Consider the following 72,089-nt stretch of genomic DNA (forward strand, 5'->3'; position numbering starts at 1 on the left):
TGTTTTACATTCACTGTAAAAAAAATATTATCTAAGTAACATACTTATGGTAGCACTACAGCCAAACTATTTTGGTTTGTATACTGTGTGTGGAGAGGGGAGAGAGAGAGAGAGAGAGAGAGAGAGAGAGAGAGAGAGAGAGAGAGAGAGAGAGAGAGAGAGAGAGAGAGAGAGAGAGAGAGACAGACAGACAGAGAGACAGAGAGACAGAGAGAGACAGACAGACAGACAGACAGACAAAGAGAGAGAGAGACAGAGACAGACAGACAGACAGACAGACAAAGAGAGAGAATGCAATTTGTTATCCCCGAAATGGGTACGACATGAGGGCTTCTGAATGTTTTCTTTCCATCTTCTAAGGTTTTCGTTCATAACTTGAGAATGCCTCATCCGATGGGCTTTAAACTTTCAACACTGGTGTGCTCTAACTGGGGAAGGGTTATTTCAACTCTTGCCCTGTGCCGGTTCTCTCTGATCACAATTTCTGTTTGTGTGCCATAACTTGAGCCAGATACCTAAAGTTAGTACCCGATTGGCCGGGCTATGGTTCGTAAGTTGGGCTACGTGCAGCCAGCAGTAACAGCCTGGGAGGCCTGGTCAAGGACTGGGCCGAGGGTATTCCGGGAGCGTTGACCCCCGGAATACCCTCCAGGTAGACTCCAGGTACTCTCGTCCGTCTCCTGTTTATAAGAAGAATGGGATTATTATACAACACCAGGTGCCAATTTGTCAATACTATTTTTAAAGTGTTATATTTTTCGTAAAATATATTGACTATGCCTCATGTGAAGAGCGCGAATCCTTAAGGGTTGATACATCTTACGAGGAGTTAAATGGCAAGGGATTCGTACAGGTTCAAGCCCCACCCGTTCGGTGGTTTGTTTACAATCGTATTATTACGATTTCGTAAGGTTACGAGAAGAATTGTACACTTAGTCTTTAAGCTGTGTAGATGCAGATTTGCCGCTATATTAATACTTAAAAATGTTAACAATAACTGAATACATTTCATATTCTTGAATCACGATCATCATGATCAAGGAATTAACGCACCTCCCTTGATCATCCCACAAGGTGCTGATTTCCAGCTCTTGTGGAAGGTTGAGCTATAGCTCCTAGGTCTCTTCAGGGAGTTGAGCTCAAGCTCTTCTACCTCTTGATGGGTCCGGAGGTTCAAGCTATTACGACTCTTGCCTGGGTTGTGCTAGAAGGGGCTGAGTCCATGGGATTCAGGGATACCATACCTTGATTGCGCAGCGAAAAGGAATATATATGTAGATAAATAGTTCGGAGAACCGACATAAGTGTTTTCTTTTTTTTCATCAGGAATACATGTGTCTAATTCATCAAAAATACATATATGCCTAATTCATCATAAATATATATATGTCTAATTCATCAGGAATACATGCGTCTAATTCATCAAAAATACATATATGCCTAATTTATCATGAATACATGTATGTCTAATTTATCAGGAATAAATGTGTCTAATTCATCAAAAATACATATATGCCTAATTCATCATGAATACACATATGTCTAATTCACCAGGGATACACGTGTCTAATTCATCAGGAATATATGTGTCTGATTCATCAGGAATGCACGTGTCTATTTCACCAGGGATACACGTGCCTAATTCATCAGGAATACATGTGTCTAATTCACCAGGAAAACATGTGTATCTCATTCATCAGGAATACATAAGGTTCAACCTTACAAGTTAAAGAAATAAGGTTTATTATTGCACTGTCCTCTCTTCTGCTATCAATTTATTGCGTAGCTGCGTAAATTTCTCACTACTTTTGTAACTCTTCACTGTTTCTTTGATTTAATTCAAACCATCAACCATTTTTATCTGATAGCAAATCCCTTCCAATATATTTTTTCCAGTGCTCCTTACCTAGTTTAAAATTAAGGAGCCTTTTTCTGCCTTTTACTGACACAGAAATCTCCCTTGTTTATTTTTTACTTGGCATTTCAAGGTTATATATAGTTATTATAGATCCTCTGTTGGTCCCAAGTTATATAGTTATAGTTCCTCTGTTGATCCCAAGTTATATATTAATCTCCTCTGTTGGTCCCAGGTTGGATATAGTTATCATAACTCCTTTGTTGGTCCTAAGTTATATGGTTATCTTATCTACTCTCTTAGTCCCAAGTTAAATATAGTTTTCTTATCTTCTCTTTTGCTTCCTTCTGTCATCCAGGACATTTTTATTGCCTTTTGTCTTCGTTAGAGCTCTTGTTGCTTAAGATCGCAAATCCGTTTTGTCTTGCGTCTCATCGTCTCGCACAGTAGTAACTTCAAAAAACTTTCAGTGAATTAAAAACGTTTTGAGTATGACTTTTCACTTACAGAGTGGCTTTATTGTGCAACGTTTCACCCAGTGTGACTTCGTTATGCGATGTTTCATTCACACACACACACACACCACACACACACACACACCACACACACACACACACCACACACACACACACAAATATATATATATATATATATATATATATATATATATATATATATATATATATATATATATATATATTATTGTAACCACGAACGAGTGGTATTAATCAATAACAACACTGCTACTGGCCAAGGATTCTAACCCATTTCGTTTTGGCTTGCATCATGGTGAGCGAAAATAACACATGAGGCTGTAACCCATGGGACCACGCAGTCCTACAAGAATCAAGCACCCAGCAGAGCTAGGTGTTTTACCTTGATCAACGTCCAGCGTGAGCCAGACGCCAAGGTATTGACCAGTTTAGCTAGATTGGTAAAGCACTGCGTACCTTGTTCCAAGGTTCGTAGGTTCGAGTCTCCTTCAGCCAGAGATTAGTGTTTGTGAATATTTCTCCTGTTCTTGCGAATTCCTAGCGTATATATATATATATATATATATATATATATATATATATATACACACACACGTATATATATTGGTGGTGGAACTCTGAGGAGTCTCTACTGATGCAACCTTTCACCACAAATTCGCATTATCAGTCACATATGCTTTATCATGTGCTTGATTAAACCAATAAAGTCTCAGAAATGTTCTGAAACAACTGTGAAATATTCAATAAAACTTGCTTTCTGCAATCATTATCTTACTCCCCATATTGTGAGTGGTTCACCATTCATCAAATTATATAAATTGTTTCAAACGATGGAGACTCGATCCTTATGAGGATTGAACCCATTGCCCGGATGTGAGTCGCGAACGTTACCACCAGGCCACGGCAGTTGGCTAACACTATATAAATCGAACGAGAGAGGTTCAAGGCTCTGTTACGTCGTTATTCCGACGGTCTAATGAATTTAATTACCAAACAGCCTCACCGGCTAGAGAGTGAGCCGCAGTTGGTGGAAGAATGATAGAGACTTGAACACTCCTTGTTCTCAATAGCCCACACAGGTTTAACGCTGAAGAGCGGATGAAATAAATTTAGAAGGTGTGACAAAGTGTCTCTGGAGGGTGACGACAGTGAGACGTGTAAGCTGCTTCTGCTCAGAATTATTCTCTTATTTACACCCATTTCAGTGTAAAGAGAATGCAAGCACACGAAGAAAAGATAAAAACAGCATCCATATTGCTCTTGTTGTACTGTGGTTGGTAATCTATGGTGTAAAACACGCAGAAGACCTTCAGGGTATTCAATACTAAGCACAACCAAACAAAACCTTCATAAGATGATCCGCTCGGGGAACTGAAACACACACAAAAAATGACAAAATGCGAGCGTTGTGGAGAATTCAATCCTCCGGGGGCTCATATTACCCATAATGCACCAGGAAGCAGCAACCTGTTTGGGTAAGCCTTCATACAATATTTCTGGGTTGGCCTGAATCGTGGAATGGAAGCCGCGCAATGTTTCAACAAATTTGTAATAAGTTATTCTGGTAAAACTACGCCGTTATTATGCAAATCTAAACATTTTGCCACACACAGATCTAATTTCGTGTTTGTCTGCTTCTATATAAGTGAGGTTATAATGTGGATTAAACAGTACTTCCAGGCCCGTCGTTGAGTCTAGTTGTGTGTTGTATGTATGTTACCCTGTGTTGTTGTTCTTATGTTCAACTCCTTTCTGAGGGAATGTCTTGATGCTCGTTAACATATTTTCGTCCAGGGAATTGGAGCTACTCCTCTTCTTTCTTGAATGAAATCTTATTGCTTTGTACACACACACACACACACACACACACACGCACACACACACACATATGCTTAACAATTCACAAACAGGTGAAATTTTGACAAACATTATCTCTCGGTCCACAGAAAGATTCGAACCTGCACACTCTGCATTAAAGTATGCAGTACTTTCGCCACTCGGCCAGCTCTGACTGTGTATATATATGTATAATATAACATACAGTTTAACAATTTTTGAACAGCGAAAGTAATGCTCATTAAGAGACCGTAAAATAATTTGCTTAAAACAATTAAAATCTTTACATGTGGCAGTTTTGGCGTCACTGAAACAAGTGTTGGTTTGTCTACAATCTACTTCCTCTGTGTATATAAATTTTACGTAGTCAAATGAACTCTAATACAAGCTAAAACGTCACATTTTAACGTAATTAACTGGCTGAGTCTCGCTGATTGTATTTTTGCACTCGAGGTGAAGAAATGATCGAGTTTGGCTTTTATGCGAGATAAGATATCAAAATAGACAGTGCCTTGTTGAGTAGTGGCGTTCACCCCTCATTAATGCTCTCTTCAGTACCAGGACAATAAACATTAGGGGATTCTTTGTGAGGGAGGGTGAGTGTTCATGTGTGTGTGTGTGTGTGTGTGTGTGTGTGTGACGGGGAGTACGTACATGTATGTGTGTAAATGTGTGACGGTGAGTGTATGTGTATGTGATGACGGTACTGTTCATATGTCTGAGGTGAGTATACATGTGTATGATGATGGGATTATACATATGTGTGTGATGGTGAGAGTGTATATATGTGTGTGTGACGTTGAGAGTGTATAAGTGTGTACGTACATGTGTGTGACGGTGAGAGTGTACAAGTGTGTGTGACGGTGAGACAAAAATTTATTCCTCTTTGTTAACCTCACTATTAGAAGACCAGTAGGTTTAAGGAAGGTGTTGCAACCTCTCGGTGCACCTCTAACTGTAACAACAGATATGTTGCAAGTACCTTCCATAACTTTAAGAGGAGCTGGTGAACACAGTAATTTCATATAAAGGATTCATGCTTGTCTGGCCAAATCACCTCAGAATTTATAAAATAAACACATGTGCAATATTTGGGTGTCTTAAAGAACTAAAAGGCACAATGACGTTCGGTCTGACTTGGACAATTCACAAGTCACCGAACCGAAACATCACCTTAAGCTTTCCTCTCTCCTATGTGCTGGTTATTTGTGAGTTGGACATACTGTGAAAACGTTTCGCCACACAGTGGCACATATGTCCAAGTGTAGGAAAATAGTTCAAAGAACTATTTTCCTATACTTAGACTTTATTCAGGCTCCCAAAGAATATAACATATATCCCAAATGATTCTGAAATTATTGCTGAGCCACAGAAAAAAGATTTTATAGAGCTTACTTAATAAATACCTGATCCTACACTCAATGAAAATGGTCCAGAATTAACCTGATTAATCTGTAATAATTATCTTTTGGCATGCTTAGTTTTCTGTTTACAATGAATGTTACGTCTGGTTTTAGAGGGTGACTAATACAGATGGGAAAAACATGATCGCCTGGTTATATTGTCATATTTTAACATTATTTCAACTTTTCATAACGTTTTATTGTATTTCTAGAGAGTAATCCTGATTGGTATATATATATATATATATATATATATATATATATATATATATATATATATATATATATATATATATATATATATATATATATATATATATATATATATATATATATATATATACATTGAGCCATACACTGACCGTATAGGTAATACACTCGGGTAGCTCACATTTAACAGAAAATAAATACCATGAATATTTTCGGTCTATGAGACCCTCGTCAGACACTAAGGAGGGGTTACTAGCCCCTGGCTTACTCTTGCTAGAATGGCAAAGAACTGTTAAGAAATTTAGAAAAAGATGATCGTGTACACACACACACACACACACACACACACACACACACACACACACACACACACACACAACACAGCTAACACACACATACACGCACACATAATCGTATATGTGTAGTGAATAGTGGATGTAAGTAGTAGTTGCAAGATTTACCTGTCAACTTACGTGTTAATGAGACAGAAAGAAAGGATCAGTAGTCCTTCCAGAGTGTAAAACATTTAACAGGTTGCTATTACACACTCATATGACTGGAGATTGTACTGGATATTTGTTGTGTAACAGCTACTATATATGTGCGATCTTAACAATACAGAAAAAGCCAGATGGGTATGGAAATCTTTAGTTCTAGATCTTTCGCACTCTCGTGCGTCGTCAGGAGCTATGTAATGTTGCAAAACAGCAACAGACAGGAGGGGAAATTCTTCTGTCTTGCCTCAGAGAATTTCCCCTCCCATCTGTTGCTGTTTTGCAACATTACATAGTTCCTGACAACGCTTGGACATTTTCCCGTTTATTCAAATCACTTGATAAATCACCTGGTAATACTTTAATATCGAACTATATGATATTAACAGATTTGTAAGAATCATAAAATTAATTTTCTTCATGATTACATATTTACTAACATAACTATGCAAAGACAATATCACAAGGGGCAATTTAAAATCAGAAAACTACAAAAAAGTCACTGACATTAATATCGTCAAGAATCCAATCAACAAACTGCTTAAACAGAAAATCAAGAGACGTTGTTAAACACACATAAAATATTAAGTACACTTCTGTCTCGCTGTCAGATGACCTGAAATGTGTAATGGTACAAAAAAACTTTGAATTATACTCAGGTAAAAATCTCAGATAAGAATATTTATAATAGTGGGAGTGAGGGAGGATTCCAGCTGGTGGTGGTGAGGGTACAGTGATGCTGGGTACTGAGGTGAGAGGTACAGTGATGCTGGGTACTGAGGTGAGGGGTACAGTGATGCTGGGTACTGAGGTGAGAGGTACAGTGATGCTGGGTACTGAGGTGAGGGTACCGTGATGCTGGGTACTGAGGTGAGGGTACAGTGATGCTGGGTACTGAGGTGAGGGGTACAGTGATGCTGGGTACTGAGGTGAGGGTACAGTGATGCTGGGTACTGAGGTGAGGGTACAGTGATGCTGGGTACTGAGGTGAGGGTACAGTGATGCTGGGTACTGAGGTGAGGGTACAGTGATGCTGGGTACTGAGGTGAGGGGTACAGTGATGCTGGGTACTGAGGTGAGGGTACAGTGATGCTGGGTACTGAGGTGAGGGTACCGTGATGTTGGGTACTGAGGTGAGGGTACAGTGATGCTGAGTACTGAGGTGAGGGTACAGTGATGCTGAGTACTGAGGTGAGGGTACAGTGATGCTGAGTACTGAGGTGAGGGTACAGTGATGCTGGGTACTGAGGTGAGGGGTACAGTGATGCTGGGTACTGAGGTGAGGGTACAGTGATGCTGGGTACTGAGGTGAGGGTACAGTGATGCTGGGTACTGAGGTGATGGGTACAGTGATGCTGGGTACTGAGGTGATGGGTACAGTGATGTTGGGTACTGAGGTGAGGGTACAGTGATGCTGGGTACTGAGGTGACGGTACAGTGATGCTGGGTACTGAGGTGAGGGGTACAGTGATGCTGGGTACTGAGGTGAGGGTACAGTGATGCTGGGTACTGAGGTGAGGGTACAGTGATGCTGGGTACTGAGGTGAGGGTACAGTGATGCTGGGTACTGAGGTGAGGGGTACAGTGATGCTGGGTACTGAGGTGACGGTACAGTGATGATGGGTACTGAGGTGAGGGTACAGTGATGCTGGGTACTGAGGTGAGGGTACAGTGATGCTGAGTACTGAGGTGAGGGGTACAGTGATGCTAGGTACTGAGGTGAGGGTACAGTGATGCTGGGTACTGAGGTGATGGGTACAGTGATGCTGGGTACTGAGGTGACGGTACAGTGATGCTGAGTACTGAAGTGAAGACAGTGATGCCGGGTACTGAGGTGAGGGTACAGTGATGCTGGATACCGATACCCATTTGTGGTGAAGCGTTGTCCAGGGATTAGTGTCCACCAGTGTTTCTGACAATACCACACGCCCCTGCTGGCCTCTGCTCCTGACGGTGCTGCTGACGCTGTTTGTGCTGCTACTACTGATGCTACTGTTGTTGTTGTTGTTGTTGTTGTTGTTGTTGTTGCTGCTGCTACTGATGCTGATGTTGTTGCTGCTGCTACTGATGCTGTTTTTGTTGCTGCTGCTACTGATGCTGTTGTTGCTGCTGCTGCTACTGATATTGTTGCTGTTGTTGCTGCTTCTACTGACGCTGTTGTTGTTGCTGCTACTGCCACTGATGTTGTTGCTGTTTTTACTGCTGCTACTAGTGCTGTTGCTGCTGCCGTTGCTACTGATGATGCTGCTGATACTGATGCTGTTGTTGCTGCTGTTACTGATGCTGTTGTTACTGCTGCTGCTGCTACTACTAATGCTGTTGTTGCTGCTACTGATGCTGATGTTGCTGCTGCTACTTACTATGCTGTTAGTGCTGCTGCTGAGGGTACTGCTGCCACTCGCAACACTCTCCCCGGTGCTGTGTCCTGTTCTGCTCTTGTCAGGTGTGTTGCTAATATTTATTGACTCGCTGCGTTGCTAATGAGCATCGTTTAAATTAAAAGTATTGATTTTGATCAGTCAATAAACTACTGCGTATTTACACGTGTTTCACTCGTTGTTTTATTGTTTTTTTGGACGTTTCCTTGTTTTGTTTTTGTTCAGTTTTATTTTTTCTTGTTTTCTAGATATTGATGTTGATAATGTTGCGAGCTTATGGTATATGGTTATAAATGTCTTTTTTCTGTTATTTTTTCCTCTATTGTTGCAGCTGACATGCTGTTGTAGCTACTGTTGTTAAGTTTTTTACTAATTTTGGTAATGTAGTTGCTGCTACTATTGTTGCTGCTGCTGCTTCTGTTGTTGCTACTACTGTTGTTGTTGCTGCTTCTAATCCAGCAGCCGTCACTGCTGGTGCTGTTGCTCCCGCTACTTGTTTGTGCTGCAGCAGCAGCTGCGGTTGCATCTGCTTCTGCTGCTGTTGCTGGTTGTAGTGATGGTACTGCTGTGTTGTTGCTACTTCTTTTCTTCCTGCTGCTGCTTCTGCTGTTGCAGGTACCTCCGCCGTTTCTGTTGTTTCTATTACCGACTGAATGACGGTGACAGAGAGAGGGAGACAGAGAAAGAGAGAGAAAGAGAGGGGGGGGGGAGAAGGAGAGGGGAGTGATAGAGGGAGAGGGGGAATGTTAGGAGTGAGACGGTGGAATACTGTAGTTAGCGCTGGTGTGAGTCTGATGGTCGGTAAGGGTTCTCTGTATTTGCTGGCCGTGAAGTGATCTGAGTGTCAACACTGCTGGTCTGGCCGACGTTACACAAGGCAGACTGCACTCTAAACAAACTCACCTGAAACACTGTTGAATATTTGAGCATGCACACAAAGAAGCGTAAATATGCCCACTTGCATATTGAGGGCATATAGATCCCCCCCTCCAAACACCCCCAGATTTAAGAGGGGTACTGGGCAGATAACTGGTCTCACCTCCCTAAGCACATAACCACACAAATGCCTCCATTCAGTGGGATTTTATTTTTTGCGTTCTTTTTTTTCGTGTCATCTTGATGCTGTTTTCAGAGAACAGTTTGTAGTGTTGTGATGATGTTGATACTGTGTGTGTGATGGGTTGTTTGAGGGTATAACAACTTGTGTTTCACACGACTGTGTTCCTCCTCAAGCTCTGTACCTCTGTTCTGACACTGTCATGGCTGCTACCACTATTCTCACCACAATCATTACCACCACCACCACTACCACTACCACCACCACTACCACCACCACTGCTACCACCACCACTATCCCCACCACTACCAGCACCACTACCACCATCAAAACAACCACCATCAAAACAACCAACACCACCACCATCGTCATCAACACCGTCACCACTACCACCACAGCCACCACCGCCACCACCACCACCACCACCACCACCATCACCAACACCGTCACCACCACCACTACCACCATCACCACCATCACCACCGCCACCAACAACGACACTGTCACCACCACCATCACTACCACCAGTACCACCACCAACACCGTCGCCACCACCACCACTACCACCACCACCAACACCGTCGCCACCACCACCACTACCACCAGTACCACCACCACCACCACCACCACCAACACCGTCGCCACCACCACCACTACCACCAGTACCACCACCACCACCACCAACACCGTCGCCACCACCACCACTACCACCAGTACCACCACCACCACCACCACCACCAACACCGTCGCCACCACCACCACTACCACCAGTACCACCACCACCACCACCACCACCAACACCGTCGCCACCACCACCACCACCAACACCGTCGCCACCACCACCACTACCACCAGTACCACCACCACCACCACCAACACCGTCGCCACCACCACCACTACCACCAGTACCACCACCACCAACACCGTCGCCACCACCACCACTACCACCAGTACCACCACCACCAACACCGTCGCCACCACCACCACTACCACCAGTACCACCACCACCAACACCGTCGCCACCACCACCACTACCACCAGTACCACCACCACCACCACCAACACCGTCGCCACCACCACCACTACCACCAGTACCACCACCACCACCACCACCAACACCGTCGCCACCACCACTACCACCAGTACCACCACCACCACCACCACCACCACCAACACCGTCGCCACCACCACCACTACCACCAGTACCACCACCACCACCACCAACACCGTCGCCACCACCACTACCACCAGTACCACCACCACCACCACCACCACCACCACCACCACCACCACCACCACCACCACCACCACCACCAACAACACCGTCGCCACCACCACCACTACCACCAGTACCACCACCACCAACACCGTCGCCACCACCACCACTACCACCAGTACCACCACCACCACCACCACCACCACCACCACCACCACCAACACCGTCGCCACCACCACCACTGCCACCAGTACCACCACCACCACCACCAACACCGTCGCCACCACCACCACTACCACCAGTACCACCACCACCACCACCACTACCACCAGTACCACCACTACCACCACCACCACCACCACCACCACTACCACCAGTACCACCACCACCACCACCACCACCAGTACCACCACCACCACCAACACCGTCACCACCACCACCACTACCACCACCACCACCACCACCACCACCGCCAGTGAGTATTCATCAAACACACCGTACACCACTACTCTGGCATCTATCTCACCTGGGTACACTATTTTAACTTCATGTTGCATGTAGTGTGTTTTATGCTTCCTTCGCCACTTATGTTGCATGATTCGCTATATTTTGCTCCATAATGGCAGTCGCTAATGCAAGGCAGATGTGCACTATATTTCCACCATTGAGGACGCATTTGGCACACGGTTAATGGGAGTCTGTTTTGTTTGTTCTTGCTGTGGGCGACCCTGTCGAGCTGTGTTTCAGGGCTCTGATGGGCCCTGATGTGAGTCTGTTGGGCCCTGTTGTGGGTCTATGTTGATCCCTGTTGTGGGTCTCTGTTGGTCCCTGTTGTGGGTCTCTGTTGAGCCCTGTTGTGGGTCCCTGTTGAACCCTGTTGTGGGTCCCTGTTGAGCCCTGTTGTGGGTCTCTGTTGAGCCCTGTTGTGGGTCTCTGTTGATCCCTGTTGTGGGTCTCTGTTGATCCCTGTCGTGGGTCTCTGTTGAGCCCTGTTGTGGGTCTCTGTTGATCCCTGTTGTGGGTCTCTGTTGATCCCTGTTGTGGGTCTCTGTTGAGCCCTGTCGTGGGTCTCTGTTGAGCTCTGTTGTGGGTCCCTGTTGAGCCCTGTTGTGGGTCTCTGTTGAGCCCTGTTGTGGGTCTCTGTTAGACCCTGATATAGGTCTCTGTTGATACCTGTGGGGTAACTGTTGATACTTATGGGGTAACTATTTGTACCTGCGGGGCGACTATTGGTACTTGGGTGACTGCTGTTACTTGTGGGATGACTATTGGTACTTGTTGGGTGACTGTTCGTGCTTGTAGGGTGACTGTTGGCACCTGTGGGGCGACTGTTGGTACTTTTGGGCAACTACTCGTACTTGTTGGGCGACTGTTGGTACTTGTGAGGTGACAGTTGGTACTTGTGGGGCGACTACTGGCACTTGTTGGGTGACTTTTGGCACTTGTGGGGTGACTGTTGGTACTTGCGGGGCGACTACTGGTACTTGTTGGATGGCTGTTGGTACTTGTTTTGTGGCTGTTGGTACTTGTTATGTGACTTGGTGCACTGTTGTGGGGTGACTGTTAATGCTCATTTGTAGGGTGACTGTTAGTGCACTGTTGTTGGGTGACTGTTATTGGACTGTTGTGGAGTAACTGTTAGTATACGCGGTGAGTCGTAAAACTCCAGACCGACGCTTTAGCCACTGGGCCAACTGGTTTGTTTGCAATCGTGCCATTACGATTTCTTGAGTCATGATAACGGCTTTGAAGGGACTTGAGCTAGAGTTCGTCACGGCCAGCCAGGCGGGAGATTCATCTGTAAAAACTTGCATTTGTGGTCACAATGGTGCCTATGCTAATCTCCCTATGGTGTATAAATATACTTAGTTGGATGAATCTTATTGTAGCCAACTGGCCCAGTTGCTAACGCATCGGTGTGGAGTTTAACGACTCAACCACCGCGAGTTCAATCCCCTCCCGTACCGTTGTTTGGAGGGTAACTGTTAATTCCTGTGAAGAGACTGTAAGTGCTCTTCCTGAGGGCACTGGTGTTCCTCCATTGACTGTACAATCTTTACTACTCTTTGTCTAGTGTAAATTTTTGTGGAGTTTATCAGTCTATACAAAGACGAAAGACAATAAAGAAAATGTTCAGTCATGTTGGTGCATATGCATTAGGAAGTGAGGAAAATGAAAACCGTATGTAAAGAAAACGATATAATGTACAGTGAGAGTAGCCTTTGTACCAGAGACAAAAGTGTTCAAGGTTTTGTAAATCAGTTGACACGCTTACACTTTATATATCTTTTGGCCAGTTTGTTGAAAGAAGATTATATATATATATATATATATATATATATATATATATATATATATATATATATATATATATATATATATATATATATATATATATATATATTGAAAACTTCAAAGGTTGGGTCACCATATTTCTACAGATTACAGAAAGATTTGGTTGTACCTACAAAGTTGAGCCCATTGTTACTAGGCGTTGAACATCTGATCAAATCTTTCGAGATTAATGTGTATGTACATTATGTATTATTGGATGAAGTGGTACGTGAAGTTAGACTGAGGTTGTATATTTTTGAGTCCTTCGAGGCGGGCTGGTCTCTGATTGAGAGAGAGAGAGAGAGAGAGAGAGAGAGAGAGAGAGATTTTATGGTAGGAATGAAGGTAGCCACTTGGGAGAGAAACTGAACAGACATAGCAGTGGGTACACAAACTTAGTAACCGAACGATAGCGGACGATTAAATATTACAAGAACACAAAACAATAACGAGAATAAAGTCACTGGTAATCAACAAGACAACAGAAACACTTGAAATACAAGACTGTAGTTTTACAGTGAATGGTGTTGCTGGCAACACCCACGAAGTAAACTTAAGTTGCCTCTGGATATGAAAATAAGTTACCAGATAAGTGAACTGTAGATATAAATCTAGATGTAAAGAATAAAAATGTACAATACCGTGACTGGAACAATACACACATAACCCGCACTCAGGAGAGAGAAACTTAGGAAGACGTTTCAGTACGACCTGGACCATTTACAAGTCACAATCTGACTTGGTCCAAGTCGGACCGAAACGCCATTGTAAGCTTCTCTCTCTCCATTACAGTTGTGACCGGGTGTGGAAGTGTGAATTGCTCATTACTCTATAATTTGTTCATGATTGTAGCCATGTATAAACGTAAGTAACCATTCTACAGAATTCATTACCTTTGTAACTTGTGAGCTCATTACCTTTGTACCTAGTTCAGCTATCAAAACTTTGGGGGCCCAGTCCCTGGACCCATTACGTACCTCTGTAATCTGTAAATACCTTTGTAACTTGTCATGATTGTAACCAGACTTACCTGGAGTTCATTACCTTTGTAAATTGTGAGTTCATTACCTTTGTAAATTGTGAGTTCATTACCTTTGTAAATTGTGAGTTCATTACCTCTGTAACTTGCTCAGCTATCAAAACTTTGGAGTCCAGTCCCTGGACCAATTATGTACCTCTGTAATCTTTTGACTACCGCCCACAGGATGGGTATGGGGTGCATAATAAACATATTAAACTAACTGTGTGCGGGTTGTGCATAAATCCAGTGTACTCCCCTAAACCCTTCTGGGGCCTAGTTCCTAGGCCTTTTGTGTATCCATATGCCCTGGCACTACCATCCACAGGATGGATATGGTGTGCACAATAAACTAGCCGCTCCAGCTCCAAAATAAAAAAAAAATAATCAAATCACGACAAAATTAAAAAAAAAATAGATTTTAATAATTCTCTGGGTACATTTGACATTATAAATAAACGTAAGGTGTGACGGTGGGAAAAATCACTGGAGAAACTGATATCCAATTGAGATCTGAAGTTGGCAAATGACAAGCACACAGGGAGATGTTGCCTTCCTGTCAGGAGACTTGGAAGCTACAACACTCTAAATATTTATTGCACGTTTGCAGGATTGCTATCGTTTTTTCTATTTGTCTAATAAACATGAGATGACGGGTGCATCTCATGAACTTTTACTTAAATTTCGTAAGTACTTTCCTGTTTCTTTCTTAATATTTTGTTCAGGTTTAAGAGGTCTGGTTTTAGCCTGAGACGCAGGCACGACCATCCCAGGAGCCATTAATATATCACAATGACAGATAAACATCGAATTCTGGCGAGTAAATATGTGAAAGCAAAACACTTACGTGATAAACATAGGACGGGAGAAGAAGATTGGATGAATAATCAGATAATCCACACAAGTGATGAATAAGTGAAAGATAAAAGAAAAACTGACTGGTGGAGATTGAGAACCATGTGTGGGAGATGATGGAGGAGGAGGAGGAGGAGGAGGGAGATGAAGACTTCCTTGATAAATGATCTTAATGATCTCGGTGAATGGTAATGAAGCTGCCATGTGTTGTTAAAGCTGTTTATCCCCAGCACACTGTATGTATCTCTAGTTCATATACACACCAGTCACTGTATCTCTAGTTCATATACACACCAGTCACTGTATGTATCTCTGGTTCATATACACACCAGTCACTGTATGTATCTCTAGTTCATATACACACCAGTCACTGTATGTATCTCTGGTTCATATACACACCAGTCACTGTATGTATCTCTGGTTCATATACACACCAGTCACTGTATGTATCTCTGGTTCATATACACACCAGTCACTGTATGTATCTCTGGTTCACATACACACCAGTCACTGTATGTATCTCTAGTTCATATACACACACCAGTCACTGTATGTATCTCTGGTTCATATACACACTAGTCACTGTATGTATCTCTAGTTCATATACACACCAGTCACTGTATGTATCTCTGGTTCACGTACACACCAGTCACTGCATGTATCTCTAGCTCACACACTTACACACACACACACACACACACACACACACACACACACACACACACACACACACACACACACACACACACAAACAAACACACACACACCAGTGAACTGTATGCATGTGTCTCATACACCAGTCGACTGAGAATGATACCTTGTGGAGTCCTGCATGGCGGGGGTGGGGAGGTGGGGTACCTTAATGCTGGATGAAGGGATCTTGATGTAAGGAATTGAAATTATCCTCCCCTTCCTTGGATCAAACCTCATTATCTCCCCTTCACAGGCGCTGTATATCCCTAACGGGTTTAGAGCTTCCCCATCAGTATGATAATGTCCTCGAGGATAATCCTTCTGATCATCTGTTATAATCCTACTTATACCCTGGGATAATCATTTTTAAATTTTTGGATAATCCTTCTAATACCCTGGGATAATTCTACTGATACTCTGGGATAATTCCACTGATACCCTGGGATAATCCTTTGGATACCCTGGGATAATCCCTCTGGTTCTTATACCCTGGGATAATCTTTCTTATACCCTGGCATAAACCCTTTGACACCCTGGGATAACCTTTCTAGCTCTCTGGGATAATCCTTCTGATACTCTGGGATAATCCATCTAACTCAATGGGATAATCCTTCTGATACTCTAGGATTATCCAACTAGCTCTCTGGGATAATCTGGTATGAATTCTAATTTGTATTTAAACATATTTTTACTCTTATTTCTTCTATTGTCTTTAAATAATTTGCATATGAATAAGACATGTGTAAAACACCTGTGTCTCCTGTCAAGGCTGAGGGACTGATCACCTCATAAATACGTCTACTGTCTCCATTATCATATTCGTCTTTATTCGACTGAAGAAGCCATATATGCAGGCGAAACGTTTCGGAAATAAAGATACCAAGGTGCTGAACCTGTGTCTTATCCATCTACTAGTTTAATAAAGTCTGTGCTTGTTAAAGCTGTTATTAGCTGTTTGTTGCTGTTGTTTGTACCACCGGCATTATCGTTGGTATTTGCTGTAAGTGCTGTCATTACTGTGCTTTTTAAATTGCTGCTGTTGTTTACTGTATGTTTCCCACGGTGATCCTCAGCCAAGTACATGCAGCTGTGTTGAGTCTGCTAGTAGGGTGTTAACGTCTATCTGCTCTCTTATGTTCTTGCTAGCTAAGGGTCATAACAACTTTGATATAATTTTCATCAATTCAGTTTATGCCTTTGTTATATTCCTCGTGAGGAATATAAGGTAACAATATCATGAAGATAAATGGTTCACAGAACCGACTGATGGACTGATTATATCGACTCCAGGTTGAGGGACTGATTACCTCAAACTCCTTATAATTCTTACCATTCTCCTTTGAATTGGACTGATGAAGCCACTGTGGGGCGAGAACTTTCCTAACTAAAGATATCCAAGTGTTGCACATGTATCTAATTTATCAACAATACCATGGTTGGAATAATCCACCAAAAAACCTAACATAGAAGAGGACGTTTCTGTTCATCCTGAGCCTTTGTCAAGTCACAACTGGGGAGAGAAAAGTAGAGAAGGGCAGAGTTTTGGTGAAGAGATGCCTCATAATTATATATTTTGTCACGTCACAGCTGTAAGCTGTCAGACCTGGTTATTGTTTTTGCTTCAGAGTCTTCCCGCACCACGAGTGACGGACGTGAAGATTTTGTGGATTTTTTTTCCAACCCCAAAGTGGGAAAGTAGTGAGAGGGATCTTAGCTCCCTCGACGGGTCGCTGCCCCCGGGGGCGTCGATCCCCCGGCGTCGATTTTGACTTCAATATATTTCCATTATCATTTTGACTTCAACATAATTTAATTAAGAGTTTGACTTCAATATAATTCAATTATCCTGTTGACGTCTATATAATTCAATTATCATTTTGACTTCAGTACGTTTCAATTATCGTTTTGACTTCAGTTCTTTTTTTTATTAGTTTTCATTATCATGACTTTTTATTAAAGGATGATTTTATTACCTCGGATTGCTTATATACTGATTTTAACATGCAATTTCCTTGCAAAATTAAATTCAGGTGGGTTGCAAATTGGGCTCTGGAGAAAATAACAAAATAATTGCAACATACGTTGTTATTTTCTTCCATGCCTGGTCATTAAACCCAAGTATAGGCTATTAAAGGGGAATTAAATTCTTTATTGTAATTAAATTCTCTGATAGGAATTATGAGAGAATTGGGGAATAATTAGAAAGGAAATTGAGGTGTGTGTGTGTGTGTGTAGTTGGTAACTTCTACATGTCTATTCCCTTGCTTTTGATCCAAGTGAAATGGATTTTTCCTTGCCTCCAATTCCCCTTAGATGTTGCATGAGCCCTTGGGGTTTATCGCCTCCTGCTGACTGAAGATAAAAACAAGATGTGTCGACTCTGATGACAGAGTGGTTGACCGGTGACAAGCGTTGCAAAGACACAGTTTACAGATAAAATCTTTAGTCTGATAACAATACGTAATCTTAATATCTAATGGTTATAATTTTGACTATAATTTTTAATGGGGTAGAGGGGTAAGCCAGCAGAAGACCTCGGTCAGATGACCAAGAGCTCCAGCTGTGGGTCATCATGACTGAAACCCGCGTCAGTAAACACCTGTCCATTTTCCTGACAAAACCTCACCTAACCCAACCTGATCAAATTTAGCTCTTCGTAGAGCTTCACTCATCACAACTAGATAAATCTATACACAGAGCGATGTGTTGTACCAATAAAACCTCAATTTAGATCGTGTTTCTTTCTTGTCGTCAATACGTTATTTAATCATCCATGTGTCCCTTCTATGACACATTCTCGAGAGTAAATATATGAAGCTCACACACGAAGGTAAACAATAATTTTGTTCACCCTTGACAAACACAACTAAACACTAACCCAGAAAACGAAAAAGATCATTTTGTTTTCGAAGAAATCTAGAGAAAAAAACATATGCATTATATACATCATTATATGTATAATTTTATATACATCAGTATATGCATATATTGTATACATAAAATATATTCAGTATATAAATCATTATATACTCTATATATTTTAGCTGCACATATAGGTATATTTATTTTGTAATTATGTACACAAATCTTTAAGGATAAATTAATGGTACGAAGATGGGGTATACGAAGACTGAGATTTGAGGACACATACACATATGTGTTTGTCAAGAATTACACATACACATATGTGTTTGTCAAGAATTTCACCGCAAACATCATTTCCAGCTCCTCAGAGTTAGGTCGTGTTCCCAGGATGCAACAAGTAATGTTACTTAAGCAGTATCGAAGTTATCTCTACTCCCTCATCAAACACTATAAAATCAGAGCAAATCAAGTATAAAACTAGATCTTAGCATCTTCTAAGACACCAGGTTCATACTACTAAAAATGAATTTTAATAGCTAAAAGCCGAATAACTCTACTGATCGTTCATTATCAAACAAGGAAGATACGTCTAACGGTGTACAGAGACTTCAGTGAGGCCGGCTTCATGGTTTTGGATCAACTCGACAGCACAGTTAATGAGCTCATATTTATGGTGTGGTTTGTGACTTCAGAACGTTGGAGCATAGCACTAAGATTTTATAAGAGTGTCTGATGATGAAGTCGAGTCGACTTCCAAACTAGTGGTTCGTACTTGATGTTTCAAGTATCATTGCTTGTTTTTAGGTATTTATCTTCTATACACTACTCTGCTTCCCTAGGAATTCCTATCCCTCTGTCTGCTGAAGAGGATACCAGATGGGGGTTGAAATATACAGATCAATTAATCTCCTGAGTTTCTTTCTCCATGTGGATTGTTATTGAGCACTGAGAAGTGTTCATTATATTACACTTTAGTCATTCATTTATATATATATATATATATATATATATATATATATATATATATATATATATATATATATATATATATATAATATACATACATAATTACATAATAACATATGTAAATATCAAATAGTTGAAATTAAATATGAGAGAATTGTGATTCCTTGCAGGTAATATTTTGTTAGTAGTCAAGCATGGTTGACTTTTTACATTATTTAATAAAGTTTGGGGTAAAATTATATGTATGGAGCAGAAACTTTGTTCCTTATTGTCGTAACAAATTCTAAACCTTATCTATTTATTACCGGAATATAACAAAAAAAATAATCATTGCTTAAAACTTCTCCCAGTGGAAACGAAGAAGTCTGCGTTAATAGAATAGGAGAATAATTGACCAATTTGTCACAGGGTGTAACCTATTGCTCTTGGCGAAATAGGGGCAGACCGCCTTGTCCGTTGAAATAAATGCGTATCGTACGTGGCGCAGCCTACGGCGGGTGGCACTTCTCACCCGTGAGTCACGTCGTATATCAAACGTTAATGAGGAAGAGATTCTCCATCTTATTTTTCTGGATCATCTCTACTAGAGCTTCAGTGTAAAGTTTATTCTCTAAGAGAAACCGAATTATGTTAGGAATAAACTTACTGCAAGGGTTACGCTCTGTTTTAAGGTTGTCAGACAAAGGAATGAACACTTTAAAGTGTATATGAGGATCCACTGTGTTTGAAAAGTGTATGGGACTTTCCAGGAAGAAATGAAGGAAAGGGGTGAAATAGGTTAGGGGGTGGTAAAGGCTTCAGCACACAGAAGCCTTGTATAAACGTATTACAGCGAAGCCTTTGGGGAGTGACGTGCTGTAGGAGTGCGAGCAAGTAACGTCAAGGATACAAGGAAACGTATTAATCGGACTTGAGTACTGGAAGTGAGAAGTAGTGTCTATAATCTGAAATTTGAACGGTGAAGAGCGGTATTTCTGGCAAGACAGTACAGTGAACTTGCTTCCTTGTCTCTGATATCAACCTTAGTGCAAGATGGCCGATTTGGTAAAAAAAAATATTGATCTAAAGTATCTTATTGTCTGGAGATCAGGAACAACTCAAAGAATTTGTTCAGATTTAATGTTGCTGATTTAATGTTATGATTTATCGAAGTGCCAATTATATTTTAAATTGAGGTTACTTTATTTTCATGTACATGCTTAATGAAAATAAAGTAACCAATAAGATTATCAGAAACAACTCACAATGTCCACAGTGGGAATTAAATCCATATTTTGAGTTACTGCAAACCCAATACTTTAATTGGGTCGTTCCATCGAGCATTCATAATCGTTTATATAGTTTACTTACAAAACAACCACTCATTCCTACGTATAAAACAACCTCTCTTTCGTACGTACAAAACAACGTTTGTTTCCTACGTACAAAACAACGTTTATTTCCTACGTACAAAACAACGTTTGTTTCCTACGTACAAAACAACGTTTGTTTCCTACGTACAAAACAACGTTTGTTTCCTACGTACAAAAAACCTCTGCTTCCTATATATAAACAACCTTTGTTTACATCGTCTGTTATCTATGTAACTGATATGCTATATACATATATGCATATTTATTATTACATTTAAGAAACATTTTTGTATCACAGAATAAAATTTTATTCACACTGGGAGAGGTTTTTAATTCATCTAATAATTTCCTGTACAGAGTGGAAAATTCACTGCTGATGGGGAGTTACTGAGTTCTCGAGTCGCTCCCAGCGAAGGTTAGGAACTTATCTTGACTTTGATACCCATCGAGTGCAGGGTCACAACTTATTTTACTTTACTCATCTGCAGCTTCCTTTCTTATCAACTTGCTTGAAATATTAATGGAGTTTCTGAGCCATGGTAGGATCCGCTACACTTGGTTAAGTTTCTAGGTTCACTGAGGGAGAAGTTTCACTGTGGTGAGATGGTGTTGATGTTCAACGAACGTGATGGATTATCTTACTTTTGTTAACTATGACACTGGCATTTTTTTGTGACACTCTCCTTTCAATATTTGTTTTCTGTTTTCTATAGTTTGAGGATTGATCTCACTATGCCAGTAAGTACTTAATGTTCTATATTTAAATAGATCTATGTATGGTGTTTTATTTCAAGATCTGTTATTTGAGTATAACTGCATAAAAATCAAAATACGAATATTTAACAGATATAATAATTTATTGTTTGGAAGGCAATTTTGAAATTTTCTTAAAAGTTATGGTAATATTTTGTAGGTACCGTTTTATTTTTTATTAATAAAAAATTGGGAGGTTTGGTGAATAAATTAAACTATTTTTTTTATATAATGCTTAATCAGACATTTCATGTTTGTTAATAGTACCAAAAATTTAAAAAAAAATCTGGAAAAATAGGGAATCTCTGGAAGTTTTCAGGTAATGTTATACTGAACACTGTGAATGAACACTGGTCATTGGTACAAATTAACCCACATGGATAAAATATTGAAGACGTTAATAAGGTCTTTTAGATTTCGAAAACTGAAGTCTGCTGAAAAGGACCTCAAGATGAGGCCCACATCAAATAGTGATATTTCACGGGAAGCTTTTCGAACTATTTACTTCATCTTTGCTGATGATCACGTATGATTGGTGTGTATCACTCTAGGTTGATGATATCGGCACAATTCTTAGGGAGTATATCATTTAAACAAGATATCAAGAGTTGATATTAGTGTGTATGTGAGCACTTGTTAAGCTTGACTAGACACAACGATTCAGTACCAGTCGCCGCTGTTTTTCTGAAAATGCATCAAATAACAAGTATTTTTCTAACGGCAAGAAATGTGCAGATATCGACGCTTGGATATGCGTATAAAAACGAACGATGTACGAGATGAGGCTGCGTACCACCGGAGATGATGTGTATGATACTCAGTAGGAGGTGAGGGATGCTGCCAGCCTCCCAGGGTACCAACATGCCCCGGGCCAACACACGTCACATACCATCAAACTTTAACTACTTCGCAATTACCGTCTTCACTTACACTGAACCGAGCGAAGGAAAGAGATTTGTGTAATTATTAAAAGCTTTTCTCTGTGTTGTGCCTTTGTGTCCATCTATTTGTAGTTGCAGGGGTTGAGCTCTAGCTTCTAGTACAGCGTTTTATCAAGCCGTGACCGGGTTAATTTACTCCTAGCCTCGTAAAGCCTGTCAGGCTTATTCCTGAAGCTGTGCATGGGTTGAATTTTCTAGTTTATATTTGCTATTAATGTTGGGATATAAGAACATGGTTCTAATGTCCTTTCAGTAGGGTGCATTGATTCAGGCTAAGTGCTCTTGATCCGATGAATTGTTGCTTCCCTTCCCTTTACCTAGTAAGATTATCTCTCTCCCCTCCCATTCTTCAAGCAGTATTTAACTTATGGGTTTACCTCTTCGTCATAAAAAAAATATGAACTCAAGATTAGTAATGACCGACTTGTCAAAGAATAAACAGAAGAATGGATGAAGATTCGAACCGTGGTCCCTGCGAGTATCAAGCTCAGCGCTGTGACATGCGGTCAAGAGGGCTTTAAAAAACAATTTTATTTTACAGTCAGCACTTCTGAGGCATGGTTGTCTTAACCACCATGGTTGTCTTAACCATCATGGTTGTCTTAACCACCATGGTTGTCTTAACCACCATGGTTGTCTTAACCACCATGGTTGTCTTAACTACCATGGTTGTCTTAACCACCATGGTTGTCTTAACCACCATGGTTGTCTTCACCATGGTTGTCTTAACCACCATGGTTGTCTTAACCACCATGGTTGTCTTAACCACCATGATAGTCTTAACCACCATGGTTGTCTTAACCACCATGGTTGTCTTAACCACCATGGTTGTCTTAACCACCATGGTTGTCTTAACCACCATGGTTGTCTTAACCACCATGGTTGTCTTAACCACCATGGTTGTCTTAACCACCATGGTTGTATTAACCACCATGGTTGTCTTAACCACCATGGTTGTCTTAACCACCATGGTTGTATTAACCACCATGGTTGTCTTAACCACCATGGTTGTCTTAACCACCATGGTTGTCTTAACCACCATGGTTGTCTTAACCACCATGGTTGTATTAACCACCATGGTTGTCTTAACCACCATGGTTGTCTTAACCACCATGGTTGTATTAACCACCATGGTTGTCTTAACCACCATGGTTGTCTTAACCACCATGGTTGTCTTAACCACCATGGTTGTATTAACCACCATGGTTGTATTAACCACCATGGTTGTATTAACCACCATGATTGTCTTAACCACCATGGTTGTCTTAACCACCATGGTTGTCTTAACCACCATGGTTGTCTTAACCACCATGGTTGTCTTAACCACCATGGTTGTCTTAACCACCATGGTTGTCTTAACCACCATGGTTGTCTTAACCACCATGGTTGTATTAACCACCATGGTTGTCTTAACCACCATGGTTGTCTTAACCACCATGGTTGTATTAACCACCATGGTTGTCTTAACCACCATGGTTGTCTTAACCACCATGGTTGTCTTAACCACCATGGTTGTCTTAACCACCATGGTTGTATTAACCACCATGGTTGTCTTAACCACCATGGTTGTCTTAACCACCATGGTTGTATTAACCACCATGGTTGTCTTAACCACCATGGTTGTCTTAACCACCATGGTTGTCTTAACCACCATGGTTGTATTAACCACCATGGTTGTATTAACCACCATGGTTGTATTAACCACCATGATTGTCTTAACCACCATGGTTGTCTTAACCACCATGGTTGTCTTAACCACCATGGTTGTCTTAACCACCATGGTTGTCTTAACCACCATGGTTGTCTTAACCACCATGGTTGTCTTAACCACCATGGTTGTCTTAACCACCATGGTTGTATTAACCACCATGGTTGTCTTAACCACCATGGTTGTCTTAACCACCATGGTTGTATTAACCACCATGGTTGTCTTAACCACCATGGTTGTCTTAACCACCATGGTTGTCTTAACCACCATGGTTGTCTTAACCACCATGGTTGTATTAACCACCATGGTTGTCTTAACCACCATGGTTGTCTTAACCACCATGGTTGTATTAACCACCATGGTTGTCTTAACCACCATGGTTGTCTTAACCACCATGGTTGTCTTAACCACCATGGTTGTATTAACCACCATGGTTGTATTAACCACCATGGTTGTATTAACCACCATGATTGTCTTAACCACCATGGTTGTCTTAACCACCATGGTTGTCTTAACCACCATGGTTGTATTAACCACCATGGTTGTATTAACCGACATTAACGCTATGTTCATAATCTCTTTGATTTAACTTCTTTTTTGTCACTGGCGGATCTTGGCCCCGCCACTTTAATTATTAGAGTGCATAAACAACACTCACACACACACACACACACACACACACACACACACACACACACACACACACACACACACACACACACACACACACACACACACACACACATATATATGATAATGCGAGTAGTCACGAATGCGCTTGGAATTGCACTATTCTTTCACGGTGATTGTTTTGCATATTCTGAAATCACCTGATTACTGTGATCCTATTGCATATATATATATATATATATATATATATATATATATATATATATATATATATATATATATATATATATATATATATATATATATATATATATATATATATGCACGAAAGAGTCATTTTAAGCAGATATCAATACTGCAACTAGCCGGGGAACGAACCGTCGATATTATAGCACGTCTCCCGAGCAGCCCGACAAAATTTTGAGACGTCTTAGTTTACTTGGTCATCAATGTTATAAACATCATGTGCCTAGCGCCACCGGACATGTCTCGGGATTTTGGCGGACAAATAAATCAAAACTCTAAAGACATTAAAATTATATTGAGCCAATAAGAATGAAAAAAATGTGCATTGTTAATTAAAATTAAACATTTTATGTCATGAACTCTCAAAAAAATGAAAAAAAAAAAAAACAGGAATGGAGGAGCCCTGCAGTAGGCTCCCCGGCCCACTCCATGAATGTGACTCCAAAATCCAACCTCACACATACGTTTGTCTAATATATGTAGAAATTGCAAGAGAAATGGGTCTTTTGACAAAGAACACTCTGTATTTTTCTGAAAAAAAATTTCACCTTTAAGATTATGAACAATATTCTGAATTATAAAACTGTAAGGGTTATAGATATCAGAACTCAAATTTGAAATATGTTTTGCATCATGCTTAATAAGAGATGATTCTACAATATATCCCTGACCTGTAGAATTACAGGGAAATAATTCTTCAGCATTAATCCAATCTACACAATGGCCTGTATCTATCACATGATTGAACAAAATACTGGATTCTTATCCAGTAGTTATTATATATTTATGTTGTTAAACTCTGGTCTCAAGAGACTTACCAGTTTGTCCTAATTAAAAACTATCACAATTTGTACAAGGGATGGAGTATACGCAACCCAAAGATTCCATGGGAGAATTTTTAATTAATTTTCGTTTTACTCTACTGTCACATTTAAAGATAACTTTAATATAAAAGTATTTAAGAGATTTTGGGAGGTGAGAGAAATTTTCATTTGATAAAACCAAAAAATTTTCAGCGTTACACTTTTGTTTTAAACAAGACTTGCAATGTGAAATTGTGGCAACAGCCAACAAGCAGACATAAACATGTCAAGAAAACAGAACAATCTGGATTTAGAGAGGTACACGACTTTTTATTCACGTGTAGTGAACTTTCTCAAGAGTTTATATGTGAACCAAACGTCGGAACCTCAACACGGGTTCTTGTTTTCTTAGGGAATATATCAGCAATAAGTATATAAGAGAGACACTTGTGAAACGACAATTAGATTGTTTGGGAAATGTTGAATGTTATAAGATTTTTATAAAACGTGATTTTAAAATGACATTTATAGAGCGGGTCTTGTTTAAGCGCTAACTTTGCTGTTTTGCAGACTTTTTTTTTTTTTGGTGGGGGGTAAATTTATAAGACAGTTCTGGATTGTGAAGGCCCTATAAGTAGATAATACATCAAGCAAATGGTAAAACCTCTCGGGAGGTCGAGAAGACAAATGCGAATCGGATGTGGGGAATTGCGCGCAAGGACCATAAGGCATTCGATCCTGCTCGGCTTCGCACAACCCGATTCCAGCGGCGATTATCTCTGTCGGTGGTCGCCGTGGCAAAAACGCTCCGATAGTCGTATATCAAGGATGTGTACGAAATGGAAATATTAATGCAAAATAGTTGAGGAATACCATCATTGTTTCACATGCTCTAATATCGTCCGTTGTTGTTTTTTTCGACTTTGGTGAGAGGAGTAGTTGTTAACATAGAGTTTTGCAACGTTTCGTACCGGAGGTGACAACAAGAACCTTCTTCACTTTACAATATATCCTACCATATATCCTATCAGGGTAATCAAATTCCTTATTAAACCAGAGGGTTACAATCTTATTGCGATTTTTTTTAATAAAGTACCACACCATTAACATTATTAGCTTATTTATTTAAGAAGTAAAGATCATCAGGGTATGTTACAGCAAATTAACTCTTTCTTAGTTTTTCTAAATTAAAATGTTTGTACATCACTTACGTAATTCATGTAATATATACAGAAATGGTACATCTACTCTAACTAGGACTGTAGTAACCAAAACAAAGAGGCCAAATGGCAGGGTTTGACATGGGTACTCAATGCGTCACTCCCATACCAACAACTGCCCAGTCTTTACTTAATCTCTTCCAGATGTTTTTCACCTCCAGCCTCTTTTCTCCCGTAGAATCTCTCCTTTTTTTGGCTAGCTTCTCTTAGTTTGCGCAAGTAATTATCGAAGAGGCTGCTGGGTCAGTGAGGACAGACATCGCTATGTGGAAGAGGCGTTTTGATAAGAATAATCAAATCATTAAGTTCTTAATACTGTATTGTTTGGTTTCCAGTCTAGGAGGCTTGGGTTTGATACTGGAAGGTGGGGAAAATAATCCCCCAGAAACACTAACAATGGATAACAGAAAAGTAATGACATGCTTCCTCCCCGTCACACAAGATGGTAACCAAGACTCTCAATTGTTGACAAACTGCCAGAGGGTCCAACGCTGCACCACATATATGGGTAACATACACAAGGTCACGTCAGTGAAGTCTCCCAGCTCAAGTTGGTAAATTTCACTACTATGAAACCCATCCTGTGTGATGGAAAATGGCAGGGGAAACACAGCTTTGATTTCCACAATTTTACAATCAACACATTTTTACAATCAGCACATCTTTACAACCAACACATTATTACAATCAACAAGTAACCCATTTTTGCAAGTAACGCAGTTATACTTGTAAAACATCTCTATAAGTAACGCAACTTTACAAGTAACACAGCTTTGCAAGTAATGCAGCTGTACAAGTAACACATCTTTACAAGTAACACAAGTAATGCTTAAGACCTGATACAGCAAAAATCACAAAAGCAGAAGGGACAGTTTGATGTAGAGTTTTGCTTAGAAAAATAAAACGCATATGCAACACTTGGGTATCTTTACTGCCGAAACGTTTCGCCTGGTGAATATAAAACCGGAGACAGTAAAAGTAATTTTGAGGGGATCAGTCCCTTAGCTTTGATAGACGATATCCGTAGCCTGTAAATTATCTGCAATTTCTTTTGGGGGTCACCGCCCCCCGGTCCCAGAACAGGCCTCCTGGCATGATCTATCTAACTGTTAGAACCCGCTGAAAGAAGTTCGGTATGCATCACAGCGATGCTGTTATACATGTGTCTCATTCATCAGCTTGTGAGCAGTGTACACCGTCAATAACAAGCCTTACACTGTTCACTGTTAGCAGTATCTGACTGGCACGAGGTCTTGGTCTCTCCCTTGGTCTTCCTCTCAGCTATATTGTAATGAATTGTCGTATCACTGTTGCCACTTAGGTGCAGAAATCTCATAACAGTGTCACACTATCACCACTTATTGCGTAAAAGATTTAATGCAATGTGACTTTATTGCCACTTACGAATATAAAAACAATTATGTAGTTATTATGAGGTAGTATGGACAAAATATAATAGAAAATTTCCAAAATCCTGTAAATTCTCAACCTGATCGCAAGCAGTAATGTTCGATTCAAGTTTCTGCACTATGTTGCAACCTTTCTCTATTTTTCCTTTATTTTTTGAAAAAATAAAAAATGTCAGTGAGACAGGCATGTATTTTTAATGGTTTTATGGTATTTTTTTAATGTATCGGCAGAATGTCATTTTTCATTTGTCTGCAAGTTTAGCTCTTGCGATGAAACGTCTAGCAGTTGCCAGAACAGATATCTCCGATCTGGACTCTGAACCAGTGATAATTCGTCTAGTCCTGATACAGTGCTTCATTATTCCGAAGTAACATCTTTAGCTGTGGTTATTTTGAACTCTGTGACGTGTGGCTGGGTAACAAACCCCTGGCTGTCTTTCAAGACATAACACGACAGATTTCCTCAAAACAGTTCCTCATCAGCTGGGTTGTGGTGTATGTTTGAGCTGCGGGTACTAACAGCTTGATCGATCAGGCCAGCAACCAGGAGGCCTAGTTTGGGACCGGGCCACGGGGGCAGTGATCCCCGGAAGCGTCTCCAGTTAAAAGTCCAGGTAAACTCCTTCATCAATCATCTAAGATATGTTAATTTCTAAGCTTAATTTAACAAGTAGAAGCAAATAAATTATTTTCCTTATTTTCATTTTTTTACTTTATTATTATTTGAAGACATTCTCTAAGTGTTCACTTTTTTCTTTGTACATTTCAAAATTCGCTTCTGTACTCGCCTTCCACAGACAAGCTCACCATTTCCTCCCTGCGTGTCCCCATGTCCTCTTTACCCATATTTCTTCTGGGGTCGCTGTGAGACGGAGGATCGTCTGGCCAGGATCAAACAGGGAGTGAGAGGTAATATTCCCTGACAGTGTTCATCAAGGCGTGAACCTGGAAGCTCACCCATACTACCACCCACACTACCACCCACACTACCACCCACACTACCACCCACACTACCACCCACACTACCACCCACACTACCACCCACACTACCACCCACACTACCACCCACACTACCACCCACACTACTACTCACACTACTACCCACACTAGCACCCACACTACCACCTATACTACCACCCACACTACTACCCACACTACCACCCACACTACTACCCACACTACTACCCACACTACTACCCACACTACTACCCACACTACTACCCACACTACTACCCACACTACTACCCACACTACTACCCACACTACTACCCACACTACTACCCACACTACTACCCACACTACTACCCACACTACTACCCACACTACTACCCACACTACCACCCACACTACCACCCATACTACCACCCACACTACCACCCACACTACCACCTACACTACCACCCACACTACTACCCACACTACCACCCACATTATCGTCCACACTACCACTCACACTACCACCCACACTACCACCCACACTACCACCCACACTACCAACCACACTACCACCCACACTACCACCCACACTACCACCCACATTACCGCCCACACTATAACCCACACTACCACCCACACTACCACCCACACTACCACCCACTAGTACTACCTCCCACACTATAACCCACACTACCACCCACACTACCACCCACACCATCACCACCTCCCATATTACCTCCCACACTACCTCCCACATTACCTCCCACCAACTGCATAATCTACCTAACATATTTAACATTCATTCTGAAAAGTTTATATGTTATTTAGGGTATGTGTAGAGAATAAGAGTCACTATACAATGGCTGTAACAGTTCACAACCAGGAATCAGGAGAGGAAATTTCAGACACCGTTCTGCTCCACGACTTGATAATGGTCCAAGACGGACCGAAACGCCGTTTATTATTTTTACTTCAGATTGTGAGATAGTTGTCAATGTGTTATGTACCCAATTTTTTTTTAATATATGTTTACATAGCTATTGTTGACACTTCCTGACAGACTTATCCTGACTAGACACCTGCCAGAGGACACTAGATCTTTATCTAGAACACTTGCTAGATCAGATTTGATGTGATGTAAATGATTTAGAAAACTGACAAGTTGAGGAATAAGACACTTGTGCAACATTTGGGAATCTTGTAATTGCTATTTAAACCAGTGGGCTACTGGCAACAACAGCTTGATTTGTCAGGCAGTCAACAATGGCATCTAACTTCAGGTCGGGCTCTGAGAATCAAATAACTAGAGAAACTGTCACAGGTGTGCGTGTGGTGGAGATTTAGATTTGTTTTTTTTTTTCATTCTGCCACCGAGGCGGCTGAAGACAGTAGGTTAGGTTAGGTAAGATACGTCAGGAAACAGGACAAGTGCTTCCTGACGCGGAGTCTTAGTCATATGATGACCCACCACTAGAGTTTTTGGTCATCTGACCGGGGCCTCCCGCTGGCTTACCCATCCACTCTTTAAAAAAAGGATGTTAGTCTTTTTTTTAGACAATATCGCTTGAGCATAGGGGAGCATGTGGGAAAGACAGAGAACTTGAAGTCCGCACCGAGGCTTTCTACTGAGGAGAATTATTTACTTTGTACCTAGATTAAGGACTATCGTGTATTACTTAAGTTTGCGAGTCGAAGATAGAAAAGCAGAGGACTCTCTCCATACCCGTGAGAACTAGTTGTAAACACTTGATAATTTAACTAAATAACATCACGGACAGCTGCCACCATGTGATATGCCACAGTTGGGGGTCTCCTCAGTTAAGAATATAGTATGATTATTATATCTGCAATAAATTTGCATCGATATCAAGAAAATTCAGATACCTGAAATTGGTAATGATAATAGCAAATTAATAATAATGTTACCATTTTTTTACGATAAAAGCACTCACTAATTGAAAGGTGCTAGTGCTTTGTAAAGTATTCAACTCGACGTCAATAAAGCAGCATCTATTTGCAGGCATTGAATTTACCAAACTGTACGAAAATACCGGCAGTGCAATGCATTATATAAGCTGCGTCCTGGTTATTCAAATGTTTTAATTTTCTCAACACTGTATGGAAAAGATGAAGAATTGACAAGAGTCACCAAACTTTTAAATATCATAAAGAAATAGACCTTATGAGCTTAAATACTTATAACTTATTCTTTAAGGAAGAGTAAAGAGACCCAATATAAATCTTAAAGATAATAATGTACATCGCTGTTGATGCACAAGACTTCAGAAACAGCTTACAATTCCGTGAAAATAAAGGAATATTTGTACAATGCAAACGTCATTTGTAAAGAGGAATATGTACCGGGCCACGGGGGCGTTGACCCCCTGAACACCCTCCGGGTAGACTCCAGGTGGGTGTCAGTTTTCTAGCTATAGTTAATTTTGCCAGAAATAATGTGGGTCATAATACTGATCCTTGAGGGACCCCGTTTATACTCGTTTATGCAGACGCTTCTTCACAGCCTTGCGTTCATCAGGTATTCTTCTGTCCAATGAAGTGGTCTTGTGTACCCCAGAGAATTATACCCATGTGCAACATCTGGGTATCTTTATTGTTGATGTTTCGCCATCCAGATGAACTCCAGTGGTTTTATTAATACAAATATAGTTCTACTGTCTTCCAGTTATGTCCTTGAATTTGTATTGATAAAGCCACTGGATGGCGAAACGTCTAGAATAAAGATACCCAGATGTTGCACATGTGTCTTCATTCTTCATCTTGTCGGTATGGCATTATCATGCGCCTGCGTCCAGTGTAATTATTCTTGTATGCTCATAAACATACAAACATGCGCTCTAATCAAGTTATTATTTTTCATTGTTTGATTTGTAAATAACACAGGAACCTTTAAGAGGCGAGGACCGCCTCTGCATCAATCTTCCTTTCCCCTCTCGTTGGCCCACCTTGTAATTTGTGGTCGCCTTGTGCTGCCTGTGGCATCCCAATGTCCCACATCCTCCTCACCTCCCCACTACCGCTGCTCCCTTAACAAACCCGACGACAACCACACACTTCTACCTCAATGATGAACTTGCACAATGGCTTTGAAGCATTTTATTTGACAGAACCAAAATATAGGCCTAAAAAAAATCTGGAGTGATTAAATATTGATTGCTATTCCAAAAAGATGTGAAGTAATCAGAGGCGAATGCAAAGAGCTGATAGAAAGAATTAAATAAACGGCTTTTTTTTTTTTCAATCGCCACCGGCCCTCCGCCGCTTCTCAATCCACCAATTACAAACTGGCCGTGAACGATGAGTTGCTTCAGTATTCGTTCAGCTGATGCCAAAATTAGTAATTTAATTTTTCAACGTTTTCATTTAGTTTAACTTCGTATTTCTTCCCTTTGGAAAGTCGATCAGAAATGTGTGATAGAAACTGTACTTATTTTATAATATTTCTGGGTTGAGTAAGGCTTATTTTCCTGTTCAAAAGAGTTAGTCCGAACGAAATAAAAACAGAGTGAACGACGTTGTAAAGAATCTGGCGATGTGAACCCCACACAACTGACTGTAAACTTCTTGACGGATCGTCTGAAGACGACAACAACGACACCAAAAGGTGAAATGAAATAATTGCAGTATACCACGATCCCCTCACCTCTCAATTCGCGAAAGCAGGAGGCGCAAAATGTATCATTAGACAGGTTGGGCAAGTTGACCAGAGGGAAGTGTGGGCAACAGAGGGGAAGGGAGTGAGGGGGGGTATAGAGATCTTGTTGTCTGGTTTGGGTAGCGTCGGAGCGAGACCCCCAGTAAACCAGTGTAATGAAGCAAACTTACGGAGAGACACGAAAATTGCCGCAATAAAAAAAGGCGGCTGCAACTAGGCTCAATCTTGGGCCTGTCTGACAGAGGGATTTTTTTTGTGTATACAATTCCTTTTATGGGTGAAATGTAAACAGCTTTTCCTGCCGGAGACGAGAAATTCCAGAGAAATGTAAATATTGCTTTAAGGACGCTGGAAGAAATGTCTCATTGGTATTTAGGAAAGCCTTAAGGTCCTATTGGTTATTTCTTTGTTAATATACTTGCAGTGTGCGGGATTCATTCTAGTGAACTGTATGCCCAGGAAGGCTTATTTATTTTTTCATTGGAATTCTTTGATTATTCAGTCGACAGAGAAAGTCGTTCACATGTTAGAAAATACACATTGAAAAACAGTATTTATCACTCTGTAGACTCTGTACTTGACACCACGACTACTCCTGTTATTGCAAATACCACTTCAACTATTACTACCAATACTACGACTATTACTAATACTACTACTACTGTTATTATTACTACTACTATTATTGCTTCTATATTTTCCTCCCAGAGACACTTCCTGCTCCACAACAACCTCCTTCCTATTACTCTGCTAGCAGCTGTCAAACTCTTTTAAGTTCTTCAACACTGTTTAAACTGTTGTGAACCCTCTCACTTCACAACTCTCTCTCTCTCTCTCTCTCTCTCTCTCTCTCTCTCTCTCTCTCTCTCTCTCTCTCTCATGATTAATGGATATACGTAAGTTTGTAGAACTGATACAATATAGACAGCATCCACTATACACTTTTTCTTCAATTTCTACCATAAGTTACAAACAAAATTGATCGATTTTATTAAGATATTCAAGTTTTACTCCTTTTTAATTACTGATTAAGTATTATTATCATAATCATTACTCTTCATACTTGACGAGAATGATTCATAACATGTTTGTTGAGTGCAACATTCTTAAATATTATTTTTATATTTTATTTTTATTGCCGTGTTGATTTTTTAGTTATTAATCTTAGTTACAGTAATTCGTAATAAAGATGAAGTTTTACTTTATTGATTTTGGTGGGAATATTATCATGAAGATAATATTCATTATCGCGCATCGTGTATCTCCACTCCGTTTACCTATATCATAAAAATATCATTCATTATTCACATTAATATTGTTATTAACTGTTTGAAATTCCCAGGGCAGAGTAATGCACTAAACGCCAGGGGACGCTAGGGGTCATTATCTCCCTCTTTAGCACATGAGAAGCGACTGTGAGGGGCGAGAAGTAGCAGCAGTGTCTTGCCTCCTGCCCTTCATATTAGGAATTCCCAGGAATATTTTAGCCTGGACTATGATGGGTTGGGAGAGGCTTCCAGGAGAGAAGAAGGGGGAAGGGGAAGGGGAAGGGGGGTTTCCAGGGGCCGCCACTTCGTCCCATTGTTTTTCAGGAGTGCTGGAGAAAGGATGAGCGGCCGGCCACCTTTGATGTTCCATTTTATTGATAGGTAGAAGCGGGCCGGGCCGGAGCAGCGCCGCCAAAATTCATTACAGCGCATTTTGCAAGGACTAAAAACTATTTTCAAAGGCCGTGCACAGCTTTTTAACACCCCGGTCATGTGTTGGTGTCTAGTAGAGGTGCCCAGGGAACATGGTGTACCCAGGAGAATGATAATGTATAAAGAGCCAGGGCTCTGTGTTAGAGCTGGCGCTGCCTCACCCTTGGCACCGCTGGCTCTCCGCCTGGACACAGGAACCTGAGCACCAATATTCGGATTATGATTGCAAAGGCCACTTTTTGAGAGGCGTTGAATGAAGACGAGATTGTTTTTCCGCCAGGGACGGAAATGTCGGGAGGAAAAGTGCTGCGAGTGGTAATAATAAAGCTTCTTTGATAGCCAGTGAGATGAGGAGTACTCCTGGTGATGGGAGTCTTTATCATCCTCTTCCCCAACAATGCCAGTCCCCCTACCACCACCACCACCCTTCCCCAACAACATCCCCCTTAGTCACTCTCTTACTACCCTATTCATCATCCTCTCACTATCCCACTCATCATCATCTCACTACCTCACTTAAAACATCACTGTACCACTCATCACTGCAGTACCTCACTCATTCTCATCAGTCCCTTAGCCTAGACTAAGGGACTGAGAGGACACTGTTGTGGAAAGTACAGTGGAAAAGTTTGAGTGCTTGATGTAAATAATAATGTGGAACCTTTACCTTACCTCAACAACACAGCAAACATGTCAACATACAACCACAGTAAAGTAATGCAGAAAAATGGTAGGGCAACACGTAAGAACAGTACAGTAACTTAAAATACAGTAACTTAAAATACAGTAACTTAAAATACAGTAACACAGAAGAAAATTACTGCTGTAACATGCAAAGACTGCATACTAACAGATAAATATTAGTGTTTGTTTATTGCCTGCTGATTATACCAAGCAATGAATATGTCAAGATTGTGATTGTTCGAATGATGGAAAAGAGAAAATATAAATGATGAAGAACTGGCTAGAAAAGTACCTCAAAATAACAATAGAACAACACAAAACAGTACAGTAACACAATACAGTAATACATATGAACAAAACTGTAACACACAAAGAAAAGTACAATAACATACAGCAGAACAGTGCAGCAGTACACATGTACCACACAAGAACAGTCAAGAAAAATACAATAAAGGAAGGGAAGAGTAGAGCAAGATGCCAATAATCCATAAAACAGCAGTATTGAAGACATTAAAACAGAGTTGTACTGGCCAGGTTGTAACATCCACAACAACAATCCCTTTTGTCCAAAGGTTGACTCTCCCAGTTTGTAGATCTTATTTTCTTTCCCTAGGTATTTTTTTTGTGTTTGTGAATATTTTTCTCAATATAGTGAAGATGAGAAAAGTGAAGATATGAAAAATTAAAAGTGAGAGAGAGACTAAGTATGAAATAATTCATAAGAATTTTTTCTTGCTATATCCAGTACAAGGTTCTGACAGTTGTTACTTCCTTATATCTTCACATTTATCATTAAGCATATCTACAAAATGCTATGTATCAGCACTCTACTGCATCAGTGAAAACAAAACAAAAATTAACTTGAACACTTAAGGAAACATAAATAGAAGTCCAAGATTTTTACTAGTAACCTCACCTTGATGGCCAAGTTGGGAGACAGCTTGGCCTAGTCTAGCTGGTATACTGTTCAAGGCTGTCTTGGTGGGTGTAATTACAGGACGCAGTTTTCTGTGTGTCCCCTCCTGTAATTCCACCCACCTGGACAGTCTGGGGCAGTAGACCAGCTAGACAAGGCCAAGTTCCCATCCAACAAGGTCACTGGGGAGGGGCCAACACATACACAACACACACACACAATATAAACCCAAACACACACCCGCCCACCCTCAAAAACAAACCCACCCACCTAACCACCGCCCACCTGGGAAAGTGAGGAAGGGAGTTCATCTGAGGGGACACAGGTGGACTTCTAGACACACGGAACTAGGGAAAGCACCAAGACAACCGGGATTGGTAAGTGTGGAAGGGTTGACATCCGGGGGCCCACGGATGGACACCTGGAAACATAAACCATACCTGACTTCATAGTTCATGACCTCACCGCACTATGACCACACATCACTATGACCACATCTCAACTATGACCACACCTCACCATGATCCACACCTGGGAGTTCATCTGAGGGGACACAGATGAACTTCTGGACAAACGGATCTAGGGAAAGCTCCAAAACAATCGGGAGTGGGAAGTGTGGAAGGGTTGACATCCGGGGGCCCACGGATGGAGACCTGGAAACATAAACCACAACTGACTATGACCACAATTCACCATGACCTCACCCCACTATGACCACATCTCACTATGACCACACGTCACCATGATCCACACCTGGGAGTTCATCTGAGGGGACACAGGTGGACTTCTGGACACAGGGAACTAGTTCCATGAAAGAACCAAGGATGGAGACCTAGAAATATAAACCACACCTGATTGACCTGTCTATGACCGCACCTATGACTACAGCTCACTATGACCACATCTCAACTATGACCACACCTCAACATAATCCACACCTGGGAGTTCATCTGAGGGGACACAAATGGACTTCTGGACAAACGGATCTAGGGAAAGCTCTAAAACAACCGGGAGTGGGAAGTGTGGAAGGGTTGACATCCGGGGGCCCACGGACGGAGACCTTGAAACATAAACCACACCTGACTATGACCACAATTCACCATGACCTCACCGCACTATGACCACACCTCACTATGACCACACCTCACTATGACCACATCTCAACTATGACCACATCTCAACATGATCCACACCTGGGAGTTCATCTGAGGGGACACAGGTGGACTTCTGGACAAACGGATCTAGGGAAAGCTCCAAAAACAACCGGGAGTGGGAAGTGTGGAAGGGCCCACCCATAGAGACCTGGAAACATGTTGTTAGGTAAGACACATATGCAACAGTTAGGTATCTTTATTTCGAAACGTTTCGCCTACACAGTAGGCTTCTTCAGTCGAGTACAGAAAAGTTGATAGAAGCAGAAGATACTTGAAGACGATGTAATCAGTCCATCACCCTTAAAGTTTTGAAGTGGTCAGTCCCTCAGTCTGGAGAAGAGCATTGTTCCATAGTCTGAAACGTAGGCGAAACGTTTCGAAATAAAGATACCTAACTGTTGCATATGTGTCTTACCTAACAACCTGTCGGTATTTTATACCATTTTAATGTTCAACCTGGAAACATAAACCACACCTGACTATAACCACACCTAACTATGACCACAGCTCACTATGACCACACCTCACCTCGGTATAACCACACCTGACTGAGACTTCACCTAAGTATAATCAAATTCACTATGACCACAGTTCACTATGACGTCACCTAACTATGACTACCCGCAATTATGACCATATCTACGACCACACCTCACAATGACCACACATACACACCCGCCCACCCGCCCAAACCCAACCACCCGCCCACTTGGGAAAGTGAGGGAGTTCATCTGAGGGGACACAGATGACCTCTGGACACACGGAACTAGGGAAAGCACCAAAACAACCGGGAGTTGGAAGTGTGGACGGGTCGACATCCGGGGGCCCACGGATGGAGACCTGGAAACAATAACCACACCTGTCCATAACCACACCCAACTATGACCACAGCTCACTTCGGTATGACCACACCTGACTGAGACTTCACCTAAGTATAATCAAACTTCACTATGACCACAGTTCACTATGACGTCACCTAACTATGACTACCCCCAACTATGACCATATCTACGATCACACCTCACATTGAACACACCCGCCCACCCGCTCAAACCCAACCGCTCACCCAACCACCCGCCCACTTCGGAAAGTGAGGGAGTTCATCTGAGGGGACACAGATGACTTCTGGACACACGGAACTAGGGAAAGCACCAGAACAACCGGGATTTGGAAGTGTGGAAAAGTTGACATCCGGGAGCCCACACCTGTCTATTATCTCACCTATGATGACACCTCACTATGACCACACCTAACTATGACCTCACCTGACTATGACCACATCTGACTATGTCCTCACCTAACTATGACCACACCTCACTATGACCTCCACTATGACCACACCTCACCATGATCCACACCTGGGAGTTCATCTGAGGGGACACAGGTGGACTTCTGGACACACGGAACTAGGGAAATCCCCAAAACAACCGAAAGTGGGAAGTGTAGACGGGTTGACATCCATGGGCCCACAGATGGAGACATGGAAACATAAACCACACCTGACTATGACCTCACCTCCTGTAACTATGACCAGAAATCACCTCACTATGACCTCTCCTAATTATGTCCACACCTTACTATAACCTCACCTAACTATGACCGCACCACAGTATGACCTCACCTAACTATGACCATACCTCCTTATAACCTCACCTAACTATGACCACAGTTCACTATGACCTCACCTAACTATGACCACACGTGACTTAGACCTCACGTAAGTATGATCACACCTCTCACAACTATGACTATATCTCTCTATGACCACACATGACTATGACCACTCCTCACTATAACCTCACCTAACTATGACCTCAGCTCATTATGGCTTACCTATGACCTACGACCACGTCTCACTATGACCACACATCACCATGATCCACACCTGGGAGTTCGTCTGAGGGGACACAGATGGATTTCTGGACACACGGAACTAGGGAAAGCATCAAAATAACCGAAAGTGATAAGTGTGGAAGGGTTGACATCCGAGGACCCACAGATGGAGATCTGGAAATCTGAACCATACCTGATTTTAACCACACCTGACTATGACCACTCTTTTCTATGACCTCACCTAACTATGACCACACCTGAGTAAGTCCAGAATTCACCATAACCTCACCTGACCACACATCACCTAACTATGACCACCCCTCACATCTGACCACATCTACGAACACACCTCACTGTGACCACATCTTACCATGATTGACATCTGTGAGTTCATCTGAGTGGACACAGATGAACTTCTGGAAGTACATAAAGAACCACACATAGTCATGTGTGGTCATAGTTAGATGGGGTCATGGTGGTGTGATAATAGGCAGGTGTGGTCATAGGTCTTAGTCAAGTGTAGTCAAAGGTGATGCTGACCGAAATTTATCTGAACAGTCTCTTCACAAAAACAAGCGAAAGAATAATAATAATAATAATAATAATAATAATAATAATAATAATAATAATAATAATAATAATAATAAGAAGAAGAAGAAGAAGAAGAAGAAGAAGAACAAGAACAAGACCAAGAATAAGAACAAGAAGAAAAGGAAGATCAATAAAGGTAGTGCGGGTGGAGTTCAATGAAGATAGTGGAAATGATAGAAACATGATGAAGCAACAACTCAGTGAAGGTTTGTAGACAAGAATTGTCCTGTATTTCACATTATATTTCCAGTTGAAGTTAACCTCACACCATCACTTGAACCTGACGTTCGCACTTGTAGTTTGTCATCACTGGTACCCTCCATATTGGTCACTAGTACCCACACCTCACTACGACTACGGAGCCAGCAGGGAGAGAAGCAGTGGTCGCTAGTGCTTCAATGTGGGTGCCAACAGAACCAACACTGCTCTGTGGTGCACTGGTCAGCACGGCTGTATTAAAGCAGCAAACTCGGGTTCGACTCCCAGTGGAGTCTTCAATTTCATTCTTTTTTTATAGTGACTTATTTTTACAATCTGAAGTGAAACATTTAACACTATCCACATAGATTAACATTATTTTACTGGAATGTGTTAAACTGGGAAATCGCAGACATTTATCCCTTCACCAGGATGAAGGATGCTCCATTAAGGGAAAATTTATACGAGTATCTTGTAATATACTTGTGTTCATTATTGGTGTTTTATGTTTGTTTACTGTTAGAAGTCAGTCTGAGAAAGAGGATAACTTTTATATTCTAACTGTCGAATAAAATTAGCATTTGCCCAACTCTGTTAACTCAAGAGTTGTATTGTGTTTCTCGTTGAATGTTTGTAACTACTGTCATTAGGGGTTATTATTGATGGGCTAGTGAGTTGTACACCATGGTGCTTGTGCTAGTGAGTTGTACACCATGGTACTTGTACTAGTGAGTTGTACATCATGGTACTTGCACTAGTGAGTTGTACACCATGGTACTTGTACTAGTGAGTTGTACATCATGGTACTTGCACTAGTGAGTTGTACACCATGGTACTTGCACTAGTGAGTTGTGCACCATGATACTTATACTAGTGAGATGTCCACTATGGTACTTGTACTAGTGAGTTATACACCATGGTACAGAAATATTTTTTTCACTGATTATTTTACAACTTTATCCTTTTAAGCTTAGTATGACTGACGATGTTGATGATAAATCAGTGTAAAGTGTCACAGGCTTTCTACTTAAACAACTTTATAGGTTAAATGATATTCATTAATGTAAGTTTGTGGGAGACATTAAGGAGACGTGTTGGTCAGGCTGCTGCATCATCTTATTTTTGTCACTAAATCACCTCTCCCGAATTGGTAGTTTTTTTTTTCTTTGTGATAGTCAATGTTTTATTTGTTTTTGGTCATTTAAGACATCTCTTACTACTGTAAAAATGTATTTTTTGATAGGATACATAATTATGTTTTGGAACCTGTTGGAAAGCAATCCTTAATAATAAATTATCTAGTGATCGTATGACTTTCACTGCTGGAAGAATACTCTTAAAACCGCCGTTTCTTCTGACCCCATATTATTATAATCATAAAGCGCTAAACCCAAAAGGTTCACACAGTTCAGAACCCACAGTGACTTCAGTTACGTCTGTGTAATAAGTCCTGGCTTCTAATTGCATTATTTTTACTTGCAGACTAAAATACATTAATCTCATTACTCTACGCTAATCTAATCAGTGTCTGTGAACCAGATCAACTAAATATATTTTAGATAAGATTACAATAATTTAATAATATACAAACGCAACGAATTATATTTTTTCGTTAAGTTCAGAATTATTTTTGCGAATTTCAACAAAAAAGAAAGCTGATAACTATACTGTAACAGATTTCTTGGTGAGAAGACATAGAATGACACACGGACACACTTCTATACACAATAAAACGTTCACACATACATTTATGAAGCTGTATTAGTGAAAACAAAACAAAAATTAACTTGAACACTTAATGAAACATAAATAGAAGTCCAAGATTTTTACTAGTAACCTCACCTTGATGGCCAAGTTGGGAGACAACTTGGTCTAGTCTAGCTGGTATACTGTTCAAGACTGTCTTGGTGGGTGTAAATACAGGACGCAGTTGTCTGTGTGTCCCCTCCTGTAATTCCACCCACCTGGACAGTCTGGGGCAGTAGACCAGCTAGACAAGGCCAAGTTCCCATTCAACAAGGTCAATGAGGAGGGGCCAACACATACACAACACACACGCACAACATAAACACACAAACATACCCGCCCACCCTCAAAAACAAACCCACCCACCCACCAACCCACCAACCCACCCACCCGCCCACCTGGGAAAGTGAGGGAGTTCATCTGAGGGGACACAGGTGGACTTCTAGACACACGGAACTAGGGAAAGCACCAAGACAACCGGGATTGGTAAGTGTGGAAGGGTTGACATCCGGGGGCCCACGGATGGACACCTGGAAACATAAACCATACCTGACACCTTACTATGACCGCAACTCACCATGACCTATGACCACACTTCAGTATGACCACATCTCACTATGACCACATCTCAACTATGACCACCCCTCAACATGATTCACACCTGGGAGTTCATCTGAGGGGACACAGATGGACTTCTGGACAAACGGATCTAGGGAAAGCACCAAGACAACCGAGAGTGGGAAGTGTGGAAAGGTTGACATCCGGGGGCCCACGGATGGACACCTGGAAACATAAACCATACCTGACACCTTACTATGACCACAATTCACCATGACCTCACCGCACTATGACCACACTTCAGTATGACCACACCTCACTATGACCACATCTCAACTATGACCACACCTCAACATGATCCACACTGGCAGCTCATCTGAGGGAACACAGATGGACTTCTGGACAAACGAATCTAGGGAAAGCTCCAAAACAACCGAGAGTGGGAAGTGTGGAAGGGTTGACATCCGGGGGCCCACGGATGGAGACCTGGAAACATAAACCACACCTGACTATGACCACAATTCACCATGACCTCACCACACAATGGCCACATGTCACTATGACCACATCTCATCTATGATCACACCTCAACATGATCCACACCTGAGGAGAATTAAATCAGATGAGGATCAGGCAGGACTACAAAAAGACCTGGACAGGCTGGACGCGTGGTCCAGCAACTGGCTTCCCGAATTTAACCCCGCCAAATGCAAAGTCATGAAAATCGGGGAAGGGCAAAGAAGACCACCGCAGACAGAGTATTGTCTAGGCGGCCAAAGACTGCAAACCTCACTCAGATCTTCTATTATAGTTTGTAAAAAGCCAAATATATATGGAGACGAAAACTGAGAAGACTTTTCGGTCCGTTCTGGACCATTATCAAGTCTATTCATGACTTGATAAATGACCGTATCACATCGGCAGCGTACGAATGGCAAATTACCTCCAGTGACATAAAGAAACACTTCATCAGGACACCATATTTAACACATGTCAGACCAAACATAACGTATGCAGCACGAGTAGGGAACCCACACTTGATTCACCATGTATATCTCTATTATGACCAGAGGTTTAAGACTAGGCTACTGCTAGAGTGGACGAAAATGCACTGAGGAAAGATGTGAAAACTGTATCTAGCGTCGTTGTGAGAGTGGAGGACTAGAATAGACTGGGTCACGACATATAAGCTACTCGAAGGCAATGCCAAGGTGAATAAAAAGAAAACTTTTGACATAAGAGTGATGAAGGAGGAAGGTATAGAGTCACATGTATACGTTGAAAGTCCAGAAGAGCCACAGGGAAGTTAGGAAATGATGAATTAGAAATATGTGCAACATCTGGGTATCTTTAGTTGTAGACGTTTCGCCTTCCAGGATCCCACTTTTCTCATTTTCACTTATATCCTATTATAAAATATTAATGCAGGTAACACTGACCACAATAAACACCAACAAAATCAGTAAATCTCGGAGTAAGAAAGTTAATCATCATGGTAGTCTCCATCTAATTGCGAAAAAAATTTCTGCAGCCAGGCTGGCTAGTTTGTCTCATTGTTACTGTTTCCAGTACTGCTGTATTTTACAGTGATATATCTATGCCGCCCCTCCCCCACACACGTACCAAAACACTTGGTGCTGCGTCCTTAATCACGTCCCTCAGCCGTGTAGAAAGACTCACGCAAATTCATGTAGGACAGCCTCCAGCGAGATGGAACTGATATCCTTGCCCAGTAAACTTCGTTTCACTGCCTGGCCAGTCATTAAAGAACCTCACTTCACAGTCCTTAAGCCGTACTGGCGGTATGACACGGTACACCGTTCATCATAAAAACCGTAGCCCCACACTTGTCAAACGTCTCAGGTAAATTGTCACATAATAACTCATATACTGGTTTTTGGGAAGCACAATAAAAAAAACAAAGAAAACAAAGAGTGAGTCTGGGTGTTTGGTGGTCCCACAGGAGTAGCGGGGTTCCAGCGGGTCACTACCTCTGAGCCGGTATACATGTCCCCCACATGTGAGGCTGCTTCACTGTTGAGGATTCTAGCCTACGTTCGTTCTGTTAACAGTTCTAACAGACACCTCTGAGAGAAGATGTGGGTTATTTTCTTTCAGTTCTCTTAGGTGTACTCTCTAACTGGTTCTTTAACACAGGGTACGAACAGTCAGTCAGCATCACCTTTGACCACACCTGACTAAGACATCACCAATCCATGATCAAACCTGACTATGACCACACCACTAAGACCTAATCTAACTATGACCACACCTGACTATGACCAAGTTACCCGTTGTTTTGGTGCTCTGCCTAGTTTCGTGTGCTCACAGAGAGGTGTGCGAGGTGAGCGGATTTAGGTGTGGTCATAGTTAGGTGAGGTCATAGATAGTCAGGTGTTGTTCATGCTTCCAGGTTTCCATCCCCCCTTCCACACATCCGGTTATTCTGGTGATTTCCGGGTATCCAGAAGTCCATCTGTGTCCCCTAAGATGAACTTCCAGGTGTGGATCATGGTGAAGTGTGGTCATAGTGATGTGTGGTCATAGTAGAGTAAGGAGTGGTCATAGGTGAGGTGTGGTCGTAGTGAGCTGTGGTTATAGTCATGTGTGGTAATAGGTGAGATCTTAGTCAGGTGTGGTTGTAGATGTGGTCATAGGTGGGGGTGGTCATAGCTGTTGTCATTATTGTGGTCATAATCAGGTGTGGATTATGTTTCCAGGTCTCCATCCGTGAGCCCCCGGATGTCAACCCTTCCACACTTCCCACTCCCGGTTGTTTTGGTGCATTCCCTAGTTCCGTGTGTCCAGAAGTTCACCTGTATCCCCTCAGATTAACTCCCTTCCTCACTTTCCCATGTGGGCGGGTGGATGGGTTTGGGCGGGTGGGCGAGTGTATATGTGTGTGTGGTCATTGTGAGGTGTAGTCGTAGATATGGTCATAGTTGGGGGTAGTCATAGTTAGGTGACGTCATAGTGAACTGTGAAGTCTCAGTCAGGTGTGGTCATAGTGAGCTGTGCTCATAGTGAGGTGTGGTTATAGTCAGGTGCGGTTTATGTTTCCAGGTCTCCATCCCGGTTGTTTTGGAGCTTTCCCCAGATCCGTTTGTCCAGAAGTCCATCTGTGTCCCCTCAGATGAACTCCCAGGTGTGGATCATGTTGAGGTGTGGTCATAGTTGAGATGTGGACATAGTGATGTGTGGTCATAGTGAGATGTGGTCATAGTGGAGTGAGGTCATGGTGAATTGTGGTCATAGTCAGGTGTGGTTTATGTTTCCAGGTCTCCATCTGTGGGCCCCAGGATGTCAACCCTTCCACACTTCCCACTCCCGGTTGTTTTGGAGCTTTCCCCAGATCCGTTTGTCCAGAAGTCCATCTGTGTCCCCTCAGATGAACTCCCATAGTGGATCATGTTGAGGTGCGGTCATACTTGAGATGTGGTCATAGTGATGTGTGGTCATAGTGAGATGTGGTCATAGTGAGATGTGGTCATAGTGAGATGTGGTCATAGTGCGGTGAGGTCATGGTGAATTGTGGTCATAGTCAGTTGTGGGCCACCGGATGTCAACCCTTCCACACTTCCCACTCCCGGTTGTTTTCGAGCTTTCCCTAGATCCGTTTGTCCAGCAGTCAATCTGTGTCCCCTCAGATGAACTCCCAGGTGTGGATCATGTTGAGGTGTGGTCATAGTTGAGATGTGGTCATAGTGAGGTGTAGTTATAGTGAGATGTGGTCATAGGTGCGGTCATAGACAGGTCAATCAGGTTTGGTTTATATTTCTAGGTCTCCATCCGTGGTTCTTTCACGGAACTAGTCCACCTGTGTCCCCTCAGATGAACTCCCAGGTGTGGATCATGGTGAGGAGTGGTCATAGTTGAGATGTGGTCGTAGTGATGTGTGGTCATAGTGAGATGTGGTCATAGTGGGGTGAGGTCATGGTGAATTGTGGTCATAGTCAGTTGTGGTTTATGTTTCCAGGTCTCCATCCGTGGGCCCCCGGATGTCAACCCTTCCACACTTCCCACTCCCGGTTGTTTTAGAGCTTTCCCTAGATCCGTGTCCATTTGTCCATCTGTGAACCCTCAGATGAACTCCCAGGTGTGGATCATGGTGAAGTATGTTCATAGTTGAGATGTGGTCATAGTGACATGTTGTCATTGTATGGTGAGGTCTTGGTGAATTATGGTCATAGTCAGGTGTGGTTTATGTTTCCAGGTCTCCATCCGTGGGCCCCCGGATTTCAACGTTTCCACACTTTCCACTCCCGGTTGTTTTCGAACCTTCCCAAGATCCGTTTGTCCAGAAGTCCATCTGTGTCCCCTCAGATGAACTCCCAGGTGTGGATCATGTTGAGGTGTGGTCATAGTTGAGATGTGGTCATAGTGAGGTGTGGTCATACTGAAGTGTGGTCATAGTGCAGTGAGGTGTCAGGTATGGTTTATGTTTCCAGGTGTCCATCCGTGGGCCCCCGGATGTCAACCCTTCCACACTTCGCAATCCCGGTTCTCTTGGTGCTTTCCCTAGTTCCGTGTGTCTAGAAGTCCACCTGTGTCCCCTCAGATGAACTCCCTTCTTCACTTTCCCAGGTGGGCGGGTGGGTGGGTGGGTGGGTTTGTTTTTGAGGGTGGGCGTGTGTGTGTGTGTTGTGTATGTGTTGGCCCCTCCCCAGTGACCTTGTTGGATGGGAACTTGGCCTTGTCTAGCTGGTCTACTGCCCCAGACTGTCCAGGTGGGTGGAATTACAGGAGGGGACACACAGGAAACTGCGTCCTGTAATTACACCCACCAAGACAGCCTTGAACAGTATACCAGCTAGACAAGACCAAGCTGCCTCCCAGCTTGGTCATCAAGGTGAGGTTACTAGTAAAAATCTTGGACTTCTATTTATGTTTCATTAAGTGTTCAAGTTAATTTTTTCTTTTGTTTTCACTAATGCAGCTTTACAAGTGTATTTGTGAACGTTTTATCGTGCATTGATGCGTGTCCGTGTGATTCTATGTCTTCTCGCTAAGAAAACTGTTAAAAAATAGTTATCAGCTTTCTTTTTTGTTGAAATTCGTCATTTTCCTCTATGCAAGACCCTGAAACGTTCACAGGTAAATACGAAAGTACACAAGTACATTCACACACATGATAACCACAACACAAGTATTTCTCTCGTCCCTCCCTAACTTCTACTATCTATTGTACAGGAAATAAACCGGAAATAAAGAAATTCTTTTGTGTAAATTCTTTACTGAATCCAGTACTTTCCTACAACATCTTCCACAACAATGTCTCTCACATTGGTATTCATGTTTCCGAAAACAATTATTTTGACTCAAAATTCCCGAAAGTTTCACTTAACATTTCTAAAGAACTATCACTCTCATCCACACTAAAAAATCTTCTTGTTGATAAAGTCGACCTTCACGGTAGTCTAGATTTATTGACCAAAAACGATTTCAGTTGTATCTTCGATACAGCTGTTTTAATTCACTTGTATGTTAGCAACTCTGGCAACAAACGTGATGTCTTCTGAAACAAATTGTTTTTTCTGTTTATTGAACATTTGCCATATTATGTTGATGCACACATATCCTTCCTCTTCCTAAACCTTGCCAGTTATTTATTACTTATATTTTGTCTTTTCCATCACTCTGTCAGTCACAATTTTGACATATTCATTGCTTGGTACAATCACCAAGCAATACACAAACACTAATATTTTATTTTAATTAAACAATATTTTGCAACTGTATCTAACATTGTCCAGAAGTTGTGAACTGTACCAGAAACAAAGACAGGGACAAAGACTGTACCAGAAACAAAGACAGGGACAAAGGCTGTACCGGAAACAAAGACAGGGACAAAGACTGTACCAGAAACAAAGACAGGGACAAAGACTGTACCAGAAACAGACAGGGACAAAGACTGTACCAGAAGCAAAGACAGGGACAAAGACTGTACCAGAAACAAAGACAGGGACAAAGGCTGTACCAGAAGCAAAGACAGGGACAAAGGCTGTACCAGAAGCAAAGACAGGGACAAAGGCTGTACCAGAAGCAAAGACAGGGACAAAGACTGTACCAGAAACAAAGACAGGGACAAAGACTGTACCAGAAACAAAGACAGGGACAAAGACTGTACCAGAAACAAAGACAGGGACAAAGGCTGTTCGTTATTTTTGTTTTGTTTTCATTTATTATTTATATTTGTTTCCCTACGTGACTTTGTCTTCCCACGAAGAAAACTGTTACAAAAACCTTATCAGTTTCCTTTTTTTGTTGCAGATCATCTTTTTATATATATGTAAGTCACTGAAACATCCACAAGTAAACACGCAAGAACACAAGTACACACACACACACACACACACACACACACACAATTGTCTAGTCCCACTCCGGGGGTTTTCGGGGGTCAACGCCCCCGAGGCTCCGTCCGAGACCAGGCCTCTAGAATATACATAAACACAATGTCTCCTATGTCACTCACATGTGTGCAGCCATCCTCATGCACACATATGTGTACTTTCTCACACAGACGTCATGAGACCAAATCTCTCAGTATGAGTGTATCTCCTCTGAGGGACCTGCTGGTTCACCAGACTATTAAAAATTCGATATAAATAACTTGATAATAAAGCTAGGAGTGGTGATAATTTGTAATGTATAGTTTTGATCTATGATTTGCGGTGAGGATTTGTGATGACTGTGATTTTTCAGTATTTTTTTTTAGGATTTAGGATGTTACATAGTAGTTTGTAGATATCCTTAATGATAAATGTGAAGATATAAGGAAGTAACAACTGAGAGAATCATGTAGTGGATATAGCATTATTACATAATTATTACATAATTAGTCTCTCACTTTTTAATTTTTCATGTCTTCACTTCTCTCAATTTCACTATATTGAGAAAAATATTCACAAACACAACAAAAAATATCTAGGGGAAAAAAAAAGATCTAAAAACTGGAAGAGTCAACCTCTGGACAAAAGGGATTTTTGTTGTGGATGTTACAACCTGGCCAGTACAACTCTGTCTTAATGTCTTCAATACTGCTGCTTTATGGATTATTGTAAACTAGCTCTAATATTCCCTTATTTTATTGTATTGTTATTGTATGTTCTTGTGTGGTACTTATGTACTGCTGCACTGTTCTCCTGTATATTATTGCACTTTTCTTGTGTGTTCACATGTGTTACTGTATTGTTCTTTTGTGTTACAGTACTGTACTGTTTTGTGTTGTTCTATTGTTATTTTGAGTTACTTTTCTAGACAGTTCTTCATTACTTATATTTTGTCTTTTCCGTCACTAGATCAATCACAATCTTGACATATTTATTGCTTAGTATTGACAGCAGTAATTTTCTTCTGTGTTACTGTATTTATTTTAAGTTACTGTACTGTTCTTGCGTGTTGCCGTACCATTTTTCTGCATTACTGTTGTTGTATGTTGACATGTTTGCTGTGTTGATGAGGTAAGGTAAAGGTTCCACATCATTATTTACATTCAAATAGGTGAGGTCATAGACAGGAATTTTCATAGTTAGGTAAGAAGTGATCATACTTAGGTGAAGTTTTCGTCAGGAGTGGTCATAGTCAGGTGTGATCATAGTCAGGTGTGGTCACTGTTAGGTGAGGTGTGATCATAGTTACAGTGAGCTGTGGTCACAGTCAGGTGTGGTTTGTTTCTAGGTCACCATCCGTGGGCCCCACTTCCACTTGTTATGGTGCTTTCCCTAGCTCCGTGTCTCCAGAAGTCCATCCGTGTTTCCTCAGATGAACTCCCAGTTGTGAATCATGGAGAGGAGTGGTCATTGTGAGGTGTGGTCGTAGTTATGGTCACATGTGGGGGGTAGTCATAGTTAGGTGACGTCATAGTTAGGTGAGGTTATAGTGAGGTGTGGTCATAGTCAGATGTGATCATAGTGAGGTGAGGTCATAGTGAGCTATGGTCGTAGATGTGATGCTAGGGGGGTGGTCATAGTTAGCTGTGGTCATAGGTGAGGTTATAGTGAGGTGTGGTCATAGTCAGTGTGGTCATAGTCAGGTGATTTGTGGTCATGGATATAGGTCGTAGTGAAGTTTGATTATAATTACGTGGAACCTCAGTCAGGTATGGTCATAGCAAGGTGTGGGGTGGTCATAGTGAGCTGTGGTTATAGGCAGGTGTGGTTTATGTTTCAAGGTCTTCATCTATGGGCCCCCGGATGTCAACCCTTAAACACTTCACACTCCCGGTTGTTTTGTAGCTTTCCCTAGATCCCATGTGCGGATCATGTTCAGGTGTGGCCGTAGTTGAGATGTGGTCATAGTAGAGATGTGGTCATAGTGATATGTGGTCATAGGTGTGGTCATAGACAGGTCAATCAGGTGTGGTTTATAATTCCAGGTCTCCATCCGTGGTTCTTTCACGGAACTATTTCCGTGTGTCCAGAAGTCCTCCTGTGTCCCCTCAGATGAACTCCCAGGTGTGGATCATGGAGAGGAGTGGTCATAGTGAGGTGTGGTCGTAGATATGGTCATATGTGGGGGTAGTCATAGTTAGGTGTGGTCATAGTCAGGTGTGGTTATAGTGACGTGAGGTCATAGTGAGCTGTGGTCGTACATATGATGCTAGGTGGGGGTGGTCATAGATAGGTGTGGTCATAGGTGTGGTCATAGGTGTGGTCATAGGTGAGGTTATAGTGAGGTGTGGTCATAGTGAGGTGTGGTCATAGTTAGGTGAGGCCTTTAGACAGGTATGGTCGTAGTTAGGTGAGGTGTGATCATAGTTAAGTGAGATGATTTGTGGTCATGAATACAGGTTATAGTGAAGTTTGATTATAATTACGTGGAGCCTCAGTCAGGTGTGGTCATAGCAAGGTGTGAGGTGGTCATAGTGAGCTGTGGTTATAGTAAGGTGTGGTTTATGCTACCAGATCAACTAAATATATTTTAGATAAGATTACAATAATTTAATAATATACAAACGCAACGAATTATATTTTTTCGTTATGTTCAGAATTATTTTTGCGAATTTCAACAAAAAAGAAAGCTGATAACTATACTGTAACAGATTTCTTGGTGAGAAGACATAGAATGACACACGGACACACTTCTATACACAATAAAACGTTCACACATACATTTATAAAGCTGTATTAGTGAAAACAAAACAAAAATTAACTTGAACACTTAATGAAACATAAATAGAAGTCCAAGATTTTTACTAGTAACCTCACCTTGATGGCCAAGTTGGGAGACAACTTGGTCTAGTCTAGCTGGTATACTGTTCAAGACTGTCTTTGTGGGTGTAAATACAGGACGCAGTTGTCTGCGTGTCCCCTCCTGTAATTCCAATCACCTGGACAGTCTGGGGCAGTAGACCAGCTAGACAAGGCCAAGTTCCCATTCAACAAGGTCAATGGGGAGGGGCCAACACATACACAACACACACACACAACATAAACACAAAAACAAACCCACCCACCCACCAAACCACCCACCCACCAACCCACCCACCCGCCCACCTGGGAAAGTGAGGAAGGGAGTTCATCTGAGGGGACACAGGTGGATTTCTAGACACACGGAACTAGGGAAAGCACCAAGAGAACCGGGATTGCGAAGTGTGGAAGGGTTGACATCCGGGGGCCCACGGATGGACACCTGGAAACATAAACCATACCTGACACCTTACTATGACCACAATTCACCATGACCTATGACCACACTTCAATATGACCACATCTCACTATGACCACATCTCAACTATGACCACCCCTTAATATGATTCGCACCTGGGAGTTCATCTGAGGGGACACAGATGGACTTCTGGACAAACGGATCTAGGGAAAGCTCCAAAACAACCGGGAGTGGGAAGTGTGGAAGGGTTGACATCCGGGGGCCCACGGATGGAGACCTGGAAACATAAACCACACCTGACTATGACCACAATTCACCATGACCTCACCGCACTATGACCACACTTCAGTATGACCACACCTCACTATGACCACATCTCAACTATGACCACACCTCAACATGATCCACACCTGGCAGCTCATCTGAGGGGACACAGATGAACTTCTGGACAAACGGATCTAGGGAAAGCTCCAAAACAACCGGGAGTGGGAAGTGTGGAAGGGTTGACATCCGGGGGCCCACGGATGGAGACCTGGAAACATAAACCACACCTGACTATGACCACAATTCACCATGACCTCACAACACAATGGCCACATGTCACTATGACCACATCTAAACTATGATCACACCTCAAAATGATCCACACCTGGGAGTTCATCTGAGGGGACACAGATGGACTTCTGGACAAACGGATCTAGGGAAAGCTCCAAAACAACTTGGAGTGGGAAGTGTGGAAGGGTTGACATCCGGGGGCCCACGGATGGAGACCTGGAAACATAAACCACACTTGACTATGTCCACAATTCACCATGACCTCACCGCACTATGACCAAACATCACTATGACCACATCTCAACTATGACCACACCTCACAATGATCCACACCTGGGAGTTCATCTGAGGGGACACAGGTGGACTTCTGGACACACGGAACTAGTTCTGTGAAAGAACCACGGATGGAGACCTGGAAATATAAACCACACCTGATTGACCTGTCTATGACCGCACCTATGACCACATCTCACTATGACTACACCTCCCTATGACCACATCTCACTATGACTACACCTCCCTATGACCACATCTCAACTATGACCACACCTCAAAATGATCCACACCTTGGAGTTCATCTGAGGGGACACAGACGGACTTCTGGACAAACGGATCTAAGGAACGCTCCAAAACAACCGGGAGTGGGAAGTGTGGAAGGGTTGACATCCGGGGGCCCACGGATGGAGACCTGGAAACATAAACCACAACTGACTATGACCGCAATTCACCATGACCTCACCCCGCTATGACCACATCTCATTATGACCACACTATGACCACATTTTAACTATGACCACACCTCACCATGATCCACACCTGGGAGTTCATCTGAGGGGACGCAGGTGGACTTCTGGACACACGGAACTAGTTCCGTGAAAGAACCACGGATGGAGACCTAGAAATATAAACCAAACCTGATTAACGTGTCTATGACCGCACCTATGACCACATCTCACTATGACTACACCTCCCTATGACCACATCTCAACTATGACCACACCTCAAAATGATCCACACCTGGGAGTTCATCTGAGGGGACACAGGTGGACTTCTGGACACACGGAACTAGTTCTGTGAAAGAACCACGGATGGAGACCTGGAAATATAAACCACTCCTGATTGACCTGTCTATGACCGCACCTATGACCACATCTCACTATGACTACACCTCCCTATGACCACATCTCAACTATGACCACACCTCAAAATGACCCACACCTGGGAGTTCATCTGAGGGGACACAGGTGGACTTCTGGACACACGGAACTAGGGAAAGCTCCAAAACAACCGGGAGTGGGAAGTGTGGAAGGGTTGACATCCGGGGGCTCACGGATGGAGACCTGGAAACATAAACCACACCTGACTATAACCACAGCTCACTATAACCACCTCACACCTTGCTATGACCACACCTGACTGAGGCTCCACGTAATTATAATCAAACTTCACTGTAACCTGTATCCATGACCACAAATCATCTCACTTAACTATGATCACACCTCACCTAACTACGACCATACCTGTCTAAAGGCCTCAACTAACTATGACCACACCTCACTATGACCACACCTCACTATAACCTCACCTATGACCACACCTATCTATGACCACCCCCACCTAGCATCACTTCTACGACCACAGCTCACTATGACCTCACGTCACTATGACCACACCTGACTATGACCACACCTAACTATGACTACCCCCAAATATGACCATATCTACGACCACACCTCACTATGACCACTCCTCTCCATGATACACACCTGGGAGTTCATCTGAGGGGACACAGGAGGACTTCTGGACACACGGAAATAGTTCCGTGAAAGAACCACGGATGGAGACCTGGAATTATAAACCACACCTGATTGACCTGTCTATGACCACACCTATGACCACATATCACTAGGACCACATCTCTACTATGACCACATCTCAACTACGGCCACACCTGAACATGATCCGCACATGGGATCTAGGGAAAGCTACAAAACAACCGGGAGTGTGAAGTGTTTAAGGGTTGACATCCGGGGGCCCATAGATGAAGACCTTGAAACATAAACCACACCTGCCTATAACCACAGCTCACTATGACCACCCCACACCTTGCTATGACCATACCTGACTGAGGTTCCACGTAATTATAATCAAACTTCACTATGACCTATATCCATGACCACAAATCACCTGACTATGACCACACTGACTATGACCACACCTCACTATAACCTCACCTATGACCACAGCTAACTATGACCACCCCCCTAGCATCACATCTACGACCGTAGCTCACTATGACCTCACCTCGCTATGATCACATCTGACTATGACCACACCTCACTATAACCTCACCTAACTATGACGTCACCTAACTATGACTACCCCCCACATGTGACCATAACTACGACCACACCTCACAATGACCACTCCTCTCCATGATCCACAACTGGGAGTTCATCTGAGGAAACACGGATGGACTTCTGGAGACACGGAGCTAGGGAAAGCACCATAACAAGTGGAAGTGGGGCCCACGGATGGTGACCTTGAAACAAACCACACCTGACTGTGACCACAGCTCACTGTAACTATGATCACACCTCACCTAACAGTGACCACACCTGACTATGATCACTCCTGACTATGACCACTCCTGACGAAAACTTCACCTAAGTATGATCACTTCTTACCTAACTATGAAAATTCCTGTCTATGACCTCACCTATTTGAATGTAAATAATGATGTGGAACCTTTACCTTACCTCATCAACACAGCAAACATGTCAACATACAACAACAGTAATGCAGAAAAATGGTACGGCAACACGCAAGAACAGTACAGTAACTTAAAATAAATACAGTAACACAGAAGAAAATTACTGCTGTCTATACTAAGCAATAAATATGTCAAGATTGTGATTGATCTAGTGACGGAAAAGACAAAATATAAGTAATGAAGAACTGTCTAGAAAAGTAACTCAAAATAACAATAGAACAACACAAAACAGTACTGTAACACTAAAGAACAATACAGTAACACATGTGAACACACAAGAAAAGTGCAATAATATACAGCAGAACAGTGCAGCTGTACATAAGTACCACACAAGAACATACAATAACAATACAATAAAATAAGGGAATATTAGAGCTAGTTTACAATAATCCATAAAGCAGCAGTATTGAAGACATTAAGACAGAGTTGTACTGGCCAGGTTGTAACATCCACAACAAAAATCCCTTTTGTCCAGAGGTTGACTCTTCCAGTTTTTAGATCTTTTTTTTTCCCCTAGATATTTTTTGTTGTGTTTGTGAATATTTTTCTCAATATAGTGAAGTTGAGAGAAGTGAAGACATGAAAAATTAAAAAGTGAGAGACTAATTATGTAATAATTATTTAATAATGCTATATCCACTACATGATTCTCTCAGTTGTTACTTCCTTATATCTTCACATTTATCATTAAGGATATCTACAAACTACTATGTAACATCCTAAATCCTAAAAAAAAATACTGAAAAATCACAGTCATCACAAATCCTCACCGCAAATCATAGATCAAAACTATACATTACAAATTATCACCACTCCTAGCTTTATTATCATGTTATTTATATTGAATTTTTAATAGTCTGGGGAACCAGCAGGTCCCTCAGAGGAGATACACTCATACTGAGAGATTTGGTCTCATGACGTCTGTGTGAGAAAGTACACATATGTGTGCATGAGAATGGCTGCACACATGTGAGTGACATAGGAGACATTGTGTTTATGTATATTCTAGAGGCCTAGTCTCGGACGGAGCCTCGGGGGCGTTGACCCCCGAAAACTCCCGGAGTGGGACTAGACAATTGTGTGTGTGGGTGTGGGTGTGTGTGTGTGTGTGTGTGTGTGTGTGTGTGTGTGTGTGTGTACTTGTGTTCTTGCGTGTTTACTTGTGGATGTTTCAGTGACTTGCATATATATAAAAAGATGATCTGCAACAAAAAAAGGAAACTGATAAGGTTTTTGTAACAGTTTTCTTCGTGGGAAGACAAAGTCACGTAGGGAAACAAATATAAATAATAAATGAAAACAAAACAAAAATAACGAACAGCCTTTGTCCCTGTCTTTGCTTCTGGTACAGCCTTTGTCCCTGTCTTTGCTTCTGGTACAGCCTTTGTCCCTGTCTTTGTTTCTGGTACAGTCTTTGTCCCTGTCTTTGCTTCTGGTACAGCCTTTGTCCCTGTCTTTGCTTCTGGTACAGCCTTTGTCCCTGTCTTTGTTTCTGGTACAGTTCACAACTTCTGGACAATGTTAGATACAGTTGCAAAATATTGTTTAATTAAAATAAAATATTAGTGTTTGTGTATTGCTTGGTGATTATACCAAGCAATGAATATGTCGAAATTGTGACTGACAGAGTGATGGAAAAGACAAAATATAAGTAATAAATAACTGGCAAGGTTTAGGAAGAGGAAGGATATGTGTGCATCAACATAATATGGCAAATGTTCAATAAACAGAAAAAACAATTTGTTTCAGAAGACATCACGTTTGTTGCCAGAGTTGCTAACATACAAGTGAATAAAAACAGCTGTATCGAAGATACAACTGAAATCGTTTTTGGTCAATAAATCTAGACTACCGTGAAGGTCGACTTTATCGACAAGGAGATTTTTTAGTGTGGATGAGAGTGATAGTTCTTTAGAAATGTTAAGTGAAACTTTCGGGAATTTTGAGTCAAAATAATTGTTTTCGGAAACATGAATACCAATGTGAGAGACATTGTTGTGGAAGATGTTGTAGGAAAGTACTGGATTCAGTAAAGAATTTACACAAAAGAATTTCTTTATTTCCGGTTTATTTCCTGTACAATAGATAGTAGAAGTTAGGGAGGGACGAGAGAAATACTTGTGTTGTGGTTATCATGTGTGTGAATGTACTTGTGTACTTTCGTATTTACCTGTGAACGTTTCAGTGTCTTGCATAGAGGAAAATGACGAATTTCAACAAAAAAGAAAGCTGATAACTTTTTTGTAACAGTTTTCTTAGCGAGAAGACATAGAATCACACGGACACGCATCAATACACGATAAAACGTTCACAAATACACTTGTAAAGCTGCATTAGTGAAAACAAAAGAAAAAAATTAGCTTGAACACTTAATGAAACATAAATAGAAGTCCAAGATTTTTACTAGTAACCTCTCCTTGATGGCCAAGTTGGGAGACAGCTTGGTCTAGTCTAGCTGGTATACTGTTCAAGGCTGTCTTGGTGGGTGTAATTACAGGACGCAGTTTCCTGTGTGTCCCCTCCTGTAATTCCACCCACCTGGACAGTCTGGGGCAGTAGACCAGCTAGACAAGGCCAAGTTCCCATCCAACAAGGTCACTGGGGAGGGGCCAACACATACACAACACACACACACACGCCCACCCTCAAAAACAAACCCACCCACCCACCCGCCCACCCACCCGCCCACCTGGGAAAGTGAAGAAGGGAGTTCATCTGAGGGGACACAGGTGGACTTCTAGACACACGGAACTAGGGAAAGCACCAAGAGAACCGGGATTGGGAAGTGTGGAAAGGTTGACATCCGGGGGCCCACGGATGGACACCTGGAAACATAAACCATACCTGACACCTCACCGCACTATGACCACACTTCAGTATGACCACACCTCACTATGACCACATCTCAACTATGACCACACCTCAACATGATCCACACCTGGGAGTTCATCTGAGGGGACACAGATGGACTTCTGGACAAAAGGATCTAGGAAAAGCTCCAAAACAACCGAGAGTGGGAAGTGTGGAAAGGTTGACATCCGGGGGCCCACGAATGGACACCTGGAAACAAACCATACCTGACACCTTACAATGACCTCACCGCACTATGACCACATATCAGTATGACCTCACCTCACTATGATCACATCTCAACTATGACCACCCCTCAACATGATCAACACCTGGGAGTTCATCTGAGGGGACACAGATGGACTTCTGAACAAACGGATCTTGGGAAGGTTCGAAAACAACCGGGAGTGGAAAGTGTGGAAACGTTGAAATCCGGGGGCCCACGGATGGAGACCTGGAAACATAAGCCACACCTGACTATGACCACAATTCACCATGACCTCACCACACAATGACCACATGTCACTGTGACCACATCTAAACTATGAAGATACTTCACCATGATCCACACCTGGGAGTTCATCTGAGGGGACACAGATGGACAGATGGACACGGATCTAGGGAAAGCTCTAAAACAACCGGGAGTGGGAAGTGTGGAAGGGTTGACATCCGGGGGCCCACGGATGGAGACCTGGAAACATAAACCACAACTGACTATGACCACAATTCACCATGACCTCACCCCACTATGACCACATCTCACTATGAGCACACATCACTACGACCACATCTCAACTATGACCACTCCTCACCATGATCCACACCTGGGAGTTCATCTGAGGGGACACAGGTGGACTTCTGGACACACGGAACTAGTTCCGTGAAAGAACCACGGATGGAGACCTAGAAATATAAATCAAACCTGATTGACCTGTCTATGACCGCACCTATGACCACATCTCACTATAACTACACCTCACTATGACCACATCTCAAATATGACCACACCTCAACATGATCCACACCTGGGAGTTCATCTGAGGGGACACAGATTGACTGCTGGACAAACGGATCTAGGCAAAGCTCGAAAACAACCGGGAGTGGGAAGTGTGGAAGGGTTGACATCCGGTGGCCCACAACTGACTATGACCTCAATTCACCATGACCTCACCGCACTATGACCACATCTCACTATGAGCACACATCACTATGACCACATCTCAACTATGACCGCACCTCAACATGATCCACACCTGGGAGTTCATCTGAGGGGACACAGATGGACTTCTGAACAAACGGATCTGGGGAAAGCTCCAAAACAACCGGGAGTGGGAAGTGTGGAAGGGTTGACATCCGGGGGCCCACGCATGGAGACCTGGAAACATAAACCACACCTGACTATGACCACAATTCACCATGACCTCACTCCACTATGACCACATCTCACTATGACCACACATCACTATGTCCACATCTCAACTATGACCACACCTCAACATGATCCACACCTGGGAGTTCATCTGAGGGGACACAGATGGACTTCTGGACAAACGGATCTGGGGAAAGCTCCAAAACAACCGGGATGGAGACCTGGAAACATAAACCGCACCTGACTATAACCACGCCTAACTATGAGCACAGCTCACTATGACCACACCTGACTGAGACTTCACAGTTCACTATGACGTCACCTAACTATGACTACCCCCAACTATGACCATATTTACGACTACACCTCACAATGACCACACACACATACACACTCGCCCACCCACCCAAACCCATCCACCCGCCCACCTGGGAAAGTGAGGAAGGGAGTTAATCTGAGGGGACACAGGTAGACTTCTGAACACACGGAACTAGGGAATGCACCAAAACAACCGGGAGTGGGAAGTGTGGAAGGGTTGACATCCGGGGGCTCACGGATGGAGACCTGGAAACATAATCCACACCTGATTATGACCACAATAATGACAACAGCTATGACCACCCCCACCTATGACCACATCTACAACCACACCTCACTATAACCTTATGACCACACCTGACTAAGACCCAACCTATTACCACACATGACTATAACCACAGCTCACTACGACCACACCTCACCTATGACCACTCCTTACTCTACTATGACCACACATCACTATGACCACACTTCACCATGATCCACACCTGGGAGTTCATCTTAGGGGACACAGATGGACTTCTGGATACCCGGAAATCACCAGAATAACCGGATGTGTGGAAGGAAAACATTAACAACACCTGACTATCTATGACCTCACCTAACTATGACCACACCTAAATCCGCTCACCTCGCACACCTCTCTGTGAGCACACGAAACTAGGCAGAGCACCAAAACAACGGGTAACTTGGTCATAGTCAGGTGTGGTCATAGTTAGATTAGGTCTTAGTGGTGTGGTCATAGTCAGATTTGATCATGGATTGGTGATGTCTTAGTCAGGTGTGGTCAAAGGTGATGCTGACTGACTGTTCGTACCCTGTGTTAAAGCAGTTAGAGAGTACACCTAAGATAACCTTTAGAGAACTGAAAGAAAATAACCCACATCTTCTCTCAGAGGTGTCTGTTAGAACTGTTAACAGAACGAACGTAGGCTAGAATCCTCAACAGTGAAGCAGCCTCACATGTGGGGGACATGTATACCGGGTCAGAGGTAGTGACCCGCTGGAACCCCGCTACACCTGTGGGACTACCAAACACCCAGACTCACTCTTTGTTTTCTTTGTTTTTTTATTGTGCTTCCCAAAAACCAGTATATGAGTTATTATGTGACAATTTACCTGAGACGTTTGACAAATGTGGGGCTACGGTTTTTATGATGAACGGTGTACCGTGTCATACCGCCAGTACGGCTTAAGGACTGTGAAGTGAGGTTCTTTAATGACTGGCCAGGCAGTTCCCCTTCTGGTCAATAGTGAAACAAAGTTTACTGGGCAAGGATATCAGTTCCATCCCGCTGGAGGCTGTCCTACATGAATTTGCGTGAGTCTTTTTACACTGCTGAGGGACGTGATTAAGGACGCAGCACCAAGTGTTTTGGTACGTGTGTGGGGGAGGGGGAGCATAGATATATCACTGTAAAATACAGCAGTACTGGAGACAGTAACAATGAGACAAACTAGCCAGCCAGGCTGCAGAAATTTTTTTCGCAATTAGATGGAGACTACCATGATGATTAACTTTCTTACTCCGAGATTTACTGATTTTGTTGGTGTTTATTGTGGTCAGTGATACTTGCATTAATATTTTATAATAGGATGTAAGTGAAAATGAGAAAAGTGGAATCCTGGAAGATGTTAAGTGAATGTGTTAGGAATGTTGAGTCATGCAAAATAATTGTTTGGGATATCTTCCACTATTTTCTGTATTTATGTCCATGTATTGTAGTACTGATAAAGAAACTGGAGGGCGAAACGTCTACAACTAAAGATACCCAGATGTTGCACATATTTCTAATTCATCATTTCCTAACTTCCCTGTGGCTCTTCTGGACTTTCAACGTATACATGTGACTCTATACCTTCCTCCTTCATCACTCTTATGTCAAAAGTTTTCTTTTTATTCACCTTGGCATTGCCTTCGAGTAGCTTATATGTCGTGACCCAGTCTATTCTAGTCCTCCACTCTCACAACGACGCTAGATACAGTTTTCACATCTTTCCTCAGTGCATTTTCGTCCACTCTAGCAGTAGCCTAGTCTTAAACCTCTGGTCATAATAGAGATATACATGGTGAATCAAGTGTGGGTTCCCTACTCGTGCTGCATACGTTATGTTTGGTCTGACATGTGTTAAATATGGTGTCCTGATGAAGTGTTTCTTTATGTCACTGGAGGTAATTTGCCATTCGTACGCTGCCGATGTGATACGGTCATTTATCAAGTCATGAATAGACTTGATAATGGTCCAGAACGGACCGAAAAGTCTTCTCAGTTTTCGTCTCCATATATATTTGGCTTTTTACAAACTATAATAGAAGATCTGAGTGAGGTTTGCAGTCTTTGGCCGCCTAGACTATACTCTGTCTGCGGTGGTCTTCTTTGCCCTTCCCCGATCTTCATGACTTTGCATTTGGCGGGGTTAAATTCGGGAAGCCAGTTGCTGGACCACGCGTCCAGCCTGTCCAGATCTCTTTGTAGTCCTGCCTGATCCTCATCTGATTTAATTCTCCTCATTAACTTCACATCATCTGCGGACAGGGACTCTTCTGAGTCTATCCCTTCCATCATGTCATTCACATATACCAAAAATAGCACTGGTCCTAGGACTGACACCTGTGGGACCCGCTCGTCACAGGCGCCCACTGTGATACCTCATCACGTACCATGACTCGTTGTTTCCTCCCTCTCAGGTATTCTCTGGTCCATTGCAGTGTCCTTCCTGTTATATGTCCCTGAACCTCTAGCTTCTGCACTAATCTCTTGTGAGGAACTGTGTCGAAGGCCTTCTTGTAGTCCAAGAAAATGCAATCAACCCACCCCTCTCTCTCGTGTCTTACTTCTGTTACCTTGTCGTAAAGCTCCAGTAGGCTTGTGACACAGGGTTTGCCTTTCATGAATCCGTGCTGGTTGTCGTTTATAATCTTGTTCCTTTCCAGGTGCTCCACCACTCCCCTCCTGATATTCTTCTCCATGACTTTGCATACTATACACGTCAGTGACACTGGTTTATAGTTTAGTGCCTCGTTTCTGTCTCCTTTCTTAAAAATGTGTGTGTGTGTGTGTGTGTGTGTGTGTGTGTGTGTGTGTGTGTGTGTGTGTGTGTGTGTGTGTGTGTGTGTGTGTGTGTGTGTGTGTGTGTGTGTGTTTGTGTGTGTGTGTGTGTTTGCGAAGTTTCACTTTTGTAGTCACGTAAACGAAGCTATGCTCTTGGTGTTCCGTCTGCAGTATTTCCATTTGTCTTCCGGAAAGTGATCCCTGATAGTCCAGTAACACCCTGGTACCTGTTTACTGCTAGGTGAACACGGGCAGTAGATATGAGGAGAATTTACCTCACATCTCACCCTTGTCCAGGATTCGAACCCGGGGACCTATCGATTATGAGCCGGCTGCGATGTACTGTAAGAGTGTTTCATTACAGCAAGACACAGTCTGCCGCATCATCTGAAAAGTAAATCGTCCGAAGCAGACGTCCTGGCAACACCAGCGCCACGACCTCATAAAGACGAAATTGATTCGATTTGCACCCTGGACCGGAGGGAGGGATGACTTCACTTAAGCAAACCCGGAGAAGCAATCTCAAGTATCGTCTCTGAATTAGAGTTTACGACTGCTGCTCCAGATCACTCTCGACCGAAGAGCCACTAAATGCACATTTCATTTTGCAATCACTAAAATGAATTTGAACAACCATTTGCACAACACGGATCTGTTACGCTGCCGGCTGCTGTATATACGGGTTATGTTTTATTGTCTGGCTTTATGTTGTGGAAGGATGGCTTTTGCTTCGTGGGAATTGCTCACGAAAGTGAAAAAATTGTAGTGGCTTCTTGGGGAATGTTTATGCACATTTGATTCAGTCTAATTCTAATGTAAACATTTAAAAGTTTTCTTACTTATCACGTATTTTGAGCGGTGAAATTAGTATATTTATTAGACTTAAGACGTTTTAAAGGAAACAATAGTTCTTGAAGGAATAAAGGGTTCTTGAAGGAAACAAGGTTTCTTAAAGAAAACAAGGGTACTTCTATCCCCTCTGATGAGGCAGAGGGGATAGAAGTACACCCCCTCCCTTTTCTTACTCTTAGTCTATCTTCCTTCCCTCCCTTCCTCTTTCCTTCATCTCAGTTACCTGCGACATAATAGTAACAGTAGCAAGTGAAGGCTGGCGGAGAGTCGTCACTTGTACCGTAAAAACAAGGCAAGTGGCAACATTCACCCCGGCCTGGCGTTCACCCTGAAAACCTGGCCCCATCACACTGTTGAGGCCACGCCGGACGTAACCTGGTCAGGTACTATATTTTTAATGGTACTGTTGCCTAGATTGTCCTTCTTTCTTTGTGGAGAGAGAGAGAGAGAGAGAGAGAGAGAGAGAGAGAGAGAGAGAGAGAGAGAGAGAGAGAGAGAGAGAGAGAGAGAGAGAGAGAGAGAGAGAGAGAGTTACATATTGTAGTTACATCGATAGGATAAAACTAGCGGTGTCTCCCTTTCACATTCTCCCACTCTAGATTTGTTTCTTCCATCAAGTGATGATGAAATCTGTCAGCTTGACCTGGGAGACGTCAGTAGGGAGATAATGCTCTAAGCTTCCATTAAACTGCTACGGCAGCTTCAGAGATTTAATTTCAGCGGAACTGTAATTACTATTTATAGGGAATTACCATCTTTAAAGATGGCTTATGGTGTACATTTAAAAGGCAGCTACTGCACGAGATACATTGATCATTAAAAAATGTAGTAAATGGTTGTACTTCAACGTATTGTGATGTACATAAATCAGTTTTGATGTACACATTATGACTAACCATTCTCAGCAGGCAAACCATCCTTCTCATAATTAGTGTGATGGTGTTTATATACATGTAAGTATATAGAAAAAAACAGATAAGAGAAGTCTTGGCAGTCCACACCCAGGCTATCTGCTGAGAAGATCTATCAGTTTATCTCTAAATTAAAGACTATCGTGAATTATCTAGGTGTGTGATTCAAGGATAGAAAAGCAGAAGACTCTCCCCGGTCACTGCCAGCAAGAAAATAGGCGAGAAAAATATACCATGCCATATTGGAAAAGAAATGGCATGGAAATTCACAGGAGAGATGAAAATGAATGGAAGATATGGACTATAACTACCTCTACTAACTTAGTGCGGTTTCTGTCTTAAACTACTGGTGTTGCTCTGTCACCACTTAGAGTTGTGTGTACCAGTGGTTGTACTTCTGGTTACCACCAGCTATGATATGACTATCACATTCCTTCATGTTTACCACTACTGTCGACTCTGTTCTCTTATTGTTAATTGGTCATCCTGATACAGGCACTGAATAGATATCAGGAATCTGTTGCCTTCAGAATGCCAAATCTATAGAACGTATATGACGTCCACATGAGTTTAGGGAAGGTTTGATGAGTGGCTGGGTGAGGTAGCGAGTGTCCAAGGCAACATCTCGCTCCTGCGTTCTCTCGTTATGCCCTATAATTTTGTAATCATTGCAATTTATCACGTTTACTAATACGTAACACAGTTTGGGCTGACGCAGCAATCGTGAACTATAGATGAGGTCCTGAAGGATCAGGCAACTCCATCCACTAGAGTACAGTGTATCTTTCTGGTTGAGTTAAATATTACAAAGTGCCTCTCTAGCAAATTCTTGAATGACCGTATTGTCGCTGTGCTTACGATATTACCTGGTAGCTTATTTCATTCTGCTATAATTTTGATTGCAAAGAAACTCTTGCATACTGTTATGTTACATATTCTGCTTCTCAGTTTTATGTCACTGCAAATATGTCTTCTTGTTTATATATATATATATATATATATATATATATATATATATATATATATATATATATATATATATATATATATATATATATATATATATATATGCATAGAATCTAGTTTTTAATTTAAAGTAGAAATATTGATAAGTATCTTAGTAGTAAGTATGACAGTAATAGTGGACGTCGTACTAATATCATTATTAAATGGGCAGTAGCACTAATATAGGTGTGGGTGAGATAGCAATAATATTAAGAAGCTAAATATAATCCTATCCTTAGAAATCTCCTTGAGTAATTCTCAATATACATATAGGCATTTCTCTTTACACTTTGTTCAGTGCCGGCAGTGTGGCTGGAGTGAGTGAAGTGTTGGAAGAGAGCCATTTGATTTACTATCCTACCCTCATCGGTCAAAATTAGAAAAAAATATTAATAGCTGGACAGTAAATTAACTATTCTCAACACATGTTAATCGTAAGGTTTACTGTTGTTCATCTTTCCCATGTACTCGTTCTGCTTTTTTTTATACCACTCTCCTCTCTAACTTATTCTTTCTAATTTACTCTTTCTCCCTCCTCTTTCTCTTACTTCCTCATACTCGCTTTCTTCTACTTCCTTCTTTCTCTACTCTTCTGCTTGTCTTTTCTTGTCCCACTTCTTCCTCACACTCTCTTACCCATCTCTTCTTCCTATCTGACCTCTTTTTTCTTTCCATCTCTCTCTCCTATCTTTTTCTTCCTTTTTCTCCCTTTATCATCTCATATCCCTTTCTTCCTGTTCTTCCATTCCTACCCTTTTTCTTTCCATATTTTCCCCTATCCTAACCACTCTTTTAATCCTTTCACATCCCTGTTTTCCTCCCTCTTTCCTACCTCTCTTTTCCCTTGTCTCCCTCCCTCATTTCCCTTGTCTCCCTCCCTCTCTCCCGCTTCTCTCTTCCTCTCCCTCCCACTCTGCTCCCTCTCATCACACTACCCCACGAGACACGTTATCTGGGAGTAATAAACTTGTCGGTCGAAACCTTCCCTCTATTAATGATGACTCGTTCTCAGCTTCGCGTCCTCTCTTTCTCTCTCTCTCTCTCTCTCTCTCTCTCTCTCTCTCTCTCTCTCTCTCTCTCTCTCTCTCTCTCTCTCTCTCTCTCTCTCTCTCTCTCCGAAACCGCCTTCACAAAATGTTAAAATATTAAACTTAACCAGAACGAAATCACTTCTGCAACAAATTAAAAAATATAAATCCTTTATCTAATATTGAGAACCTATGCTGTAGCCTCAATAAGAACTGCAAGTATCAAGCTGGTGGGTATTAGTGCCTTCAAAATACTTTCGTGGAACTGCAATGAATAATATCGTTTTCAGACTCATATTCTGTAATGTGTTATGGAGAATGCCAGGGATGTAGTGGGACTAAACTGAACAACAAGTGGGCGAGCATACAATCCAAGATGGATGTGAGAAATACGAAACACTACTACCGAAAATTGATAAGAAGAGGACTTGTGTGTGTAGAGTATTCCCGAAGAAAAAAAACTGTATTCGTTTAGCTACACACTGCACTTTGAACATCGTGTACTGGATATTATGTTTATTCTCCTGCTGGGACGCTCGGTATTGAGAAACAACTGCTGTTGCTTTTTGAGGAATGTACTCATGGTGGGAGATAAGAATGTTAGACTTTCATTGCTTGGACTGGAAGGCACAAGCAAGAACTTTAATAGTATTAGATTCTACAAAATTGAAAATGCATGTGCTAAGCTTAGGATCGAGGGCGACCCTTACCTCACCCACTACAATAATTAATACAATCATAACTAAGCGCTAAACCCACTAGGGCCAAACAGCCCACCCACTATTATAGGACAACATTTGTTATTCAGGTCTTTGGAGAAATGCATTGGAAGTCATTATTGGCACACCCAAAGTACTAAATGGTTGAAGGGAAATTTATTTTAGGAGATACTGCTTGTCCTCGAATAGAAACATATCGATACACTGCTCGTCAATGATACTGTTGTTTGATATGGAAATTTCTTCTCACCTGAATCTCCTCATCAAGTAAACGAAGATTTAAACGAGGCTTTGGAAAAACGCACTGACAGCCAAACTGTGCCAAAATAAAAAGACGAAGGGAAAAGATTAAAAAAATAGCGGTACTATAATTAAAAGGTAAAATACAGTAATAGACTGGCGAAGAAAGTTAAGGAATTGTGGACAAGGAATCCTAACAATAAAAACAAGAGTTCCCAAAGACAGTGACGATTTCTGCCAGAGAAGTCAGAATCTCGCTCAGGAGGAGTGACACAGTAAGTATTTCCATGGTCACTGAGGCAGCAAATGCAAACCCTAATTCTGAAGCAAAAGAATTACTGGAGGGAGTGATGGGACCAAAAATCATTTGTCTCTCTTTTACACGAACGCTAAGATGTTAAGGAGCCTGCCAATTTCCAGTTGGCAGATAACTCTGCAGAGGAAGGGGAATTCAGACGCATATGTTCCCTTAAACATACTGACCCACCACCAGTGCAGTTGTATATACTCTGTGTATAATCCTATCATAGTAAGTATCAAATAAGTAATATGCAACTGTTCAACACAAGAGCTTAGTGATGTGATCTGATCGGCAGCTAAAATGCATCAGACTCCGCAGGGCCAAACTATCCATTGTCACTAAGGCAATTAACCCAGCACAAACACTCATGCTGGAAAATCATGAACCAATGCATGTACTGGATGAAGCTCCAGGGTGGAAGTGCTAGCAACCCCGTCTGGTGATTGTAATATGTTTTAGTGCCCAACTAGATAGGCAACCATAGATTACTGGTGCATGAGATACCTCTCTCCCCAGAGCACTGTTATACTGTTGGGGTCTAGCATAACTTCCACTGGAAAGTCACACCCCCATGGTGGTGGGGACGCTACTGGTGGTGGTGACGCTACTGGTGGTGGTGACACTCCTGGTGGTGGTGACACTCCTGGTGGTGGTGACACTCCTGGTGGTGGGGACGCTACTGGTGGTGGGGACACTACTGGTGGTGGTGACACTACTGGTGGTGGTGACACTCCTGGTGGTGGGGACGCTACTGGTGGTGGTGACACTCCTGGTGGTGGGGACGCTACTGGTGGTGGTGACACTCCTGGTGGTGGGGACGCTACTGGTGATGGTGACACTCCTGGTGGTGGGGACGCTACTGTTGGTAGTGACACTCCTGGTGGTGGGGACGCTACTGGTGGTGGTGACACTCCTGGTGGTGGGGACGCTACTGGTGGTGGTACTCCTGGTGGTGGGGACGCTACTGGTGGTGGTGACACTCCTGGTGGTGGGGACGCTACTGGTGGTGGTGACACTCCTGGTGGTGGGGACGCTACTGGTGGTGGTGACACTCCTGGTGGTGGGGACGCTACTGGTGGTGGTGACACTCCTGGTGGTGGGGACGCTACTGGTGGTGGTGACACTTCTGGTGGTGGGGACGCTACTGGTGGTGGTGACACTCCTGGTGGTGGGGACGCTACTGGTGGTGGTGACACTCCTGGTGGTGGGGACGCTACTGGTGGTGGTGACACTCCTGGTGGTGGTGACGCTACTGGTGGTGACACTCCTGGTGGTGGTGACACTCCTGGTGGTGGGGACGCTACTGGTGGTGGTGACACTCCTGGTGGTGGGGACGCTACTGGTGGTGGTGACACTCCTGGTGGTGGGGACGCTACTGGTGGTGGTGACACTCCTGGTGGTGGGGACGCTACTGGTGGTGGTGGTGACACTCCTGGTGGTGGGGACGCTACTGGTGGTGGTGACACTCCTGGTGGTGGGGACGCTACTGGTGGTGGTGACACTCCTGGTGGTGGGGACGCTACTGGTGGTGGTGACACTCCTGGTGGTAGGGACGCTACTGGTGGTGGTGATACTCATGGTGGTGGTGACGCTACTGGTGGTGGTGACACTCCTGGTGGTGGGGACGCTACTGGTGGTGGTGACACTCCTGGTGGTGGGGACGCTACTGATGGTGGTGACACTCCTGGTGGTGGGGGCGCTACTGGTGGTGGTGACACTCCTGGTGGTGGTGACACTACTTGTGGTGGTGACGCTACTGGTGGTGACGCTACTGGTGGTGGTGACACTACTTGTGGTGGTGACGCTATTGGTGGTGACGCTACTGGTGGTGGTGACGATACTGGTGGTGGTGACACTACTGGTGGTGGAGACGCTACTGGTGGTGGTGACACTCCTGGTGGTGGGGACGCTACTGGTGGTGGTGACACTCCTGGTGGTGGGGACGCTACTGGTGGTGGTGACACTCCTGGTGGTGGGGACGCTACTGGTGGTGGTGACACTCCTGGTGGTGGGGACGCTACTGGTGGTGGTGACACTCCTGGTGGTGGGGACGCTACTGGTGGTGGTGACACTCCTGGTGGTGGTGACGCTACTGGTGGTGACACTCCTGGTGGTGGTGACACTCCTGGTGGTGGGGACGCTACTGGTGGTGGTGACACTCCTGGTGGTGGGGACGCTACTGGTGGTGGTGACACTCCTGGTGGTGGGGACGCTACTGGTGGTGGTGACACTCCTGGTGGTGGGGACGCTACTGGTGGTGGTGGTGACACTCCTGGTGGTGGGGACGCTACTGGTGGTGGTGACACTCCTGGTGGTGGGGGCGCTACTGGTGGTGGTGACACTCCTGGTGGTAGGGACGCTACTGGTGGTGGTGATACTCATGGTGGTGGTGACGCTACTGGTGGTGGTGACACTCCTGGTGGTGGGGACGCTACTGATGGTGGTGACACTCCTGGTGGTGGGGGCGCTACTGGTGGTGGTGACACTCCTGGTGGTGGTGACACTACTTGTGGTGGTGACGCTACTGGTGGTGACGCTACTGGTGGTGGTGACACTACTTGTGGTGGTGACGCTACTGGTGGTGACGCTACTGGTGGTGGTGACGATACTGGTGGTGGTGATACTACTGGTGGTGGTGACGCTACTGGTGGTGGTGACGCTACTAGTGGTGGTGACACTACTGGTGGTGGTGACGCTTTTGGTGGTGATACTACTGGTGGTGGTGGCACTACTGGTGGTGACACTACTGGTGGTGGTGACGCTTTTGGTGGTGATACTACTGGTGGTGGTGGCACTACTGGTGGTGATACTACTGGTGGTGGTGACACTACTGGTGGTGACACTACTGGTGGTGGTGACACTATTGGTGGTGACGCTACTGTTGTTGGTGACGCTACTGTTGTTGGTGACACTGCTGGTGGTGGTGACAATGATGATGGTGGTGACAATGATGGTGATGCTACTGGTGTTGGTGACACTACTGATGGTGGTGGCAATGATGGTGATGCTGCTGATGTTGGTGACGCTGCTGGTGGTGACACTACTGGTGACGGGTGACGCTACTGGTGATGGTGGCACTAATGGTAGTGGTGATGCTACTTGTGGTGACACTACTGGTTATAGTGACGCTAGTGGTGATGGTAACGCTACTGTTGGTGGTGACGCTGCTGTTGGTGGTGACGCTACTGATGGTGGTGACGCTACTAATGGTGGTGACGCTACTGGAGGTGGTGCCACTACTGGATGTGATGACGCTACTGCATGTGGTGACGCTACTGGTGGTGGTGGTGATGCTACTGGTATTGGTGCTGCTACTGGTGGTGATGCTACTGCTGGTGGTGGTAGTCATGGTGTAGTTTCTGGTCGTGGTGGTCCAGCTCTTCGTAGTGTAGCAGCTGGTGGTGGTGGTGGCGATGCTGGTAGTGGTGGTGATGGTGGTGGTGATGCTGGTGATGGTGGTGATGGTGGTGATGCTGGTGGTAATGGTTATCAGACAGCAATAATGTGAGGGAAGGTCGAAGCTTGGCTGATCTCTCTCCTTCAGTCTTCCTTAAAGGAGATGTAATACCCAAGTCTCCTCGGCTCACACCAACAACATTACCAATACTTTTCTTAACATTCTCTCTCTCTCTCTCTCTCTCTCTCTCTCTCTCTCTCTCTCTCTCTCTCTATTTATCTATCTTTCTTCCTGTCTCACATCATGGATATACTAACAGATCTGGTTGTGAAAGATAAGTACGATTTCATTATATGCCAAGTAATTATCTTTGAATGTAATAAT

The sequence above is a fragment of the Cherax quadricarinatus genome, chromosome 73, assembly GCF_038502225.1.
Source record: "Cherax quadricarinatus isolate ZL_2023a chromosome 73, ASM3850222v1, whole genome shotgun sequence".
NCBI classification, from domain to species: Eukaryota; Metazoa; Arthropoda; class Malacostraca; order Decapoda; family Parastacidae; genus Cherax; species Cherax quadricarinatus.